Below are 60,948 nucleotides of genomic sequence, written 5' to 3'. Positions count from 1 at the left end.
GCACAGAATGATGCAGTAGGAACAGGGTTCTCTGTAGGAAAAGCTATGTTTATTCTGTTCTTCATGCTGGTCACCATGCTGGCAGGCACATCAACACCCCAGTATATGGTTTTGAGTAGGAACTGCCAAAACACCACACACAGGGTTGCTCTTCATGGGAGGATTTCAACTGGGATCTCTGGAGAGGTCAGGATACCAGCTGAAATGCCACAGGACATACCAAGAGCAGAAGTAATTGTAAGGATAAACCAGTTCAGGACTTGTCACCTCTGAACAGCAAAACAGAAATGAGAATGCAACTCTCCTTTCTCGGAGAAGACTCCAAGGAGTAACCAAACAGCCACCAAACACCTGAGACTCAGCTCAGTTTTCCTCTGACTGGGTCACAAGTGCCTTGGTAGCTTGGGGATTCAGTGTGGCCAATGGCCACAACACAGATCTTCTGAACTTACACTGGCAGGGACTGAGGCCATTTGCACTTTTAAGTGGAGTTTCAAGGGGGTAAGTTTAGTCAGCCTGAAAACAACACATACAACTGCAAAATCTGAGCAAGAACAGTCAGTGAGGTCTTGTTTCAAGAATGCCACTGAATAAATTTTATGCTCAGTTAAATGTTGCTTCAGTTCTTCCCTGAATCAGGACTGAATACCAAAACCACCAGACTTCAGGGATTTTGAGAGGTTTATTTCACTGGGATACAGTATCTCCTTTGTGCAAGCCACTTTTTTTATTTGTTACTACATCAATACACTTGAAAATAAGAGAAAGGCTACACTGGAAAACAATTAAATGCATTCTGATCTCTGTGAACCAGCAGTAACCTGCAGTTGATGCCACAGCTATAGCATTCTCAAACTGCTCAGACACCCAACTCAAACCAAGAGCATTCAGCACTTTTAAATTCCTGAACAGACCCACTCTTTGTGGTTTGCATATAAATCTGAGAAAAATAATAGTCTTAACGCTGAAAGATGATGCTTTAGGTAATGGAATAAGCTATTCTGAAGTCAAATAGCTGCTGCAGAATTACAGTTACCTTCATAAGTACATGGAACATTTTAAATCATGAAGATCTGGACTGCATATAGTAGAGAATAAGTAAGTTTGAACAACATGCATGACAAATGTAAAAAGTATTACTTGATGACAAAGACATTCAAAAGTAATCAGATGCTCACAGTCTCCACCCTCATCTTTGCTAAGAGACATCCTCATTACTGGTAAACAAAATTTAAAAACCTTGGTTTTACACAATTGAACTGATACCAAATCTAGGACATTTTAATACTTCTTTTACATTTTTTCTCCCATTTGTGAGTTCTGCTGATTCAGTATTTTTATACTAAAATACAAATATCACTTGCTGATGTAAAAGGCATTTTAGCGTATTTCCAATGTATAGAGGTTTTAAGTCCTGGTAAAAATAAATCAGCTATAAATTATTGTATTTCGCATACAAAAATTCTCATTATGTTAACATTTCAGTTCATAAACTAGTCACAAACTGCTTAAAAAGAGGCACTTAAAAAATCCACACTTGGCCAAAAATAATACCCATAATTTTTTAATTATTAGAAAATTCTACCAGCATTTCTCTTTGTAACATGATTATCAGACCAGTATGCACAGTGATCATTGGGTATTATCAGCTGGGAGTAGAAACAGAAAGCAGTTTCAGTATTTCTTGTTGCTTATTCCCCTTGTTCCAAGGAAAGGCACAGCGGTTACCTCAAGACAACAGTTGATGCTTCCCTCCAGAAAAAGCCCCAGCACCCTCTTGTGCTTTTGAAACAGTTTGTTGAACTGTTTGCACCACTTGCACATTCCTACATGGGAAAACCCCCACCCCCAAGTGCTGCAGGTGAAGCTGAGAACTGGTGTCAAGCACTACTCATCAGACACTGACTTTTAGGAACTGTTTCTTTGGTCACATGTTGTTTAATCATGAAACGTGATGGTCCAGAGTGGAGAGTATTTTATTCATCCTGAGCCTTGGCAACCTTTCCACACCTGGCCACATGTGTTGATGCAAAACCCAATCATATTTGTCCCTGAGCCAAGAGCATTGTCCCAGCAGTGCTGGCTGTTTCAAGAGGCAGTCAATATCCATGTGGAGCCATGTTAGTTATTTCCCTGAATATCCAGGGTATGGAGGGGGTGGGGGATACTGTATCACAGTCTGTGGGGCTGGAGTGTAACGTGGAGGTAGGTCAGCTGGGCACTCCATTTCATATTCATAACTGTATGGTGGTGGAGCCACTGAAATGGGAGTAAAAAGAACACAGAGTTAAAAAACTGTTTTTCAGACGCAGACTTCAAGTATTTTCTTGCTGATATCCAGACTTGCATGCAACTGATATAAAACCTCCTGGCAATTCATTCATTGAATTATGAATTATTGCTGCTATTATACAGTCAATTTATATCAATATGAGTCATTGTTTATTGCCCTTTACTTCACTCCTCAGCTGTGTGCCTACCAACAGGCTGTGCCAGTAACAGTGTTTGAATGCCTGTATGGCAGATGGTACCAGGTGAATGTGGTAGAGCTAAACATTTTCAGGGGAGAAAGGCTGAGTTTATCAGATCCATTCCCTTCCACCTCCTTCAGCAGCAACAGGGATTTATGTCATGTCAAAATGATGGCAGTCAGGGTTCTTGATCTCCACAGACACCTCAAACACAGGAACTCCAGTGCCACACAACGGCAAGCACAGCAGCATCACACTTCCCAGGGCAAGACATCTTAGCACTGCTTGGGCTGAGGAAGAACAAAGCTTTCACCTTGTTCACACCAGTGGGGACATCTGAGGAAAGCCCAGCATTCATAAACTGGATTAGGCATTTAGGAGGCAACAAAAATATTCAGAAGTAGCTAAAAACTTTTTCTCAGTTACTTCTAATACCTTTAAAGAAAAAGGATTCATTCACTGACAAAAAAGACAGTGAATGCTGCAGAATGATAGCACGTAAGAACTAAAGGCTCTGTATCAGCATCCAAATAGAGTATCCTCTACAAATTTTAAGGTCCAGAGTCTGCTCATGACTCCATTTATGTCATCACGGATCCTTTCCTGTCCCCTCTGTAGATGTCTCAGGCAGACTGGCAACAAAACAGTACTAGCAAAGAGTGGAAACAGAAACCTAGGATGTTTGTGATGGGGGGAAGAGACTCAAATCCCACCGTGACATGAAAAGCATGCTCTGCTCTCTTGAACACCACGCTGCTGCTGTGGCTGAGGCAGAAGCAAGAGCATCCTCACACTTGCTGTTCCTGTCCAAAACAGGTAATGGCAGGGGCAGTGCTGGCCACAAGCCATGCAGCCAAACCAGGTCAGTCATTATTCCAGAATTGTTCATGACAGCAGGGAACACAGAAAACATTTCCAAGCTTCCCCATGCTCCAAAACCTGCTGCTGCTGAAACTGATGCTGGAACTAGAGGCCTTGATGTGTAGAGTCAAACTGCCTAGAGACTGAGAGATAAGGGTTTGTCATTGCAGGAGCAGACTTGGGGAGGAAAAGGTTACAGGCCTGGAGTTTTCATTTTGCTCTTGTTTTTACAGCTTGCAGCAACTATTCATTTTTGAAGTAGCTCTTTAGCAATTCATGGTTGAGAATACTGCCATTTTCTTTCATACTCATCTCAGTACACAAAATAATGTTGAAATTATAAGGATGATTACAGATGCTTTCAATCTAACTGGAACCTAATGCTCTGAGGGAGAAAACAGACATTAGAGCTGGTATAATAAAGGAGTACACAAAAAGTATTGCATAGCTTGTTGATAAGTATATATAATGCACCTGAGATTTGCTGCAACCTTTGTAACAGGAAGGAATATAAAAGTAGGGATCTCTAGGGGTGGGATGACAAGACTTCATGCATGGACCACCTCTGCATTTTATTACAATGAACTCCCAAAGTTATCCCAAGGCAATTGCTCCTGAATTTGTAATTAACAATGTCACTGAATTGTATAAACACCATTAGGCTGCATCCCAGGTCTGCTTTTCTCTTCAACAATGTGGCCATTTTCATATGGTAGATGTGGAATCGAGGCAAATGTGCCTTGCAGACCCCAGCTGGCTTGGTGCCACCTTCTTTGGTGCTCCTGGAGTGGTGACAAGTGTGGTGCAGTGGGTGACTCTGCACCAAGCTGGCTCATACAAAGCCGTATGCACCAGCTCACACTCACTTTGGACACAACTGCACTGCCCCAGAGGCACAAGGGGTCCCTACTGTCCCCTGGGATGCTGCAGACCCTGTGACATCTCTGGCTTAGACCCTGTGCCTTCCTGCTGCTGCCTGCACCTAAAAAAAAAAATTACATCAAAACAATTTTAACTCACAGAGAAGCCTGCACTGAGCACGTCCAACACTCGGCTAACTTTGACTGAGGCACAAACAGGTCCCTCAGCACCTGGGACTGAGGAGGTAGAACTGGATGATCTCTAAGTCCACCCCAACCCAAGGCATTCTATGATTTTATAACCATTGCCCAAATGTGTATTCCAATTCCAGTTCAGGCATGATGCCAGATGGATGCAGAGGTCGAGCACTGCATCCTAGCCTGCAGTCCCTCCTGGGACATGCAGTGCAGAACACCCTGCAGACATGCCCATGTGCTTTTGTGGAAGTCACCTGGGATCCTGCAGCACCCAGCAGAGCTTGTGAACTCTGAGCAAAAACCAGTCAGCTCAGGTTGCATTAGACTCCGCATCCCCACTCAAAGCCTTTGCACTATGGTCCACAGACCTCATTGTCCAGGTTTTCCCCATTCTGTGACATGCCTGGCCTCCATTATACTGGACAATGTGAAGGAGCCAGCTGCACATGAACAAGAACACATACAAAAACCAGAACACTAAAGAAGAACAACTGATCTATTGCCAGAGAGCCTCTGGCACAGGGAGACAGTTTGCTCTGTAAAATGCAGCACTGCCCTGAGCAAGGACTTGACACACTCCTGCAGGCACCACGAGCCACCCATCTGTGAAGTGTGTCTCCTTAGCCCACTCAGCAGCTGGATAAACCCTCCCAGACAGAGCTGTGCTGCCAGACACTGCACACTGAGCTGTCCTGCCTCTCCCAGCAGGAGCTGTGCTGTTCCCCTCCAGACTGAGAAGTGCCTCCTGCTGTAGTCACATTCCCCATTTACTTTGTGTCAGAGACTGAAATAGTTCATGCCTCAAACATTGATATAAAAGAGTTTTGCCCATTATAACAAAAACTGTAAAAAGAAGCTATAACCAAAGAAGCCTCCCTGAAGATACCTGACTGGAACTTTAGACTGTAAGTTAAACCACCTAGATAAGATGCTATTGTTCAATCATCTCAGGCCTAGGGAAAATCAAACAAGGCTGAGGGAATGTATCCATGAGAAAACCAAACCCAGCAGAGATTCTTCCCTGGCTGAGTTTGGCATGGGGGAGACCACAGCCCACAGAAGCCAGGTTTCCTCCCCCCTGAAACAAGGAGGGGCAGGAGGTTTTGGGTGTAACCTCTGGTCAGAAGCAGTGAACACCCATCCTCCCTTAAACAGACTGGCCCAGCTGTGGAAGCCCCAACCCCACAGGCCACATCCATGGGACATTCACGAGAGGCAGCTGAGGGAGTGTCATAATCCATCAAAGACCCCCCTCACCAAAGTGCCACCAGAGTCATTCCTGAAGCCTTGCACCACAGGACTGCAATGAAGTGATGCAATGAACCCAGAGTCTGTTGCAAGGGACAATGGCAAACTCCCCCTGCCCCAGGGAGGTGCCTGGATTTTCCTACCTAGCCTGAGCCATATTAGCCCTTGTATTCTATACTTTTCAGGGGAACCATCACCACCAAGAAGACCAGCTGGAGAGGATCAATGGAACATTGTTGGGATCCACAGAGTGGTATTTTCCTTATTCTGTCTCTGTTACCTACCTTTCTGTCTCCCCACCTATCTTCTATTTCTTTCTCTCTCTCTCTCTCTCTCATGTCAAACAAAACCCATACTACTGTCACAGGCATATGGTCTCGTTGCATCTTAATTTGGGCAGAGGCATTTCTAAGAATTTTAATAATCAGATCAGGAGTGTGGAGCTGCAGCTATCCAAGGATAACACTCCTGCCGTGACCACAGGCACCCTTGCAGGGCTGTCACTCTGCTTCCTCACCTGGGTACGTGTTGATGGTGTTGATGTGTGTGGCTCGGATGACCCCTACTCGAGTCTCACGGTTGCTCTTCATGCACATGCAGACACAGATGGCAATCCCAGCAATCACTCCCATTATAAATACTATGCCGAAAACAATTCCAGCTATTGCTGTGCCTCTGCAAGGGGAATGGAAACATGCAGTCAGACTCAGACAGATAATGTTTACAAAACAGAATTATTTTCTCAAGAGCAGCCTCTATGTGAGAAAAAAAACATATTAATTAATGAAAATGCCTCAAATTTTGGTCCATCAAGGCATGTGAATAGAAAAAAATGAAAGACATCTGAAAAGAAAATGAGAAATTCTTTCAAAGTCACCTTTGCAATTGTGCCAGATCACTTTGCTGATTTACCATATACTAAATTCTCCCATTCCAAGGGCCATCTAAATTTATCTATTTTTAAACAGTATGAGGAATAATTCCTTCCTTTTTCCCTCATCACATAAGATCTTTTTCTGAAAGGCATTGGTATGATTTTCTTTTGAAAAGAAAGCCTAAGCTATCCCCAGCAATATATTTCAGAAACATCCATGTGCATGACACACTTTCACAGAATATTGTCATTGTTTTATTCTAGGTCCTTCTGCTGTGCTTCTGAGCCCACAGGTTTAAGGACAGCATCCTCTTCTCAAGGATGAGCAGCATAAAGCAAAGCAACACCCACCTTTTCACACATCTGCGGCTTCAGCCAGCACACATATTTGATGCTTAAACAATTTCTTTTAAAATGATCCAGAGAAAGAATCTAACTCAGCTCCCAAAATAATGAATCAGAATTTCATTGAAATTTTAATATCGAGAAAGGAAAGAAAGCCTTATTGCATTCACACATTGGTGAAAAACCTTGAAAAACTTCAAAAAAACCCTCACTAAGAGACACTGAAGAGCTTCCAATAATACTGAGAGCAAAATCAGCCTTTTTGATGAACCCTACTTCACTCAGGTTAGTCGTCAGCTACAGGCAGTTAAGCATGTTATATGAAAGATGGTATTTATAGCCTACCCTTTCATGAAAAAAGCCCAGTGACTTGACAGAAATATTCTTACTCTGTGCATCTCTTCATCTTTCAGCAAAGACTTAAAATTGCAACCTTGCTGGCAACCTTTCTACTCAATATTTTAATCAATCCAAATTGATAGTTTGACAGCATGAATAAGCCTCACTAGGAATTATTGCAATGCAGAGAATACAACAGGCACTGCAATACCACAAATATTAAGAGGAGTCTAAACCACAGTTTAGATTCCCCACAGAAGCATGGGAAAACATAGCAGGCCTGTTTTTCAAAATGCTGATAGTCTGCTTGCTTAAAAAAACTCAGCAAGAGTCAGGATGGACTCAATACTTGAAAACGAGACCTTCTGTTTGGGAACCTAAATATGAATATAAGAGTTTATGTTTAGGCCCCAGCTATTCAGGAACTTGGCCATGATTTGCAGTACAATCACTTAATTGTACAGCATAAGTAAACACAGAACATATGGTGTTGTAATAAATATACTGCCAGAGAGCGAAATTGTTTTCTGCTGTTCTGTAGCAATGAATGAAGAGTGTGCAGGGAGAACAAATCTGTTAATGTTTTGCAGAATATATGAAGACCTAATTAACAAAAGCCTAGCTCATGACAGCAAACACCTGGCTGTAAAACCAGTAGCTCAAAATGGCGATGAGGTCAAGTGCTTTGTATTAACCACCATGAGTATCTGAGAAACACAACCACCGTAACTGGCATCTAAGAAAAAAGAAGTATTTTCCTTTCAAAGCTGATTTTGGAAGATGTGACCAACATTATCACTACCTCGAGAGAAACTGTCATAGGAGGGTGAGACATAAGAGATGTAAAACTCAACGCCGTTCTATCAGAAGCCAAGCTATTTCCTGGTTCCAATACCTTATAAATAATTTTCAGCCTACTATCTTTTGCCATACAATGCTGCTAATACTTCTAATACCAATTACCTGTTATTTACCCATGTGGTCTTGCTACAATGCATCTTTCACAATTCTAATTCTCACAAATATGAGGTCTTTTTGCAAGGCCATTGTTTGAAACTTGTATCTAGTTCAATCTCTCTCTCAACAATGTCATTTCTATTCCATGGCCTTTCTAAGCCAGCACACCTTATCTCAGAGTTTGCTTACAAACATACAAGACTGTGTGAGCTTTCTGTCAGGTTTTGAGAATCCTTTACAAATCCGTTTCTCACATCTCCCCCTCTTTCCTGAACTGTAAAAACTTCTTTGATGGTCTTATTCATCATTTGCTACACACACTGAAGTACACAAGGAACTATTACTAATATTGCTACTATAACAATCAATACATATAAACCTATTTTGCAAAGTTGCATCTTTCAAACAAATTGTCTAACCAGGATCCATTGTCTGTTTTAATTTGATTTGCCAAATCTTTCAGCTTTTGAAGCTGTTTATGGATGGATTCTAAATGGTCACACAACACAATCCTTCAAATTCTTTACAATCGTGTCCATGTGCCAGTAAGAGAAAATCAATGGTGGCTCCATTCTGTAAGGTTGCATGTCTACCAGCACTAACATCTGTCATCATATCACTTTGGGAGTGATACAATGGAAGTAGCATTGACTTCTTTGCTCAACCAACACCCCAATCAGTCCAATTGTTTCAATACTACAGCTGAGGCAAGTTGACGTAAAAGCAAACCTGATGCAACTTGTTTTGCAGGGCTCCAGGGTTTAAAATTGCTGTTACAGTTTTCTTCATAATGATAGGCAGATCTTCATCCTCTACGTTTTTCTTGATGGCTTTTTTAACACTAGGTGCTATCACAGTGAGCTGTCCAATGCTATATGGGCCACCTTTAATTTTTGAGGGAATGCCCTGCCAGGCTCTATCTCCACAAATGAGCCAATATCCTTCTGGCAATTTCCATGGGAATTTGTCAATAAAATAGTCTTACCCGTAGGGGGCACAGGAGTGGTACAACTGCACCAAAAACTTGAGTTTCTGCACACCGGATGATGGGGAGTAACATTTAATTGTGGCTCTCCCTGATACTGAAACTCAGCACAAAATTCCATTGCCTAAGAACCAAGAATTTCTAATTATTGAGGTTCAAAGGGTTTTTAAGAAGATCAGGGTCCCAATTTGTCTCACTGGCAACTGCATGTGAATAGTTTTTGTGGTTAGGCATTGGCCACTCCTTGGTTGGCAGTGGCACACTGACCAAACAGGTCACAAAGGGTTTGTCTGGGCTTGAATTGGTCAAACATATGGTGTCTGAGCCTGCTGATTTGGCTAAAGCAACCCAAACATTTGTTTTTGGTTTATCTACAGGCATATACGCACTGCAAAAGCAAGCAAGCAAGCAAAACTATCAAGCACCAATATATTGCTTGATCTAACTCCGTGGTTTTGTTCAGCTACTCTTGGTAAAAGACTTGTCTATGTATTTCAATTTTCATGTAAATATTTTGGTACATTCGGCTTCTGTGTCTTACCAAATTTGTTCAGGGACTGGCCAACTATAAGGTACTAAATGATCTTGTTTACACTCACTTCTGCAAATTTTGATATCTTTGTTTTCTTTTTAACATGATGGACACCATGCTTTTGCCAAAAGAGCTCTATGATACCAAAGATTTTTAGAGTTTTAACATTGATGTAAAACACAAGATTCGTGGTTGGGCAGGGGACGTCGAGCATGAACTGTAATCTCTCTGTGCAGTTCATGTCTGCATGCTCATTTCCCTGCTTGTGGAATTGTCAGTGCAATCCTGTGCATGATATGGCTCCATGTTCTTTGCTGGAATCCACTTACATCCTGCACCTGTGGAAACACAAGCAAACCCTTTGCCCCAGGTTATTAAATGAAATGGACCTTCAATTTGTCCTGTCTCAGGGGTTCTAATTAAAACTGGAGGATTTTCTTTCAGTTTTGCCTTTTTTGTGTTATTTGAAAATGTCTAAAAATTGGTGGATTGGGTTCTGCAAATGAGCTATTTTAAAAAATTAAAAACATATACAGCTTCACTCAACCTCATCTGAGGGGTGGCTTGGACCATTTCCCCCTTTTGGTAGTCTGAAATGTGTTTTAGAGTGTGATGTGTCATTTCAATAATTGCTTGACTTGTGGGAGAGTAGGGAATTCCAAAAGTGATGAACACATCCATTGATTAAAAATGTGGCAAATTTGTAGTTGTGTATGCTGGCCATTGTCTGTTTTTATTTCTTGGGGCATGCCTAATGAAGCAAAAGCTTGTAGAACATGTTGACAAGCATGATTAGCTGTTTCTCCTGAGTGGACAGAAGCAAAAACTGCAGCTGAAAAAGTGTCTACTGACACATGAATATTGTTTAATTTCCCGAAAGATGGGTATTTGGTGATAGCTGTTTGCCGCAGTTGCAGGCTTTGCAACCCTCATGGGTCGACAGCTGTAGAAACAGGAGGTTGTACAAGCTGACAATTAGGGCAAGCACCAATAATGGCTTTTGCTTGACCCTTGGAGATGCAAAACATTTGCCCAAGTGCTTGTGCATCTTGATGGAAAAAGGCATGACTCAGTTTTGCTTGTTCACAAATGTTTGGCAAAGTGTTTGAAACAACCATCATCAGTTTGTCTGTTCTTGCATTTCCTTCTGTCGTGAATCCTGGAAGCAAGGAATGAGCCATGATATGGAAGAAAATATTGGTTAGGTCTGTATTACAACTGGCACAAAAGCCAGCAATATAGGGGATCATTTGTAACATCCTTCAAAACTGATCCTTCTATTGTTTTAACAATATTAGCAACATAAGATTAATCTGAAATTAAAAAGGTTCAGAAAAAACGTGAAATGCCCTAACTACTGCAGCCAATTCAACAATCTGAAGAGAGCCTTCTACTGTTTGAACACCTGACTCCCACATTTGATTGTTTGATTTTGCCATACTATTACTGATTTGTGTGTTTTACCTGATCCATTAGTGAAGAGTTATAGCACTTAAAGGCTCTTTACTTAGCATGTGTTTTTCTCTAAAACTTAATTTTGCTTGCAACAATTTGTGGCCTGGGTAATGAATAGAACAAACACCTGAATAATTTAACAATGCAATTTGTAAATCTTCTGAATTTTGAGAAGCCCAATCAAGGTAATAGCTTTTCACAGGTAAATAAATAATTACAAAATCTTGGCCTGCCATAGTTAGCAATCTTGTTCTGGCTCCAATTATGATTTGAGCTGTCATCCCCATGATTGTAAAAATTGTTTTTTGAGACCTATAAGGAAGAAAAACCCAGTCTATGGTTAATAAAGGATCTTTTTCAGAAGTGCCCTACTGAAATATAAGACCAAAAAGTTGCATTTTTTCTCCTAACTGCAAGAAAAAAGGGCTTTTATGGAGCACAATGGTGTGTTTGTCTTTTTTTGGAAAGCTTCAGTGACTCTGTCAAGGGCTTTCTGAGTTTCATGTGTTAAAGTTCTAGGAGATCTGATGTCACAGTCTCCTCTCAATAAGTTCAAAAGTGGGGCAAGTTCATCATTAGTGACTCCCAAAACAGGTCTGATCCAATTAATTTCCCCTAAAAGCTGTTGTAAATCTTACAAGGTTTTGACACTTGTTCAGAGCTATATTTTCTGGCTTGATCACTTGTTCTGTCAGCCTCCATCCTAAATATTTCCAGGGTGGGATTTCTAGTATTTTTAATGTAAAAACTTCCAATTCAGCATTTTTCACATCAGTGATGACGCTGTCTCAATTCTGTTCCTTTTTTTTTTTTTGAGTTGGAGCTGCAATGAGTAAACCATCCATGTAATATAAAATCCTTGACCGTGGGTGTTTTTGTCAGGCTGGAGACAAAGCTTGTCCCACAGAATATTGACATATTGTTGGAGAATCTTTCATTCCTTATGGTAAAACTGTCTAGTGACATCATTGCAGTGGTTCTCCTCTATTGATGGCTGGAACTGAAAAGGCAAATCAAGGAGCATCTTCTGGATGCAGTCGAATGTTGAAAAAACAGTCTTTTAAGTCGATGACATCATCTTGGAATCACTGAAAGAGAAGGAAGTCCAGGTTGCAGGGGTCCCATGTCTTCTATCACTTTGCTGATCTTTCTCAGGTTGTGGAGTAATCTCCAGGAATCAGAAGTTTTCTTGTGAATGACAAACACTGGGCAATTCCAAGGACTATTTGTGGGCTTGATGTGACCTTTTCATAATTGTTCATTTACTGTTTTTTTGAGGGCATTTTGTTTTTTCTCTGCTAGAGGCCACTAACTTACCCAAACAGGGATGTCAGTTTTCCATAACTTCAGAGTGGCAGAGTGCTTCCATCAAAAACTCACGTCTAGTTTGTTCCCCACTGGGACACTACAACTCTCCCCCATACTGTGATGGGTCTATGCACCACGAAGGGACAGATGATTGCTGTCTTCCCTTCAGAATCTGTAACATTAATCATGAATTCTCTTTGCAGACACAGTATGACTCCTCTAATTCCTGTAAAAGCACCCACGGGTGCCACTAGATTCCAATTACTAGGCCAAAACACATGAGAAATTACAGTGACATCTGCGCCAGTGTCCATCATGCCTGTAATGTTAATATTTTTACCACGATGTGTTAGACTGCAAGCCAGCAGTGGCCATTCACTGCTGACACTTTCTACCCAAAGGACATCAGGAGCCGGGCTAAAGCTCTCAAGCAGCATTTCTCTGTATGCAGCTTGCTTAGTTAAAAGCAGAGTCTCTCTATTAATATCTTGCTTAGCTGTAGTTATTGGCAATGCAATAGCTATTAGTGGTTTTGGTTGAATTACCACTGGAGCACTATAAGCAAGAGCTAAAACCATCAACTCCTCGTTACAATTTACTGAAACAACAGCTGGAAAAACTGAAAATCCAAGAATTATGTTCCTGCCTTTGCCTATCATTAAAAAGTCTTGTCTCTGTTGTGAAGTACCAGTAACTCCTGTGGGTATAAATTAATAGCAAAAGTCTTTTAAAAAATATAATAATTTAGAATTTGCCAGCTCACACTGTGCCTCTGGGGGTAGTAAGTCGGGATTGCTTGGGAGATGACTGGTGATTTCACAAATTGCATCTGTTTTGGGTTGCCTAAGTTTTCTTGTGATTGAGCTGCCATTATGTGTTTCAATCATGTGGTGGTGCTGTGCACTCTTTTTGAATTTTCCCGACAGAGGCTTCCTGTCTGTGTCAAATTTGGAGTGACAGCAGTTCGCATAATGCCTCCCTTTTTTGCATCAAGGGCAAGTATTAGGTAATTTTGCATTTTTCATTGCCTCATAACAGTCCTTTTTCAAATGGCAAGGCTTTTCCACAGTTAAAACACGGCCCTTTAATGGGCTCCAGCTGTAAAGCGGTGAGGGTTTTCTCAACGGTTTTTGTCTGAGCCTCAATGGCTCTTCTATCTCCCAGCGAATCTTGGGATTGCACAAGTTGCTCCTCCAGTGCAATAGCTTGTATGGCTGCACTGTGCTGTGGACTGTCCAGCTTGCTGCAAGCAGAGGGCATTTGTGGCACAGCTGGTGGCTGGTTTGGTATAGTTAAAATGATCTGTCTGCATTCAGGATTCTATGGGATTGGCTGAGGTCCCCTGTTTGAGTTTGAATCCATCCTATCATTATCATACCCAGGGACTTGTTTACTTCTATTCTTTAATGAGCTAGGCTGGTTGAGTTGGTGTCTCTTATGGCTAATTTATCTGTGCAGCTAGAGACCAGCTGTAGCTGTCCCAGTTAGTAACTCTCATCATGGTTTGGTCAGACAAAACAATCCTTCCAGGCCTGAGAACCAAGGTTATCATCACAGCCTCCGGCCTGAAAAGTACAGACAAAAGCAAATTGGGGAGAGCAAACTGGAGGAATTTGACTTAACGACCTGAAGCTGTAATTGGACAATTAACCCCTGATTTGAAAACAGACCAAACTTATATCTGCCTGAAAATCTCGTGACTGTCATCCATCTTGGGTGTAGGCTGTGGGAATCCTTAAAATCAGAGGTAAATTGTATTTTAAGGCTTACAGGCAGGTGTTGTATTCAAAATAAGCAAGCATTGTTTTAACTGAAGGTTCAAGTGCTTACAGTGGTTGGATAAATCTACTGTCAGTATGCCTTTGCTTTATGTGATTGGTTAAAAAACTTTTAAAGTAAGTTGTAACACTGAGTTTTTTGGCTGCTGCTGAGGACATGAGCTGCTGGCATCCTCCCATTTCCTAACCAAGTAATGAGACTGATGCTGGGAAATAAACAGCTCAAGGTGTGTTCCACAGCAGTCCTGTCTCATTTGTGATTTTATATATAAACCTGTGGTGGGCTCTGCAAGGATCCTGCACATCACTGGAAAAGCATCCAAGGAGTATAAACAAATTGGAGGCTTCAGCTCCTCTCGCACCTTCTGGAAAGACCAGCAATGCTCCTGCTCATTTTAATGGAATGTTGTGTGGAGACCAGCATGGTGAGGGAGGGAGCACAGGGACCCACTTGCTGATGTAGTGTCAGGGCTGTTTCCAATTCCCTGGTGGCAACACCTGCACGTGGAAAACAGATTTGATTGCAAGGAGCCAAGCCATTTCCAGTTCTACAAAGCTAAACACACATGGCTTGAGCTTTGCAGAAACTGGAATTCATGGTCCTTTCCTAACTCTTAGTATTGCTTCAGCTGGACTCTTTCATTGACATTAATGAGGGATAAATCACTCCTGAAGCAAAATCTTATTGACTTTTCTTCCTTTTTTTTTTTTTAAGTTATTGGAGAATGAGGGAAGATAGAGGAGAGAATTTTGCCATTTAATGTACCAAAGGAGAGGAAAATTGTAACCAAAAATCCTTTTGACAACAAGAACTAAGTGAAAATAACATTGAATAAAACAAAGGAATAAAATATCTGAATATGAACAAATAACACTACCTAAAGGACCAGAAAAAATGCCTTTTGACCTTTTCATAAATCTGATTCTGAGAATATAAACTTTGCCTCAAAAATGCATCAATTAAATGAATTTATTAAATTTCAGCTCAGATTAGAAGATTTTACTGCTTTTAGAATTCTATGTGTTAGACAAATAAAAAATATTTAGAGGTTTTTTTGACATTGAATAATCTGGAGTGGTTCTTGGATGTTCTGGCAGAAAAAGTCTGAATTAGGACAGTAAAAACCTAACATCATAACTTATTTTATTCCATTTGAAAATCATAAAATATGTGCATTGCTTGAACAACCATGCAATAGCTTTTTAAAACTGCAGTGCTAGCTAGAAACGTATATTTTGAGTCTAAATAAATCTATCTGATCTTTGAATTACCCAGCAAAGGGATTTTTCCCTCATATCTTCATATGAAAATAATAAGACACTGAGAGTTTAATTTTAGAAATTCTAAAGCAGATTAAATGAAAAAAAAAAAGTTTTTCATCTTTTCTTTTTCTAATGTATTTTAATACTCAAATCTTACCCCTGTGATAGCAATAAAAGAGCCTCTTAAGCATTCTCTCCTGTCAGATTTACAGCACAAATTCCATTTTTCTTTCCCACTCTCTCTTCCCAGGTGCTGTTTCAGAGCTTACAAGGGGCACAAAGACCCACTGAGACTAAGCCAGAGGACATTCTGATTCTAAATCACCATTTGCAAAAACCTACAATGAACTTGAAAGTATTAACATAAGTCTTTGCAGGATTCAAACCTTATTATGAAACATAAGCAAATTACGGTTTTAGCGTATTACGGTATTAGTGGAATATCCTCATTAAGCATGCATGAAATGCCATTTACAAATGGAAAAGGTGTTAAGTGCTTGGGTATATGAATCATTTTATGCTTCTGGAGAAGAGGACTATGAGTCAGAATACTAAAAAAAAATGGAAAATTAAACTATAGTTAGAAAAACATGCTGTGGCTCTTACAGGTTCCATAAAATGATGGAAGTTGCTTTATCTGAATGCAGCTATGCTGAGGGTGCAGAAGTCATCAGACAGTAAAGACGTGCACATACACAGTAAGTAATGTTGAGCTAGGCTTGACCTCCTCCACCTCAGCTGATCACTGGGGTCTGGAGAAGAGCCAGTTCCTGATGAGTCTGCAATAACTTCCCTGGCAAATGCACGACATCCTGGCTCATCCACCTGCATGGCCCAGGTGCAGGACAGAGAACCCCACGCCGTGGGGTAAAGCAAACAGAGGATCCAGTCCCTTCCTCCCCTTTCCCAGGAGATGGGACACTCCTTACTCCTGCAGAGCTGTGCAGAAGAGGCACGCCCTGCACCCTGGTTCCTCCATCACAGTTTTGGTGACATGTTACCTTCCTTTTTGTGCTAATGAGATAAAGCAAAAAAGAAACGCTTTGCTCCCTCCTTGTTGGAGCACAAGGAAGCCTGGCAGAAGGCTCTTCCATGCTGTCATTATCACATCTGACAGTAGTTAAACACAACAGGAACATCAAAGTACAACCAACCTCCAGCTGTCCTTTGCCATCCTGTGTGCTCCAGTAAGTCCATGCACTTTACCAGAGCTGGTGTTTCTCATGGGAAGAAACAATAGGACTCACAAGCCAGAAGACCTATCCTAGAAAATATCTCTGGTAGCAAAACCAGATGGAGTGACATTTTGACAGAATGATCTATAAACACAACATTTTGTGAAGTTTCCCTTGAGGTAAATCCTTCTGTTATATCACAACCTGTTACTTGCCACCATTTTGCAACAGCATGGAGAAAGTGACTGAATGCTGTTACATGGTTTGCAAAATATTCAAAACATCAAAAGCATCCATGACCACTAAACAACATATTAATATCATTTTCATTAAGATATATGCTCAGAATGTCCAAATTTTTCCCCATAAGGATCACAGTCCATTATACTCACTTCAGAAAAACGTGCAACTGTTGGAAAGAGCAGACAGGTTGGTCAACAGCACATTCAAGTAACACAAAGAAATGTTTACCCAGGAAAGCAGGCAATTTTTTTCCTTCTATGTATGTGCAAACCACATACCCCACTGATTAAACGAGTGTTATACTTTTGAAACAAGAAATATACTTAAATGTACACAGGTAACTAATACAGTGAATGGGAATCACAGAATGTGATGAGTTGGAAGGGATCCATCAGGATCATCAAGTCCAATTCCTGGCCCTGCACAGGACACCCCAAGAATCACATGTGATACATACAATGGATATACACTCTGCCATATAGCAGCTCCTCAAAACAAACCCAGTCCGCAATCCATCACTTAGAGAAGGGATGGAAAAAGTTATTTCCCAATTTCATATCAAAATGAAGGATCAATTTAAAAAATACAAGAATTAGCAGACTTGCAGAAAAAGCTTGTGAAAGGAAAGATTCTTGATGATCAGAAAAGTATGGCTCTGGAAGAGCTTTCCAGTAGATGCAGCAGGGGTGAGCTACTAAGAACTGTGAACCTTGAGCTTGGCACATTTATGGGCTGCCTGTGATAGTGCACTGACCTACCAGTGCAACACAAGCAAAAGCTCTGAATTCAGAGCTAAGCTGCAGTAGGTATGGAAAAAAATACACAGACATCAAAAGGACTCACGTCTCTCTGAGTCAGTGCTAAGTCACCAAAGCTCAGGGAAAGCTCTGGGTGCAGGGAAAGGAAACAAAGAGCTCCTAGTAAGAAAAGAAAGGGCTGTGCAGTCAAGGCAGGAGATTCTAAAATGCAACAAGATTTCTAAAATATAACAAGTAGCAGAAGCATAGTAGTTTTGCAGAAAAAAATTGTGATACAAGTGCTTGTTTTAGGAAAAAAAAGCTGATGTTGCTCTTAGGGAGCAACATCCTATATTATTGGTATATTATTGGTTAGCTATTAGTTATTGGAACATTTATACTGTTGGCTATCCAGACTCATCTATTCTAGCCTGATAGTAAAAATATTATAAAAGCTATGTACACTTTTAATAAATGTTTCCTGACACACCACATTTGGGGACTGTGCCTCATATGTTGCATCTGGGCTCACAGACTGAGAGCGGGATTAGCAGCCTCCATTCCAAACTTCTCTAAATTTAATTTTTTTTTCTTTATTTTTCGAAGCAACTGCATTAATCAGCTAGTCCCATAGAAAACACAGGAACACTCTTGTCTTAAGCAAGTATTTACTCCAGTACAGATATTTTTGTCCCATCAGGACCAATGGAGATGAGATAGTACCACTTAGACCGGTCTCATGGCATAGGAGTGGCATTCTTGGTGGTACCAGAAGCATGTCACACATCAGGCAACTCAATGAGATTAACTGGACTGTGCAGCAAATTTTCTGAGGTACGAAGTAGAATTACGCTTTCCCACTTTGGGGAAGGCAAGTGGTAAATGAAAGAACAGAGTGATGTGAAGCAAAAAGGCAAATGGTACAATAAGTACACAAATGGAAGAATAACTACAAAGCAAAAAAGGGGACTCTAAGAGCAAGTACACTGAAGAACCAAAGAGGCTAATATAAGAAAGAATTAATTGGTCCCCTCTGTGCTACTGAAGATTTCTCCTTGTGCTTCTCAAACTTCCAAGGCCAGTCACACTCGAAAGCCAAGCTGAATGCAAATGTCCTGATTCAACAAAACACTTCATCACTAAGAGTGGAACATGTTTAAATGTGGCATGGGATCTCCAGCACTATCTTGGGATGCTTTTCTATTCCCTTATCATTTGCTATTTGCCCAAAAAAAGTTGCTGTAGCTTTAAGGTTGGTCCAGGGGAAGAAGGGAGCCTTGGGGCTCTTGCACAGGCTTTTTCAAAGCCTCACTCCCCAGGTGACTCTGGTGCAGTGAGGACAGCGGTTACTTTAGTGCTTAGCTAGCTTAGGCAAGAAGTTGGATTTTTCTTCCTTTCCCTGGCCTTGGAGACTATGGCAGCAATCCTTTCATGGCCTTTGTTTGGTTTTTTTTTTTTTCCTGAACTGTTTGGTCTGATTTGGTCCAAGGCCAGAGGGAACTATCAACTGTACCTTTGTTTGGATTTTCTTTTTATATATGTTATCACAGAGGCATTACCAACCTCTCTCATTGGCCCAGTTTTGGCCAGTGTCATGTCCATCTTCAGAGCCATCAGGGATTGCCTCTGCTGGACGTGGTGGAAGCATTCAACACCTTCTCAAAAACGCCACCTCTGTGGCCATTCTGCTACTAAAACCTGGCCATGAAAAATCAATCTAAGAGGAAACACTCATTCTAGAGTGATGTTCTCCTAAACTTGACTCTAAACTGAGACAAGCACTTAAGGCGGGCAAGGAAAGTAGGAAAAGAAAACGTAGTAGTAGTATGTTGGACTTGGCAGAAGCAGCAGAACACCCTGAGTCTTCTGGGTTTTAATGTCACGATCCGCTAGTGCTAGTGGGAGTTGTGATGGTTTATTAACTGATCTCAGAGTGCAAAAACAACACAGAGGGGATTTCAGTATTAATCAAAACAAATGCACCTTCTATTGAGTGCCCACAGGAAATGTGATAGAAGGATTAGAAAGGAGATAAAGGATAGTGGAGGAGAGGGAAAGATGGGGGGGAGTATAGGTACCAACAGAGAGACAAAATCCTCGTGGTCCGGCCAATAGATCTGTATTGTCACATCGGGGAGAATCTGAAAGTCTTTGGTTAACTCAGGGGTCTTTCATAGTCCTCTGCTGGGAGGGGAACAGGTACAGGACAGTGGAGAGTAAGTCCATTGAGAAAAAGAATGGACAGTCCAGTTCTGAAACAGGACAAACCAGTCCCAGCAGTGAGCGGGACCCATTGTTTCAGGACTGGTTTCTATGGGAAACCAGGCTTGGTCCAGTGAACACACCTGCAGGCAACACTTGGCAAACATTTTGCTTCAATCAGGCCAGTACCTGTGTCAGAATTTTAAGGCTCTCAGTCTCAGTCCTTGGGGGGGGGCTTCAATCTCCATCTTTGACAATGGTCGTGAGGCAGATGAGGAAAACTTCGGACCATCTCTTACATGGGTGTTCAGTGCAGAGCAGGTTTAAACAGTTCCAAGGAAAAGAAAAACCACAGTGCAGGGAACTTCTCTGCCTCAGCTAGCTAAAAGCTAACTAAAAGCAAAGGAGAGCTCTCTCTTGCTGTCTGTGTTGCAGACATCACAGTCCAGGAGAAGGATGCGGGGCAGCAAGTGCAGTTTCTGATAAAGCAGTTTCTTCTCTCCCCCCCTTGGCTCTCAGAACCATGCAAAACTTACTTCTTGGCAAAACAGACAAAAGGGCAAAATTCATTTCTGGGCAGACAAATGGGGATGCGAGCATCATAAAGTCACCCTAGGACAATAGTGAACATTCCAAACAGACTGGAAATTTGGGACAGGCACACTTTAGGAATAGGACAGCAATGTGAGGGTGATAGCAGTCAGTTCCAGACACCTGACAGAAGAGCATGCAGAATGCCATGGTTTTGTCACCTGGTACACACATATTCCCACCACAGAATGAGATCCCATTATGGGAAGCCACATATAAATATATGTGACAAAGACACATCCGGGCAGAGACTGAAAAAAGACTGATGGAGAATAGGAACACCAGCTGAGTAAGGTGCCAGCTGTATTAATGAGCAAATAAGTCACTTGCATTATGAGGAATTATAATCATTGCACAAGAGCAAAGTACCACCAGGAACACTAAAAAAAAATTTAAGACTTCAAAAGAATGGAGGAAAGCAAAACGTTATTCTGTAAAATGAAGAAACTAGAGAAAACAGGGAAAACTATGAAGGTGTTTCATCAGTTCGATTTTTAAACTTCTTGGACAATTGGATCTAATGGACAGCCTACACTTTGAGTGGTTTTCTTTGCAGTTTTGCTATTACACACTTCAGCTACATTTGTCTGTCTGAACAAAAAACCCATGATTTATCAGTCATGGAAAGGCATTTTTACCTGTTTCCAATGGCACCCTCTTGTCAACAGCACTGAATAGAAGGTAAAGTCAATACAAAACCCATAGAGAAAGAGAATACAATGACTGGTGTAGATGGATTAATAGAGTAATTTAATGGATGCATTTCTTAAAGGCTCTTACACATTTCTTATGACTTGCCAGCTTGTTAGTAATGAAGTTATGTGATCTTCTAGCTACTTAATTATTGTAATGCTTCTATAGTTGGGTTTTGATAAGGAGTTATTTAATAATCACTTTTTTCACATTCTATTTCTATCCTCCTTTATCACATAGATAATTAAAAAGAAAAAGATGTACCGCTTCTCTTTTTCTGATCAGAGAAATCATGTGGATAAAGTAACACACATGCCTTCATGTTTTCTAAGCTCTTCATTTCAAACAACAAACATCTGTTTAGACACTGAAGGTTATGCTACACTCATTACCAGATTACGTGTGGTATGAAGAAAGACCTTATTATAAACAGCAACTTTTGAGATGCAGAGAAACAGATAAATGAAATCCTTCCATTTCAAAAGAGCAATTTAATGAAGTTCTTTTTCCTATTTTTCTCCCTTCAGAAACAAGGTTCAGGAGATTTCAGAGGAAAAGGTTTTCATTAGTAATGAGTATCTTAGCAGAAAGCTCATAGATTTAAAGCAGAGAGTTCCTTTGTTCCTATTTAATTGTCAAAAGAGACAGCGATGTTTTGATTTTGCCTTTTCCTCATTTATTAATTGCACAGAGAAATTTCATTTAGCATATTTAGTTCCTTACAAAATCAAACTCAACAAAATCAAAATGTAAATCCTGCTCAAGCTGTGACAGCTCAGACTACTGGCAAGCAGTTAAGTCTGAGTTTAAATTCATATCCAACACAGAAGTCATGATCACATAATCTGCTTTTCCTAGCCTTATAGCTGTGCTGGATTTCCACAGAGGAACACCAAGGCTGCATTTTGGATTGCCTTTGACTGGCAATCCAGTCAAAGGCATCATGCTTCTGCTCAGCCTCAGTGGACATGGGCAGAGAAAGAGATGATCTCTTTTCCAGATTTCTAAAGAGCTTCACATCTTTTTAATTAATCATCACCACACGTGTGACAACATTCACAATACAGAAAACAGATTCTTCTTGCTTCCCAGAGGACAAAAAGTTATTTTGGATCCCCAGCTGGCTTGAGAGAATGTAAGTCTATGAAAGTTGATAATTATTAACCCAGATATTTGCCAGCCAAGGATCTCCCTTTGAGAGTTTCAAAATAATTTCTCCTCTCCATAGCATTCAAATGACTCTTACTGTACTTTGTCCATGTAAAATTATAGTGAGTCAGAGAAGACATAATTTCTCCAACTCTTATAGCGCTGTACCAAGGAGATAACCACACTGCAACCCAGCACAGACTGAACCAAGGAAAAGTGTGAGGAGCAGGGCAGATGGGCTGTGAAGAACTGACCATACCCATATTCCCCACTCCCTGTGCCACTCAGAGTGGGGAAGAAGAGGAGATGGGGATGGAGGAGTGAAATTGAGCCTGGGATAAAGCCTGAGGGAGGAGGGGAGGGAAGGGGAGAGTTTTAGTCTTTGTTTCTCACCCTCCGACTCTATATTTAGTTGGCAATACATCGAATAAACTTTCTCCTGGTCAAGCCTATTTTGCCTATCAGAGTTTCAGCCTTTCCAGTAACACATTTATAGCCATCCAGGCTCTGTTCCATATGCTCATTCAGGAAGACTCTTCTAATCAGAAGTCAAGCAAAATGGAAAAAATAATTACTGAACTGGGCCTTCGGCAGACCTCTGGCATAGTATCAAAGTCCCAGAGCCAGAGGCATGAAATGTGAACTGCCAGGTAAATTTAGTTTTACATACTGTCCCAAAGTGCTTTAATCATGGGAAATTTTGAACGTTACCATTAATGAAGAGGAAAACAATTTTATTTTAAGCAGAGTCCCATATAACTGCCATGCAGACACAGAACTATTCTCAACCCATTTGTTGCTACACATATATACTGTGGGAATTTACTATTCACTATGAAATCCAGAGGCTACGTCTCTATATTCCTAACTCTTAAAATGTCAGTCGTATCCTTTGGTGCACTCCTCCTCCATTCCCACTCTCAATACTGCCATATCAAATTCATCAGCTTAAGGAACATTGCTCCCTTGAGGAATAGCGGTCAGCTGCTTTTCCCAATGGTACCATTGGATATAAAGTACTCCACGTCAAATGCCACACTTAAGACAGGCTACACACACCTTTTTCCTCAGTTTTGCAGGCCAAAATATGCACACAATTTTTATGCTAAATGTGTTCTCTGCCTCTTTTCCTCCCATTGTCTGCCTGCCTTCCTTCCTGGCTGCATTGTACATCCTCTAGACTTAAAAAAAAAAGCCCAAAGGCACCCAAAACCTCACCTCTTCCAACATAGATTAGGTTCATGCAAATAACACATTAATTAAAAAGGCTGTTGCATCCTTAGTGTCACTAGTAAGATTTTTCCCCCTTCCCTCTCACAAACATTTCACTATGTGTAATGAGATTATAGCTCTCTCAAGTAGTTTTTTTTTCTTCAAGTTACTTTTGAAGTCCTTGCAATCAGGTGTTTTGTTTCCTTTTGTGTTGTTTTTCTAAATAAAAGCTGTCTTAGAGTTAGACATTTCTGAAGACAAAGTTTATGAAGAAATTTTGCCATGTAATGTAGCATGCCAGCTTTCTTCTGTTTATGCCAATATTCCAGTTCACTCCCCTTAAAGACTTACCCAGGGAAATACAGACAAATCACATGGGCTGAATATTTTATCAATGGATTTTCTTAAATCTGGTGGGCCAAATCCATATATAAGTCCTCTCATTGTCACTGAACATTCAGCTGGCCCATCAGTATTTGTTTGAAAGAACTGATGGACTATTTGTCCTCTTTCCTACATTATTAATCTAAAATTTGGGATTGTTTCACACCAACTCAGAGCTGCTGGCCACAAAGTATTGTGGAAGAGCAAAGGCAGCACCCAGAACCACCCCCAACAGCATGCTGATGCTGAACTGATTTTTGCCTTTTTTCTTTTAGATATTTTTTTATAAACAAAGTTAATTACCTATGTAGAGAAGGGAGGATTTGAGAAAGAGATTAACTGGGGGAATTACCTCACCAATTATAATTAGTGATTCTTGTTAGATATGCTAATGTGCAAAACCTATAAAACCATTTGCTAATGTGCAAAACCATTATGCTGTGTGTGCATGTTCAGCATTTTCCACCTGGCGAATTGTGCACCTAAGAACAACAACCATCTCGAATACATGCTTTGTCATTTTCAGATGAATGAAGGATTCTGGTGTTCTACCATAATTTTATTTACATAAGCCCAGGAAGCATGTGATCTGTTTTAAAAACTGTGGATCAATTCTATATTAAAATACCATCACTCTGCCTACTCCTTCAAAGTGCTATAAAATATACTGATGGGAACACTGGAATATTCTCCAGGTACCATGGCTGAAACAAAACTTGCATCAGAGGAGTCTTTCTAAAAAAAAGCAATTACCACCTTCCCACTCAGTCTTCCCCAAGTACCAGGCAGTCCATATGCCATGTCATTTTTATCTTCTCTGGTTTTAGTCAAGAATATAAACCTGTGATAGATGAGTAATGCAATGATCGACTCTCACAATTAACAGACAAATATCATGTATATAGGTTAAGAAAAGTTTTATAGATTTACAGTTATGTTTTACCCCCTCGTGTTGTTATCAAGAGACAGCCAGGGCTGGGACATCTGGGAGGGTTGGCTTGTCACTGTGGTTACTTCTGACCTCCAGTCAGGATTTGAGGAAGTGATCTCCACCACTGGACAGAAAAGAAAGGGTCATTGGACAGAACTTTGGGACGGACTAAAGGGTTGAAAGGTGAAACCTCCATTGTGTGAGCAAGCACATGGTGGGAAAATCCTTTGCTCCCAGTGCAGTAACATATTCTCTATTTGGTCTTCTGTTGTATTTTTTGATAAGGTTTAATAAACCTTTCTAAAATTATTAAAAGTGAGTAGCCATTTCTCACAAACCAAAAACAAGTCACAGACTGTATGCTAAAGGCTAAGGAAATTACTAGTGTAATTGATGAAACAGAAAATAAGATGCCCTATCATGAAGATCCACATTTCATGTTTCATTTAGGTTTGCCCTTGCACATGAATGTACAACTTGTGAGATGTGACTTTAGTTAAGGCTAGAGTCAGGTCCATTAGCAGATAAGCTTCTCTTCTTCCTCACTGATGCAAACAGCTGCACTAGAGCCTATGTTTTTTTAATAACAGTTTATTCCTGTATTTTTCTTTAGATAGAAAATATTTGTAACCACTTCATTTCATCTGCCCTGTTTTTTAAAGCACTGTGAAACATGCTATTCATACAACATTGTTAAAGGATCAGATTAGTCTCACCTAGAATCTGTTCAATAAATTGCACCAACAGCCAAAGCACTATTTAACAAAAACAAACCAGTAAATAAAAGTGAAAATTAAAAGAAAGTACTCAAAGCAATATGAATTTCAAATCCAAGTAATTTGAATTACTACTCAATCACTATCAACTCAGTGTGAGAAACCATTTCAACAAAACACACAAGATTTCTATTTACAGATCTTTTCAGCTCGAGCTTGAAACAAAGTTCTCACTATCTCTACAGTTTAGATCCAGAAATTATATTACTGTACACAAACTAAGGACAGAACCCACAATTTTAGCAAGCTTTCTGGTATGTTTCAAAAATTCATGTAACATGAGACCTCAAAGGAATACCAGAGATTGTTACCAGCAAGGAAAAAAACAAACCAAACTGAAACAAAAAAACCCTAACCCTGCCTCAGTTTATTGCCAAAACATAGTTTTGCCAAAGCAAATTTACATGGACTTCATGAACACAGCACCCCTTTTTTTTAAGTGCAAATATACTCACGAAAAGACATTCCCAATGTAGGCATAATATGAACAGCAGTAGGGAGTAGTCCCATCACAGCAGTAAGCCTTGCAGTCATTATCACACTGAGCCAAACAATCTTCTGCTGAATAAAAATAACACTCATGATGTCCAACATCAAAACGTTGTACAGCACAGCTCTGAAGAAAATGCAGTCTAACAGTTTCATACAATCACAGCACTGCCCCTGAGGTGCAATCTGACTCTGTAATCCTAAAGGCAGCCCATTCCCACTCAATCTGCATTTCAGACTTAGGTGCTTTCCATATGGGTATTCTGTAGCCAGCCATGTAATTTCCTCCTTATACTTAATCCTTTAAAGTTAAAAAGAACATTTTGAAATGCCAAGACACCAGAGACCAACTTTTTCCACCCCAGCAAGGAGTCCAGAAGAAACCTGACTCTGGGCTGCCTGTCTTGTGGACCTGGAGGGTGGCAGGAGGGAAGGAAGTTGTCTGAGAACAGGCTATTTCTCCCAGTCCCAGCCTGGGGCTCCCTCATCCCTTGCCATCTGGCAGCAGCTGCCCTCACTGTGCTCCAACACCAGGGCCATGGCATGGCAGTGCCTGGCACAGGGGCCAGCAGGGCCCTCTCTGCCCCACTGAGGGCACTTGAGTAGTGCTCCCAGCCACAATGCTCTGCTGGAAAAGCAATCTGTGAAACGGCAATAAGAGAGCTCTTTACAATTAAGAAACGCAGAAGAGCATGTATCTTTTTATTCCTATGAGAAGCTATTTTAGCAGTATCTACCTCTTGTGCTGTCATGACATTTAGTGTTTTCAAAGCCCTAAGTCAGGCTCCCCCAAGAAGATAACACTGTACTGCCACTGCACTGTAAAAACATTCTTGGGGATCACCGTCCCCACGTTTCAAGCTGCAGCCTGGATAAATTCAGAGTGACTCCATGTCCCATACACCATCACCCTTGGTGACCTATTTGGTCACATACTGGAGTGGCAGAGACTTGAAATCAAAGATGCCAAACCATGCTTCTGCATTCCCAATGCCCTATAGCTCCCCTTTCCCAGGCTGCAACTCACCTGAGAGGTTCTAATTCTCCCACCTCCATTACTGCCTTTCATCTGTGCTGACCCTTTTGGTTGGCGTGCTGGGATCCGGGCAACCCTACCTCATCCCAGCTTCTGCCACGCTCCTGTTCCTGCCCCAAGTAGGTGAAAGTTCCCACCTTGCACTGAGACTCCTTTGCTCACTGACTCATGCTGCTGACCCATCTCACAGCCTGACTGCTCACAGGATTTTAGCAGCTCACCTCTCTGAACCTGCTCACACTTGGTCTCCACCAAAATTAGAGAAGCCCTCGCTTGGTGAAAATGAGCACCAAGCAAGGGCTGTGCAACACAGCACATGGGTCAGCCCAGGAAGATGCACCCTAACCCTGTGAGATGACCCCTGGATTAAAGAAACACATGAAAAAAGCAGAACAATCAACCCATCATTCTGCCAACCAGCGAACCAGGGCAGCCAGCAGGACATCCCTCTCCAGAAGGAGAACAGCAGGCCATGGGGAGTACAGGCACTTCCATAGGAAGCAGCAATACAGGATGACTGACACATGGGACACCCCATACCAAGGCTTTGGCAGGGCTGCCCCACAGGACACCCCATACCAGGGCTTTGGCACACCCCTGTGCCAGCAGCTCCAGGCTTTTGCAATGTCAGCTCTTTTTTGGCGTGCGTACTGCTGGCTCCAGCTGTGCCATGCCAGAACACCTCCAGGCCCTGCCCTGGCGGGAGAGCACCAAGGTGCCTTCACCCTGCACATCACAGGTCTATCCTCCATGGGTGGGTTCACAGTGGATCATGGAACGGGTCAGGTGGGAAGGGACCACAGTGGATCATCTGGTCCAACCTGACTGCTCAAGCTGGATCATCCTAGAGCATGTGGCACAGGACTGCATCCAGACGGTTCCTGAGTATCTATTCAGGGAGACTCCGCAACCACTCGGGGCCATCTGTTCCAGTGTGCGGACATCCTCACAGCAAAGTTCTTCCTCATGATCAGGTGTAACTCCCTGGGCATCAACTTCTGCACGCTGCCCACCCCCCTCTACTGCTCAATACCACCGAGCTCCATCCTTTCGGCACACCGCCTTCAGACATTTCTACACGAGGTCCTCTCCCAGTCCGGTCTTCCCGAGGTTTACCCTCCCTGCAGCCAGAGAGGGGCTCCCTCACCCCACACCCTGCCCAGGAGCGCTCTGCTGGGACACCCCGGGGAGCCCCTTCCCAATCCGCATGCCAATTCAATCAGCTTCCACATCGGACCCAAACCGCCGGCCCCGCTCACACCCGCTGCCCGCACCTTCGCGCCCGCCCCACGCCGGTCCCGCTGACCTGCCAGGAGGAGGAGGAGGAGGAAAGGGGGAAACAATGCCCCCCAGGCCGGGCACCGCTCCATGCCGGCTGCGTGCGCGGAGCCACCGTCCGCCTCATGGCGGGGGCGGGCCAGAGTGAGCAGGAGGGGAGGAGGGCAGGCGGGATCCGGGAGCCAGGCGGGGCTCCTTGTCCCCTGTGACCGCCTCCGAGCGGGGCCGCAGCCCCCGGAGTGGCGGCGGGCTTCTCTCTTCTCCGTGCTCCCCGCCGCCTTTGTGCTGCCCGGCGGCCGCGGGGTGTCCCGGCGGGCGGCGAGAGGCGGCGCCGGTCGTGTTCGCCTTGGTCTTGCGGTCTTCGAGGGGGCTCCTGCCGTGGTTAAAGTCGAGATTGTCTTTAAAGAGGGACTGAAACTGTGATGGTTTGTAGATTATCAGAGCCAGGGCCCGTTTGTAAGGCAGGCGAGCGGCGGTGCTGCAGGGTGAAGCTGCTGCCGGGCCGGGCTGGGAGCACTCGGCTGCCGTGGGGCCCCGGCGTGTTCCCAAACCCCAGACGGGCTTGTTCGTACTGCCCAGCAATAAATATGTTCCGTGACCAGGCCAGAACAATGCTCTTAAGTGATTTATGCTCTCAGGATTGATTTTTGATAACTATTTAAATGCTGCCATAACTCACCCCCTGTAAAAATTTCCCCAGATGGGGCCCAGAGGCCAAAGTGATTTGCTTTGTGGTCTCACAAAGCAGAAGGGTTAGCTCTGACTTTGCACGAAGAGCTGCAGCTCGAAGAATGCGCTTTGAAGGCTGAAATATGCACACAAAAAATGAAAAACATCCACAGGTTTTTTCACTCATAAAAGGTCTCCTGCTGTTGGCAGCTCTAAGGGGAAGGCTGACACAGAAACATACAATGAATTGCTTTTTTTCAAGATTCAGCTATTCTACAATGACAACAACAAAACCCAAAGCACCACACCAAATCATTTGAAAGCTGGTGGTTTTATTTTATACCAACACACAGCTGGTTTGTTTTTTTTTTCCAAATGTATGCCAGAACACGTCTGTTAACAAAGAAAAAGCAACTTTACATGTTCTTAACTACCCTGCAGTGTGTATCTCAGTCTATACAACTGCCCAAATGAAACCTATAAAAGGACATTTCAGTTATATGTAGTTGCTCAGAGTGAAACTCAGACCAGATAGGCAACTTAATTTCAAAGGATTTGCATCTGCTTCCTGTGTCTTAATCAGGACACAGGCCACAGTTTTGTCTGAAAAAAGGCTTGAGAAAATAATACAGTTTTGGCAACAACTAGTATTGGTAGTAAAGGAACAAAAAATAGCAGATAAAGGAGACTAAGATCTGGAGACAGCTCCCAGAAATTCTGACATTTCCAGCCCTTTCATTTTAATCATATTTGATCACCATGCCAGCCTGTCTCTAAACAAACCTTTTGTTGGTATTTGTGTTCTCCAGGTTTTGTTGTTGATTCCTTTCCTTGCAATCTCCTCCCCTTCCCATATGTCTTGGCAAGTCACATTTCAGTATTTCCCCAAAAAATGAGTAAAATTGCCCCCAGAGTTTTAAGCCAACATGCTTGAATTCCATATTGATTTACACGTAACAACTTTATGGACCTTCTGTAGTTCTTTTTTTTTTTTTTTTTCCTGTCTACAGGGGACAAGTTGATCGAGCCTTTCTAACACTCCTCAATTCTAATTCTTGCTTCCTTGGACAAAGGACTGAAAGGTCCAGCTGACAAAGAGAATTGTATCTTCATGTTAATGTTGAAAACAATCCACAAGAAGCTTTAAATCCAAGGTTTTACCTTCTTCCTTCTGTGGATTTTTCATTGAAGAGAGAAGGGTGGGGCGAGGGAGAATCACTAAATATATCCTCTGGCATTGGGTTATAGCCTTTAACCAAGTCCCACGAGTAAGCAGCAGTAAGGGAGCCTGTCACAGGTTATCAGAGGCTGCTCTTACCCCCTGCCCAGGTAAGGACACCCAGAAGAGGAAGTGTGGCCGTGGGCCTGTCTGTCACTCCAGCTCTACGGTCTGCTCTGAAAATGAAGAAATCTGCTGAAAGAAGATATGCTTGTCTCCTACTCTTCCCCTCTCCACTGTTCCCAGCATCATGGTACACTTTTGTAGAAAGCTGAGAAGAAGGAGAACAATGTCAGGGCAGTGTCATCTGGTTCTGCTGGGCTGAGGTCCTTCTGGGACCAAAAACCATTTCATTTTCTCAGAATAAGGTTTTGAAGGAAGACTAATTCATAGCAAAGAACATAAAGAAATTGGAGCTAAGGTTCTAGCTGCAACAAGACCCCTTATAAAACTCCATAACATCATTTAGGAAGGAGGAAATAGTTTTTCTATAATTAGGGGGGAGAAACAACTTATTCTGCTAATCCTTTAGTCCCTGGTCTATATGAAGCGGGAGGAGGATGCAAGTGGGCTCTCCAGAAACAAGCCCAAGGGTGGTAAGCCAGAGTCAGGGGTGAAATCAGCAGCCCAGCTGAAGTGCATGTACACTGGTGCATGCAGCATGGCTAACAAACAAGAGGAGCTGGAAGACATGGTACAGCAAGAAAACCATGGTGTAGTCACCATCACAGAAACGTGGTGGGATGACTCACATAACTGGAGTGCTGCAATGGATGTCTGCAAGCTCTTGAGAAGAGACATGAGAGGGAGAAGAGGTGGAGGGGTGGCTCTGTATATTAGGGAGGCTCTCAATGCCATGGAAATTGAGATTAACAATGATAAGGCGAGTGCCTATGGCTAAGAATTGGGGGAAGGCCAACAAGGCTGACATCCTGGTTGGAGTCTGCTACAGATCACCTAACCAGGATGAAGAGGTGGATGATTTATTCTGTAAATAGCTGGAGGATGTTTCAACATCACCAGCCCTTTTTCTTGTAACTTTAACCTGCCAGATGTCTGCTGGGAACTCAACACAGCAGAAAGAGGCAGTCTAGGAGGCTCTTAGAGTGTGTGGAGGGCAACTTCTTGGAGAGCAAGCCTGCCTGGGGAGGAACTATGCAAACCTGCTGTTTGCAAACAGAGATGGGCTGGTGGGAGATGTGGTGGTTGGAAGCTGTCTGGGGTGTAGTGACCATGAAATTACAGTTTTCAATATTTGGTGAAACAAGGAGGGGCATCAGTAAAACTTCCACACTGGACTTCCAGAGGGCAGACTTTGGCCTATTCAAGAGACTTATTCAGATAGTACATTGGGAAGCAGCCCTTAAAAACAAAGGAGTCCAGGAAGGATGAACATGCTTCAAAACATAAATCTTGAAGGCACAGGAACTTGTTTGTCAAAAATAACTACTTTCCTCCTTTTGACAGTGAATTACTTGACTACTTGTTGTAAGCCATTTATAGGTATCTGGGGTATGCCCACTTCATAGTGGGCATTTGTCAGTTTGGGCTTACTCTTCTGTACAAAACTAAAAATATGAAAAACTCCTTTTTTGTATTTCTGTGAATAGTCTCATCACATCATCTAGTATGGGAATAGTTTTGTGACAAAGTTAAACTTGTGAATACAAGAATTCCTGGATCAAAACCTAAAAGTTAGAACTTTTCCCAGATTGTTTACTTTTGCAGATCACTGCTCTGGGACTAATAGATTTACATGGTGGTCCTGAATGTTTTTAGAAAATGACACTATTTAAGTTTCATTTTAAAGCATTTTTAAATTGCATACATAACACACAAAATTATAATAAAAACATTATAGAAATCTCTAGAAATTATTCAGAAAAGATCACTTATTAGTTTTGATGTTTTCAAAACTGATATATGCTGAGAACATGCTTAAACAGGGTTCTTAAGCCCATCCTTAATCACAGAATCCAGAATGGTTTGGGTTGGAAGGAATCTTAAAGATCATCTTTTTCTACCCCCCTGGCCATGGGCAGGGACACCCTTCACTAGACCAGGTTTCTCCAAGACTTGTCCAGTCTGGTCTTGAACCCTTCAAGGAATGGGGCAGCCACAGCTTCTCTGAGCAGCCTGCATCAGTTATTGGTTCACTTCAAAGGAAGAAAACATGTGCAAGTATTTGCTGAATAAGAATTAATTTCATTCATAAAAGGTTCCATAAAATGGCCTTAAAAGCAAATGGAAAACGTTTTTTTCTACAGTGTAAAGCTTTCACATCCAACTACTATGAGCTGTATGAGTAGTATTGCTGTTGTATATTTATCTTGTCATTAGCCAGCATGCAAATACCATATACTTATATATAATTCTCATTAAGGCAAATTATTTTTGTGGCAGATTCTTATCACTGCCAAAATGATGATTTAGGCTTCATGGTAGGGGTTTGGGAAGCTTGAAGCAGTCCCAAGAGTGGCAGCAACAGGCAGAAGGTAAGTGATGTATCCTAGATGCAAATTTTTTTATAACTAAGACTTTTATGCCATGATGGATATCATATATTTCTTTATGCACACCCCACTAACAATTTAAACTATACATTTAATTCAGGTGAATAAATGAAGTGTTGTTATGTACAAAGATAAACAAGAGTACTATCTGCAGCAAATTTAATAAACTTGAATGACTTTTCAATGCTAAATAAAAATTTGAGTAATTGCCTATTTACCAAGCAGACTAGAGTAACTTCTGTATTGTAATTCTGGTCTGCTGAGTACATAATATGCTTTTAGTTACATATTTAGCTGATAGACAAATAGCTGTGGTGAGACTAATTTTGCCTATATTAAGTTTGAATAAATATGTATTTATACAAGATGGAGACTTCCTAGTCTCCTGACTGAATAAAAGGTATGTATTATTGATTTCTACCCAAACATGAAAGAATAGTAAATAAAAGAAACACAAAACCAGAAAAAGGGCAAAATAAGGTATTGTTACATAGCAAAGTAACTACATGAAAATAATTTCACAGAAAATAATGTGTTAAAGAAACACTTTTTCTGTCTCTCTCCAAATAGTGCTCCAGCAATGAATATCCACAACTAAGTAGGAAACTCCCCTCACACTTTTAAAATGCCATAAGCCATATAGTATTTTCCTCCCTGCAGGACAAATTGTGCTGCAGAGAGCCAGAAGATCTGCCAGCTGTGAGGTGTTTATGTTCTGTGGAGCTTTGTTGACATCAAGAGAGACCTTGAGAGGACAGTCCTTGCATAAGCATCTCCACAGCAACATGTTCAGCATGTGAACAGGAGCAGGGGCACCCACTTCTCTTTGAATATGCTAAAGAAATGCCCAGCACTCCTTTGCATCTCAGGACAACCAAGTACTCCAAGTCCAATTCAAAACCCTGCTAGTTGCATATTAGTGAAACCTTACGAAACAGGGGCCTTGTTACCCTTGTAAAATCATGGCTCAGGCCTGTCAATTTGGCTGAGTAGAAAAGGACTGTGGGAAAGTGACTCAGCTGAATTAGAGGTAGAAAAACAAGTTATATAGTCATTCTGTGTTCACACTGTGGTTTATGGTGGTTGGTTGAATTACATTTGTTGTGCTTTGTCGCTGTTGAGTCAGGGACGGGAACAAAGACTCCAGTCTTCAGAAGGTGAACAGAAGGCATTTATTAGAAAGTAGCGCGTCTTTTATAACCTGACTTGCTAAGCTGAGACTTGATTGGTGTTAAAGTAAAAACCTCTCACACTATCGGTGAACTATCAATAGCAGACTCTGGAAAGTCATGTCTATAAACAAAAAGTGCAGAAAGAGAGATAATAATTGCTTTAATTCTTTTCTCTAAGTTTCCCAAGCTTGGCCTGGGAGAAATTATCTCTGTTCTTTCTTCGACTGAACTGAGAATATCCACAGTGCTTTAATGGAATGTTACTGATAAAGGCCTAACTGCTTTAAGAGGCCTGGTTTTTGCAATAAAGAGTTCTTTCTTGCACCTCTCTAGGGAGTCTGTATCACTCTGCTTTGTAACATCTGCTCCAAGCCAGGATAGTTTCAAAGTCAGATCAAAGAATCACAGAATCCTAGAATGGATTTGTTTGAAAGGGACCTTCAAACCATATAGCTCCAACCCCCTACCATGGGACATTTCCTGGTCCACTAGAACCAGATTGCTCCAAGCCACATCCAACCTGGCCTTGAACACTGGTAGGTATGGGGCACCCACAGCTTCTGTGGACAACCTGTGCCTGTTTTTTATCACCTTGATAGAAAATAATTTCTTCTTTATATCTACTAAATCTGCTTTCTTTCAGTTTGAAGTCATTCCCCCACTATATGCCCTGATAAATAGTATCTTTCCCTCTTTCTTGAAGGATCCTTTCAGAGGCAGGCCACAATCTGGTGGCCTGAAGGCTCCTCTTCTCCATATTAGGCTGGTCAGTCTTTGTACAGTCACATTTGGAATATTTCCAGGCATGAAAGTTCTTCAGATTCACTGGGCAACGTAAGCCAGAGTGTAAACACCATAATTGTTGTCTTTTTACCTTACGGTTTGTATTTGTGACTAGTGAACTTTTGCTCCTGCACTTTTGCTCTGACCTTTCTGAGTCTGTGTCTTCTAGAAATCCCAAGAGATAGCAGAAGAAGGATGTTGGTGCCCTGGCCACCCTGAAGCCATTTCTTCTCCAGTATGAACAGTTTCCTCAGCCTTTCCTTGCGTTTGTTGTCTGCTAACCCCTTAGTGTTCTTACTGATCTGTCCCAAGACTTGCTCAACTGTGTTCATGTTTCTCTTGACAGCCTTTCTGCTGTGATCTCGAAAGAGGTGCATGTAGGAAAAGCATTAAATTCCCTCAAGCTGCTGGTTGCAAGTTTTATAACTTGACCCCATTGCTCCAAGGACACACTGCTGGTCACGTTCGAACTGTTGGCCACCGCAGCCCCCGCTCCTTTATTTAAAGCTGCCTCCTGAGCAGGCAGTTCTCAGCCTGTGCTCCTTCACGGGATTGTTCAATCCCAGGTGAAAGATAGCACTGGCTTTCGTTGAACATCAGGATGATCATTTCAGACGGTTTCTCCAGTTGCTGAGGTCTCTGTGCATGCTGCTCTCTTCTCTGTCTCACCAACACCTTTGGTTTGGTGTTACCCACAAAGTTGAATTCTGTCACATTGCCCAGGTCCCATTTGGAGATGTAGAACAGTTAGGTTCAGTGCTTATCCCTTAGGAATGCTGGCAGAGGCAGATTTTGGACCACTGAATACTATTACTTGAGCCCAATTAGTTGAACCCAATGCTCTTGACAGCTTTTCACCTATTTTATAGTCCACCCATCCAGTCCATACTCTTCAAATTGGCTACAAGATGAGAAATAATAAATGTTTTCTGCACTTTATCATGCTGGTTCCATTACATGGCTTCATACAGCTACTGGATGGGAAGAGAGAGAAAGAAATGATCCTTGTAGCAATCCATAACTGGAGAATGCAGCTTGCTTATCCCCCCTATGTGTTCAATGCATTTCCATATTGAAGAGCTCACCTTTGGACACCTGTCATTTGATCTCTGTGTGACCAAGAGTGTGAGTTCCCACAGAGAAGCTCAGAACGAGTAAAATTACTCGCCATTATCATCATCAGCAAAGAATGCATTAAAGTTTTTATAGATTTTTAAATCCCTCTTCTGGTCCAAATCTAAATTGTACCCTGTATTGAGATACATTTGGACAATACAAGGAGTATATTTCAGTTGGCTTTTGACTATTTTTTCCCAAGAGTTTGCTATGGAATGGCATGTACAAAACTGACAGTAGCTGATTAGAGGCAAGAAATAGAGGACTGGCTTCTCCACTAACACCTGACCTGTTGAGAATTTGCAAATGAAAGGAGTTCTTCTGTTGTTCTGATCAAGAATTGCACCAGGAGCTCAGGAGTACCCTTCAACAGTCAGGAAGGGAATGGGCTAGATTTGTGGTTCAAGGATCAAGACTCTTTAGGGAAGGCTGATAACTTTTAAGAGCAAGCATACACAGAACTGAGATGGCTTAAGTGTCTGTTATAGGAAGCACAGGTCCTTGTTTTCCAGAGGAATACTTACTACATGTTTACTAGCCCAGTTCTAATGGTTTAACATAAGATTGCATTAAGGTGCAGGTTGGGGGGATATCTGTTTTAGTACCATGTCTCTGCTGGTGGCTACAAAGGGATGCTCTGCATAGCCTATGGAAGAGAAAAAAATCACACTGCAAAGCTTCTTCAATCTGAGTGTCACAATTGTTTTGTTCATAACCCAAAAGGACCCTTTCAGAATGCATCTGAATTTCTTTTTAAACCCCTGCTAAAGTTTCTGGCACACACATTCTCCAGAAGTAAGGGATTCCACATCCAAGCTAGGAATTGTACAAGAAGGTGACTCCTTCTGTTTCCTTTAGCCTGTTGCTTTTATGATTCATGTGATGTCCCTTGGTCCTTATACTGGGTAGCAGTGAATAATCACCCTTTATTTACCTCTGCATTATCAGGGATTTATAGAAATCATTAAGATAATTTATCTTACAGGCTTCTCAAAGTCTTCTGCTCAGCTTTTGTACAGAAGCCCCACACCTTAACCACCTATGCTGCACCTTTAGTAATGGTACTGTATTCTCTTGAGTTGGGGGGATGAAGGGTGTGCATCCTACTGAGGATGCAGCTGTCATCTCAGTCTATACAGAAGCCTAGCAATGGTTGTGCTTTTGTTCTCCGTTCTGTTTGCTTTTTTTGACCACTGCCAAACTGTAAGCTGACATTTCACAGAACTATTTAATATAATTCCAAGATCTCTTTTCTGAAGAGTAATTTCTAATTCAGAGACCATCATTCTATATGCAAAGCAAGGGTTGTTTTTCCTCCTGTGCCTCACCTCACAATGAATTTCACATGCCATTTTATTCACCCGTCATTCTTCTAAGAACTTCTGCAGCTTGTCTCACTTGACATTTTTCTTCTCTTTTGACAATTCCCCTGAAAATTTGATATTATCTGTACATTGACTGTGCACTCTCTATGCATTTTTAGAACATTCAGGGATAGGTTTGGCTGCATAGGTCCTGACACCAACTTCTGCAACCTCTTCCTTTTTGAAAAAATGTCATTTGTTCTTAGTTTTTTGTTTCCTGCCTTGTAGTGAATTATTAATCCATAACAAGACTTTCTTCTTTTAGTCTGTAGCAAATGAGGCTCTTGAAAATCTTTCTGCTTGGGGAGGAGGAAATCTTGCTGAAAGCCTTCTCAAGATACAGCACACCATAAGCCTGTGATGCCTGTCTGTGCTCAGTCCACTAAATTCACTTCAGAGGACTCATGCAGAGTGAGGCATGACTTGTCTCCACGAATAATTGTGATCTTTGCCAGTGTCAGATTTGGCTGGGAGCTCATGAATTTGGAGTTCAGTGCAGCTCCTGTCCATTTGCTCCACATTGATATGAGGCCTGCAGTATGAACAGAAGACAGTATGAAAAGAAGAAAGAACTCAAATGCTGCTGGTAAAAACTGGAGAAAAGAATTGGATATCTTTTGTTTTCTGCTCTGGCTCACTTCTGGTAAGTTCCCTGTCCCAGCAGATATGTTCCCTGCTGTAGTGTATGACAGGACCCAGCAATGGCCCAACAATAGCTGTTCTCCCAGTACAGTGATAATCCAAGATGCAGTTAATAAGAATGAGGAGGCTTCTCATGCAAGGACATGCTGACCTTGGATTCCTCATGTAGGTCCTAAACAGCATTGCCATGAATAAAAGTTTCACACATGCAAAGTCTGATTTAAAAGATCCTAGCAATTAGTCCACAGATTTGTTTGGTTATTTATGGACACAGCTATGTATTGATGTTTACTGAAGCACACCTTTAAATGCCTTTTTCCCTGTCTGTCAGTATATTGAAAAGGTAAACTAGTTTTATAGGATACTTGGAGCCTTATGCATGCCATATGACAATAAGGTTGCCATGGAGACTACTCATCCTTGAATACTGCTGTAATGAAAGAATAATTTAGCTCCTTTTATCTACATAAGAGTTACAAGCTAGTATTTTCTGCTGACCTTTTTTCTAGTGAATGTACCTGCTTTGTGTAACAGATCAAAGCATATAAATCTGTAAGCTCCTGCCCTCTGAAACAATGCAGAAAATATGGAAATACAATGGTTGCTGCTGCAAGCAAACAACAAGACCAGAGTATCACTAACAACATAATAGCAGCTACTTCAGAAGGATGCATACAAAGCAAGAGGAAAGCCAGAAACATGATGAATTACAAAATGGTAGCTCCCTGCCAACACTACTCTTGTTTGTAATAATTTGTCACAAATTACATCAAAATACCTCTTTAATTATTTAGGTGATAGCTTAGTAGTCAGCCAACATGCAAATATCTGACCCTGAAAATTTCATTTCCCTGATACCAGAGAAATAAATGTGGTGTTGTTTGGAGATTATCAACAAAAGCACATGTTGCATTCACAATGTTAAATTTTGGGAAAAAAAATAAAGCTGCATGTTTAAGAGTTATTCTATTAAGAAAGGGATGTTGGCTTTTCAGAGCAAAGATTCTCCTGCAGTTCTTTCAATTCTTCATTCATATTTGAGATGCTCTCCAGGGTGGACCAAAATTAGACTGCCCTATATAATAAGGCCACTTAGGTTTTTAGTACCATCCTATCATTAGGGATTCAGATCCTGCTGGACTTGACAATTTACTGAAGCAAATAAAACCATGACTGTAAGAGCAAGAAGAAAATGAGCTATTACAACAAATAATGAGGGTTTCAATATTGCATATAGGTAAAACCTCACAAAATAAGGGCCTTGTAAAATTATGGCTCAGGCCTCTTAATTTGGCTGAGTAGAAAAGGACTATGGGAAAGGGACTCAGCTGAATTAGAAGTATAAAAACAAGTTCTTCACATGTATTCACATAGTGGTTTATGGTGGTTGGATGAGTTACATTTGTTTTGCTTAAATGGAATGTAACTGATAAAGGCCTAACTGCTTTACGAGGCCTGGTTTTTGCAATAAAAGTTCTCTCTTGCACCTCTCTGGAGAGTCTGCGTCACTCTGCTTTGTAACATTTGCTCCAAGCAGGGATGGTTTTAAAGTCAGATCACAGCATGGCTTTGTTTGAAAGGGACCTTCAAATCATACAGTTCCAACCCCCCTACCATGGGGGAATTCACTAATTAATAGCACATTCAGTGCAAGAAAAGCTATCAGGATCCACTTCTAAGTAGTAGAGGCGTATGACTGCATATGGTATTTGAACTACTTTGGGTTTTGAACATACATGTCAATAAGGGCCCATTGCCTGCCCAACAATAAATGACCAGAATTACCACAGGTGTAAAGTTTTTTCTTTCTTAATGGCTCAATTCTCAAAACCCACCAATCTCCCACTGTGTATTTCTGTCTCTAGCCTCACTCCTAAATTGATATAACTGAAGGACACTTCTGAAATGATCTGCTGAAGCTTATACACCATGTGTTTCAAAACCAGTAAGAGTGCAAAGTTCCTAATGCTGCTTGATTTCTTTTACAACATGAAAATATTTTCAAAAGACAGGACTCATCATGGCAGAAAGAATAATTATGAGAGGAAATATAATGATAAAATCAGTTTCCAATATCTAAGAATGGTGACAGACACAAATGCACTATGGGTCTTATAGTCTCCTGAAGCTATGCACTGCATTTTATGGTTTTAAAATGAGGACCTTCTACAATGAAAACGAGATGAGTTTTCTCCTGATGTTTGTTCTTGTCACCATAAATTTTCTATTAACTGCTGTTTTCTTTGGCAATCAGATCTTTTTCTTTTCCATGAAGTAAGTTGTTTCAGTAGAAAAATGGGACTGTTCATGGAATAAATAACTTAACTTTGTGTTGAGAAAGGTGTCTGCCCCAAGAAGGTTCTGTTCTTCAGCTACCTGCTTGGGTAAATGCTCTCATTGAGGTAAGACAGGATTGTGTTAATTGCACAGGTTTTCAGATACGTCTCTAATTGATCCCATTGCTCATATCCAGTTATGCAGTCTCTGGTTCTAAGGATGAAGGAGAGTGCTGGATCTGAAAAAAAAGCAATGTCAAGTCCCTGTGGCACAGGCAGGTCTAATTCCAAGATTCAAGGGAGAAATTTTTCTGAGAAGCCACTGGGTAATGCAAAAGACCAGTAATAAAAGAGCAATATCAGAAAAATGTTACTAATTGAGTTTCAGTATATTTTATTTGATCTGCTTTATATCAGTGAAAACACATACTGCTAAATACACTTTTGGCTGTTCCAAGTCATTCACAGAGTCCAGAAGGACTAGAGTTTAATTTCTAATGCTCCCAGAGAAGCCTTTTTTAGGTTTTCTTCTACCATTATATCTACTAATCACAGAAATTGTACAATGATAATTTTAAAATTACATTGAGTAGCCAGTTCAATTCTGACAGCAGGCTATTATCCTTTTTAAATGTGTTATGTTTTTGTATTTTATGGGTCACAGACTAGGCTATGTGAAAACTTTTCCTCATAGTGGCAGCACAGAACAGGCAGACACGAACCCCCTTATCTATCAAAATTAAGCTATCTGACTACAAAGTTTCCTTTTTTTTTTTTTTTATTACAGCTTCTGAGCACCCTGGCATAATTCAAAAGCCATCCCAATATTATTCTTCTCTTGACTCGCCTTTAAATGTTAAAAAAGGAATTAGGAAGAAGTAGCCACAGTCCTTACAGTAACAAAATGCTGTTCCTTTGTTTCTGGGTGCTTGGCACATGAGTCTTAGATGCAGATCTTGATATCCTATCTGTTTTTCCCCATCTCTGTAGCCTTTGTGGACCCCACTGAATCTTCCTGTGCCTTGGTTTCCCAGTTAGACAAGCAAGATACAAATAGTGCTTCTCTCTTGTTGCGCAGATTGGTAAGCAGGAGAAATCTCCTCTTGCAGTGTCAAAAACAAGCTCAGAAAACCTGTCGAAGGTACTGTGTTTGTAACACCCAGCTCCTGGTAGGTCTGAGAGCCTGTTGTCACCTTTCTTTAATACTAAGATGAATATCCAGGCAGCATAGCCATAAGAGACCTTATGTCAGTGCCAGCAGACGTGAGCAGGACATTGGTGTCTTTCCACAGAGGAAGAGCTGATAGATATTTTCAGTTGCTTATAAACCTTGAGAATCAAGTTTTCAGTTTGACTTAATTGCCTGCCAGCAGTGCTAAGACAGTTTTTTTCCATCTGAGAGGTCTGCCCACTACAGCTTTAGCATGGTCCTGGAGAGGTGTGATACAATGCTGAAATAATGTGATTTTAGGGCTACTATTAAGTTAGTTATTGTCATATCAAATGCAGTACCAGGATGTGTCAAAGGAGAATCATGAGGATAACAAAACAGAGAAAGCTCCATAATGCTATTTGTAGAGGCAATAAAATCTCTTTAAAAATATTCCAAAGGACATGAAACACAGAAAACTGAGTCATACTGCAATGATCAGAAAGTGATTCTTCCTTCTGATGAAAGTTTAGAAGAAGCTGGTGTCGCTGCTGAGTAAGAAACGACAGACTCACCAGAAGGCTGGTTTGCACAGCATCAGCTTTACTTCAAAAATCTCTGCTTTATAGACTGTTCCCATACAGACAGACCAATCAATCAATACATTTCACCTGATTGGCTAATTAACAAAAACACCTTTCATTTAAACAATCTTTGAGAAAAGCAGGAAAAGAGAGAGTAGGAAAACACCCCCTGCAGGTTGTTTATAATAACAAGCTATCATTGTTTCTCTGCAACTCCCTAAAGTCTCACAAGCCGATCCTGGGAAAACTTATCTAGTTTTCTGTCTCTCTGACTGGCTGTCACATCCACAAGCTGGGACTGCTGCATTTATGTCTGTTCAATTAATATAAGTTCGTTACAACAGTCTTTTGGACTAGTTGAACTATTTTTTTCCAAATTATTTAAAATTATTCTAAATTATTCCAAGTTTTGCCTGCTGCAAGTAAAAGCCACTAGGTCTCACAGTCACAATTCCATCATTTAAAACCAATCCAACTCAAATCCAGAAGATGCCCTGCTCCTGGTTGGGGTAGTGGGATGGGCCCTGAGAGCCAGAACTCTTCATCCCCAAGCAGCTGATGACCCAAGCTGAACTCTGACAATGTAGACCCAGAGTAAACTTCCTGAATAAAAGTTCTATATCTACAGCAAATTTTGGTCAAAGTTTCAGATTTCCAAGTTACAGAAGGCTTGCAAAAATTTTTGTTCACCACTGAACAGCTGAAACAACAGAAAGTATGAAAAAAGCAGTAGTCCCTTTTCAGACTCTCCCAGGAAATTCCAACTTGGCTGGTTTTCAGTGTCTTCATAAGTGGGCTTTTTCTGGCTAGATCATGCAAACAAGGCCTGTCTAAGGAAAAATCAAATGTCCCAGCTATGGAACATGTAGAGAGAAGATTATGTGTCATCAATGAGATGTGTGTGCTCACATATACATGCAGTGAGAGCAGAGAGGTGTTATGGTGAGGGTGTGGCTTGCAGACAGAGATGACACACACTCCAAAGGTCCTTGTGACAAACAGCCTGGGTTTTTTTCAGAGCTTACTTTTATGGGGAGCTCAAAACTCCTGGGTCTAGACAGCTCATTTGGTCTGATCCTCACAGAGCCCAACTCCTGACTGATGAGATACCTGCAGCCCAGGCTGGAAGGTGATAGCTGCAGGTCCCTGTCTACCAACCCAAGGACTCCAATGGCATGGAGCAGAGTCTGGAACCACTGATGCAGAGCAATGTAACAGCAACCCACAACCAAAACCGAGAATAAAAAGTATTCCTCAGTAAAATTTTTTTACAGTAAGGCAGATACACATAAAGAAAGGAAAATCTCCCGCAGAACAGTTGGGATTATGCAAACAGTGGCCTCTTATTAGAATTATTAATCTTCATGGAGGCAATTCATTCCCTTTTTGGAATAACTTTGCCTTTCCCACAAATTTATAGCTCCTTGGAGAGAAGGAAAAGGTACTGACAGGGCACATTTCAATAGCACAGCAATTTCTTGCTCTATGTATTAATCTTTCCATGAATGAAACAAGAGTAGAATGGTTGAAGAGGGAAGACATTGCATGGAAGAGGGAAGATTTTGCATGGGTAGGGTGTTGTCTAGAAGCTGATACTGCAATGGGTTTGTTACTGGCATGAGAAGCATCTGTGTAATCAGAGATCTAATAGCAAACTTGTTGTCACCGATGGGTAACTTCAGCTGAATTAAAACCACAGGAGTGTAGGTGTCTGAGTGAGGAAAGCAACCATTATTTTTATAGTCAAGGTTATTATTAGACAAAAGGTAAACATGTACATAAAAAGTGGACATTTGGTACACTTCACTGTGTATCTTCATACAAGTCAGTCTTATAGAAGAGAGAAATTAACTTGTGGGAACATTGCATGATTTGAATGCAGAGTCACACTCATCTTTTGTTTCTTGGTTGTGTGCTTGGCATGGAACACGCTGCTTTGAAGAGGGAAGTGCCTGACAGACATTCCACTTTACAAACACATATGCTTCCCTATTCTTCTGAGACCCCAGCACAGAGCCCTTATTCGCATGGAAGTTTCCTTCCATTAGAAGGGAAACTCATCTAGCCAGGCTTCATCACCCCCTGCATCTTTTGGGGTAGTTCTTGGGAGAAAATAGATAGCAACTTTTCCACTCCACATGATTAATTTTTCTTTTTTTTCCTAATGTGTCTCAGGGAACAAGCTATCAATTCCCCACTGTTTCTATGAAAAGGCATGAAGCTATTTACTAAATTCCCATAGCTATAATAAGGAATAAAATTATGCCTACTAACACGACCCAATGTTATGAAAAGCATGGATTGTCAAGGATGGAAGAAGATCTGTATGAAAAGGGAGAAAACCCAGAAGCATGCAGGGATTTTCAGGTATGAAAGGGCAAATGACATTAAATTGTTGATGTAAAGAAATTGAGAGGGAGGAGGGAGGGGGAGGAGGCACAAGCTGCCTTTGAGGCAGCTGACACAGGACAGTTGGCCTCATGAGCAAACAAGAAAACCAAAAGAAATTTCACAACAATCTCATCAAAAACTTAGTGGACAAATGTGCAAACCCATTTGTTCATTTATTATGTGTATAATATATATATATATATGAGTGTGCTTTATCCTGACAGAATTTTCAGGTAGCAAGCTAGGGTATGGCACCTGGAACCACTGGTGTATTGGAAATGGCCAATGTGGAGAACACACACTGTGTGTTCCTGAATGCTACCATAGCAGACTCACAGAATCATAGAATGGCCAGGGTTGAAAAAAACCTTAAAGGCCAACTAGTTCCAACCCTCTGACATGGGCAGGGGCACCTTTTACTTGCCCAGGTTGCTCACAGCCCCATCCAGCCTGGCCTTGAACACCAGGTTGGGGTGTCCATAAGTTCTCTGGGCAAGCTATGCCAGTGCCTCACCATCCTCACAGTGGGTGAGGAAGCATTTCTTCCTAGTATCTAATTTAAACCTGCCCTCTTTCAGTTTGAAGCCATTCCCCATTGTCCTGTCTCCATAGTTCCTAAAGAAGAGTCCCTCTCCAGCTTTCCTTCCACCGGAAGGTGTTGTGAAGTCTCCATGCAACCTTCTCTTCACCAGGCTAAACAGCCCTAATTCTCAGCCTGTGGGAGGTGCTCTAGTCCTCAATACTGAACTGCAGTATTGAATGATGATTTTTTGAATCCTTTTAAGGCATTTTGGTTTTCAGCCTTAAATTAGGCTAAATATCTTTGATTGGTGGGTATAGCAAGTGAACAATAGAAATCACTGCCCTGGCTTGCCTTTTCTTCAGCTCCTTTCCGTGGGAGACTTGGAGACGTGGGAGACATCACAGGTGGTAAGTCAGTGGGCACACCATGATTCTGAAAGAGCTTTGCACAGTAAACATAGAGGAAAATTTAATATAGAAATGCAGATGATAGAAGCTGCCCAATGGACTCTGCTGGTGGAAATCAAATACTAGTCTAGTATTTTGAATCCAAATAATTCCTCCCAATGAGGCCAGAGAGGATTGTTTACCCTTAAATCTGAGCATGTGAACAGTAGTGTATGGTTCTTAGGTTGAAAACAGTGTAGATACTTCTCCTTTTTCTCATTAATGGCTCAGAGACTGAAAAGGCAGCTACAAAATGGTAAATAGATCCCTACACATTCAAAAATTGTTGTTATTAATTTGCATCTCCACCATAACAACAGACTGTTAGTACTAAAATACAGATTTAGTACAGGCAATTTTATAGCTTCCCAGAAATGAAGCAGGAATTGGCCAATGGGCCTTAACAGTAGCTACAAGTTTTTCAGCATGACACATCTCGAAAGTATTTTAAGCTTACAGTACTTTTCTCTGTTATGCTTTAATCTCAAGGAAGCATGCAAAAAAAAAAAAGAAAAAAGAAAAAAAACAGCACACTATATATATATTACATGACTGAGATAATAAGCAAAATCAGTAACATATATAGAAACAGACCCCATGGTTTTTAATTTTCAATCTTGTCTTCTCAACACACTCTCTAAAATTGAATTGTTTCCCTATCTTCCTTGAAACATTTTGGAGCAAAAAGCACTCTAAGGTCCTGATAGGTGTTTTGTTCAAAAATCACTTGTTCTAGTTTTCTGTCCATAAGTGAAGTAACATGTGTCTGTGTTGGTAGCTGGCCAAAGGAGGTAGGAAGAATAATCATCATCATCTGCAACACTGGGGCTAAAGAAATTTCCACAGAAAATTTCCTGCCCTATTACTTTTCATGTGTTGGGGTGAAAGTTCAGAATCTGTTTCCATTTTTTCCATCACTAGAATGCTACATTTCACGGAATTAGAGCCCCTCAAACATCAGTCCTGCCAGAACACCCCACCATGTGCTGTCATAGGGGATCTGCTGGTGTCCAGACTCTTACCAGTATAGTGCTTGACACTGCTGCAGATCAAGAACTTCTGAATAGTTTTGATTAATGCTCTTTGAGTGGTTGAGAACAAGAAAAGAATGAGTAGACATTTTTATTATCAAATCCCCTGATGGAATAAAAATAGGAGTATAATGTATTAATTGTCATAAGAAGGGAGATGAAAGGTCCAAAAGATTACTTGCATACTGCTCTAAATCCATTGTTATCTGGCAAATTGCAAACGATTCCAGGCTTTCACCAAAATGCAAATCAGATTAAAATGTGAAGGCTTACAGTTTACTGGACATAAAACTTCATAATCCATTTTTAAATGTTAGAGATTGTTATGTATTTCCTATTAATATCCTGAGGTTTTGAGCTGTAATTCAGAGAGAAAAGAATGCTATTTTGAATTCATTCTATTAAATCATCATTCTACTCTCTCATCTTGGTTTTCAGTTCTCAAATTCTTTATGAAAAGCATAGAGTTCTAGATTAATTTTCAACAGTTTCCCCCATAATTCTTTTAAGGCAAATGTATAAAAAACCACAGTTTCTTACCCCACCACTTATAAAACTCTATTGAGAAGCAAAAAAACCCAATCAAACCACTAAATCTCTGTTCCAATTTGTATAAAAAGCAGTCCATTAACTGCTTTATTAACCTATTCTTTATCTTGTATTAATATGTCAACCTTTTCCTGCTTTTACAAATTAGAGCCAAATTCTTAAAGCTATAAGGAAACACAGGTTTACTGTATCAGATTCTGAAATACAGAAGTCCAGCAAGGAATTCAGATGTCAAAGGAAGCGTCTGTACAACAAGGTTCAGCACAACGTTGAGACATACTAGCTATTTTTCAAGAAAAACAGCCAAACTGAAACATTTTGTACCTCTATACTATCATGGTTGCCTGCTTCCAGACCCTGACTTAACTTACTGATAACTAGCTGCAATATTACCATGAACAATGCTGTGAATGTAGGACACTGTAATTCTTCTCTTACACTGAAAACTGCAAGTGGAGTCATGCCACTTGTCTTCAAAATTGTGTATTTCCTTGCAAACTGGTAAAATAGTGATAAAATAAAGTGTTCTGTTCATACAGTTTAAATGTAATAATGTTCAAAATGAAAAATAAAATCCATTCAGATGTTGTCTGCAATAATACAGCAGAGAGAAGATGAACCAGTCTGGCCTACAAAATAAAGTGAAGCAGAATTTGAGAATTCGGAACACCTTATGATGTAATATTTAAAGAAAAAAAATTAAATATAACCTGCCCAAACTCAATAAGTGATGCACAGACAGAGGAAAATAAGTAATTGCTTCTATTTTTTCTTTCATTCTCAGACAAGAACTTAAATTATCCTCTTGAATGCACAGAAGATTGTTGGAAAAGAGAGCAGCCTTCTTCTTTGCAACATATTTCTCAGAGCTCCAGAAGACAAATCATTAGAGCTATGAGGATGTTTCTGTCTGTAAAATTCCTGGAGCATAGCCAATATTATATTCCTTTAGAGATCCTTGCTGCCCTAGGGGAGTGGTGGACAGTCTACAGCTCCAGTATTTCAGCCAGACCCTCTGCCTTATTCAGCATGGCTACTGCAGCAAGGACATCATCTATACTGGATTTCTATCCAAAATGTATGCAAGGCACAACAAAGAATATACCCAAAACACTGACCACAGCTTATGGCCTTCAAAACAAAAATCTCAGGATGGCCATACTGGATCTTCTGATCCAAACCATCAGGAAACATTTCTTTATAGGTGAAAAAGGCTTCTGTGTATTGTACAAAATACAGTTATGTAAACCAGAGTTGCATGACCCAATATTTCTATTTAACTGGAACTATTTTTATCAATATTATTTATGCATGTATTTTCAGTGCATTTGATTAAAAATGTAAAGTACCGTTTAAAAGAAATTTATGCTTGTGTACTAAATACTACGGTTTAGTTGATGTGTTGGTTTTGCATGGCTTGGTTTTTGGTGGGGAGGGAAGAAGCCAGCCACAGAAGTGATTTGTTGTGAAAAGCTGCTAGAAGCTTCCTCATGCCTGGCAAAGTGGATCCATGCTTGGCTCTAAGAACAGACATGCTGCTAAGCCAATTAGAGAAGCTGGTAGTGCCTCTGTGAGATATTTAAGAAGGAAATCAAACTGTGGCCAGTTCTTCCTAGGGGTGGGGAGCCTCTGTGGCTGCCACCATTTCGGCATGGCCAGTGGTGAACTTTGCCTGGCTGCTTTTAGCCAGCTGTGCTGTGGGCAGACGTGCAGGGGTGGCAGCAGCGGATTTGCCTTTTTGGCACCACGGCAGCCGGCCCTGCCCATATGGTGGCAGTGAGGGCCACGTGGCCAGCAGTGAGGGGCATGGCGAGCAACTCCCCAACATGGAGCCTGGGCAATATCAGCTTCTCAGCACTGCGAAGTCCTGCAGAAATCTTTGAACTGATGGAATTTGTTGGCAATGGTACTTATGAGTAGTTTTTTCCCCTCTTAGTTGGAGAAGGAGGAAGAAGTGAGGACATGTGGAGAAAAACAACATGGTGGCATGAAGGTCAGTGAAAAGAAGGAGGGGGAGGAGGTGCTCCAAACATCGGAGCTGAGATTCTTCTGTAAGGCATGGTGAGGAATATAACACAATAAACTGTCTCCCTAAAAGTCATGAAGAGCATGGAGAGATGCAGAAATCCACTTGCAGCCTGTGGGAAAACATACTCATGGTGGAGCAGGTGGATGCTAAAAAGCTGCAATCTAGTGAGAGACCTGAGCAGAGAGAGAAGGCTCTTGCTTCCAGGGACAGAGAAAGAGGACCCTTGCTTCCAAACTAGAACAACAGCTTATCCTTAAAAGACTACACCCCACGAACTAATGACCCAGGCAAAACAGTTCTGGGAAGACTCATGTTACAGCAGGTCAGACGGAACTGCTCTTTGTGAAAATAAGATCCCTGCTGGAGAGTTCACAGAGAACTGTCTCCTGTGGGAAGGACCCTATGGCCTAGCAAAAGAGACTCCTCTCCCTAATAGAACTGAAGAAAGATTTTGAGTGAAAAACTGACCAAAACTCTAAACCCTGTCTCTCTGTGCCGTCAGTGGGGAGGGAGATGCTGGAGGGAGGAAGGTGTTTTAAAGACTTATTTTATTCCTCATTATCGTCTTCTGACTCTGTTAATAATAAATTTACTTTATACCTTTAAGCCAGTTTTTGCCTTTAGAGTGTTTTCTCCTAATCCCTGTCTCAACTCATGAGCCCTTTGGGGTTTTTTTGCCCTCCTCTACTCAGCTACAGCAGAGGAAAATGAGTGGTTTTCATGGGTGCCTGGCATTCAGCCAGTGTCAAACCACAACAGTCAACAAGGTGGTGATCAGTAAAACATGATGATCTTGGAGTCTTTTCCAACTTAAATGATTCTGTGATTCTATAATTTATTAAATGGCTTATAACACTTAAACTTCTAGGAAAGATTAATAGCCATCTGACATTGCTCGAGTGAAAACTGTGTGCCCTTGATTCCAGCTGCAATGCTCAAGTGCTCAGAGCCCTCAGCTGTACCTCAGTAATGTTGATATAATGTTCTATTATTTGAAGATCCTGTCTGCCACTAAACATCAGCAAGACATTCAGCCTTTCACACATGAGCAGTCAATGGCTGATGGCCTGTAATTCTCAAATGACAATAAATCCAAAGGTAGGAATTGCTCTGCTAAATGTTAGCTGAGTCACTGCTCATTACAATACAAGGAGTAAATGTGGAGCTGAATTTTTTGAAGGGTCAAACACAAACTTTAATAGAAGTATTACTCTTACAGCTCAAACTGTTTTGAAATCTGAATGAAGAAACCCATAAGGCAAGTAATACCCCTCACATCATTGGGAGTGTTCAAATACTCAAAAAAATACTACATATTAAAAAAAATTAACCTGTCCAAAAGGCTTGGCATAAGATGGTATTCCTTTCATTATGTTTGAGACCGCTTGATTTTTGGTCATGGTTGAGACTGAGCTTCTCTTAAAAGCAACATGACTCACATACTGCCCTGCAGAGATTAAGTATTCTGAACTCAATGTTCTTTCATAATGGCTTGAACTTCAAAACTGAATCAAACCCCACAATTAAAAGAAATTACTCTTTTGAGGATATTGTAGTTCAGCCAGAATATGTGCCAATGTACTGAATATTTTTCATCTTAACATCCCAATTGCTTGTGAAGTCCTACAGACCAACACTTTTCCTCAGTGACAACTGTATGGTAAGGGTGGTATCTTCTAGGTGGAAAGGTGGAAGTCTTAAACTTTATTTTTTGCCACTTTCCTAAGGAAAGGCAATCTCCTTTGGCCCTATATTAGGTCATAGCTGTAAAATCTCCTACTGGTTCAGCATACAAGCTTCTTTAGTAGAAGTGTGAAAAAGGCCCCTTCACCCTCCTTACACCTTCCCCTGCCAAGCCAGCAGGAGTGATAAAGATCTTGGCTTGGTTTAATCATTGAACAAAATGTACCAGGCTGTTTTCTGGTAAAGAAAGTCTGCCTTCCTCACCCTCTTCTTAGGATCCATTACGATTTTGTGGTTTATTGCACTTAATTATGAGACAGAGATTCCAAGTGTTCTAGGCTTAGATGAAAAGCAAGAATGTATTACAGTGATGGTTTCAACTCAGATGTGTTAGTACAAAGCTACCTCTGTCACAATTTAACTTACCTCACTTCAGATAGTCATCACATTAGATTCTAGCCATGTCCACTGCTTAAGTTCCTGCTGTGGTCAGTTAGATAGAGACAGCACTCAAGGACAACTTGATGCCCATGACTGAGATGCTGCTTCACCATGGTCCTCACCACAGGCTGCAAGTCTGTCTCAGTTCTGGTGCCAGGACCACCTCCTCCCCCTCCTTCTCCACTGACCTTGATGTCTGCACAGTTGTTCTTCTCACATGTTCTCCCTCCACTTTTCTCTGTCTTAAATTACAACTGCACCACATCTTTTGTTTTCCCTTCTGCTTAAATATGTTATCACAGAGGCTTTATCAGCATTTCTAATTGCCCCAGCCTTGGCCAGTGGCAGATCCATCTTTGGAGCCATCAGGGGTTGGCTCTGCTGGACATGGAAGAAGCTTCCAGCAGCGTCTTACAGAAGCCACCCATCCCTTTAAGTCCCCCCTCTGCTATCAAAACCAGGCCATGCAAAAACAATGCACTGGTTTTTAATAACTACACAATTTTTAAAGCGAACAGTTGTTTCTCACACCTCTAACTTCTGGGCCTTCTCTCACGTACCACACCATTTGCTTTCCCCTCACGACTCCAGCCTTGCCAACCGCTTCCTTGACTTGCCTACAATTGCCTACACTTGCTTTGCATTGCGTTACCTGCATGGAAGGCAAGGCAGAGAGCGGCAGCAAGGCAAGGCAAAGCAAAGGAAGGAAACCGTTTGTAGGGCTAGGCAAGGCAGACAGAAGCAAGGCAAACAAAGCAAGGGTAGGCTAGGAAAATTAGGCACAGTACTGAGGGCAAAGCATGGCCAAGTGACTCCCATCTTTTACTTGGGAAGTAAAAGATCACCACAGTGGGTGGAGCGGTGGTAAGGGTGCCACGATCTTCCTGAAGAAGCGTCCTGAGAAGGATGGCTCAGGGGCACAGGCACATCCTTCGCTCACAGCTGTTTGATACTTCCAGACAATGCAGAGGGAAGAGATCAGAGCATTGTATGGCATTCCACAGAGAATAAAACCTTTATTGAAATATCATGTTTTCTGCCGGGCTGTAGGGGTCCACTCTAGGTAGCTATAGACCCTTGCCCACACCATATTTCATAGACGAAGGTAAAAGATTGAGAAGCACTCTCCTCCACGTGGGAAATGTTCTCCTTTATTCCAAGAGACACACCTGGTGGACAAACTCATGGGAGAAAGAGGGCGTTCCCTGGTGGCAGGGAACTTTTATACCAGGGGATGGGGACAGAGGAAGATGTCCACAGCCAATGGGATACCAGTGAGGAGTGGCGAGGGGAGGGGTAACCCAGGGAGAGACCAGCAGGGGTGTTTTTGGCAGATGTTTTCAAGTTTGTTACCAGACTCTAGGAGAGTGAAAAATGTTTGTTAGGGCAAAGGAGTTGGTGCTGCCCTTTGAGTGTGGTGCAAAGAAAAGTACGCACTTGGATTGGGAAAATCAGAGAAATCTTGTTATCCTGACACAGCTGATTTGAGAGTCGGGATGTTACTGACTTGGCTGTGTCCTGGGGGTGGTTTTGAGCTGGTCTTAGTAAGTGTCCTTGTTTTGTGAGTCGACAGCGCCATGATGTGGTTATTTTGATGAGCGCTGACAGTGCCCAGGAAAAAGACAAGCGCTTTTCTGGCCCAGCCCCATTCCAGTGGGAGCAGTGCAGGCAAGAGCTCCGCTGTGGATCCTGGCCCTTGGGCACTGACAGAATGTGATCCTGCATGCAGCAGAGAAGAAAGATTAATAATTTCATTGTTTCTGTGCAGTTTCTAGGCTGCAAAAGAAAAGGCAATTGCAGCATGGCCTCTTCCTTTTAGAACCTTTTCTGTGCCATCAGCTGCTCAACACATAACTCACATCCACAGAACTGCACCCAGCTCCCTGGAGATAAGCACTTTCATTCAGGGTCTATGTACCATCTTACACTCTAACTCTTGCAAATCCCAAACCGTTTCAAAATGTCCAGCAGCTGTTCATATAGAAAAATTCTACAACAAAAAGGCAGTGCTGGCTATAACAGTCTCTTTGCAGTCTGGAAACTAAACAAAACACAGTAGAGATTTGCACGTTCCTTCTCAACTATATGTATATAGCATCAGCACATTCTCTCAAAGTGGCAGAGTCTATCGTTTCCAGGAAAGCATTTCCAGCTGCAGTTCTGACTGACAGATGTGCTAGGACAAAAGGCATTTACTGATCTATCCTCTTCCCTCTGCAACATTAGCAGCACAAATATTTTCATACACTTTCATTGTTACCATGTCCATGCAGCTAGAGATTACACAGATGGAAGTGTCAAGAGGGAAGATGTTCTTAAAGTACCTCCTATTCTTAACAGCTTTTAAATTGAGCACAGTGCTCTGTATCTTCTTTCCCAGATAGATCTGCCATCACGTTTCTTCACTCTCATGTCTTCGTTGCAAGCATCCAGCAGCTACTCCAATAGAATAAGGCTCTTGAAGTAAATGCCAGTGCAGAGCTGCATCTACCATTGTGTTCTCTGGATCTTGGAACCTGAAGGTAGGCACAGTTGTTTCCACAGAGGAGTTGGAAGAGGCATAGGTAGCAGCACAAGTAGCTTTTGCTTAATTTTAATCCTTGTGACTGCTACAATGAACTCAGTTGGTAGGCCTGATGCCTTGGGTTTTAGCTTTTATAATTTTCAGATTCTGTACTGCTTTAATGTGTAGTTCTCAGCTTCATATTAGGGGATAGTAACCTCTCTTCATAGAGTAGGGAGACAAAACAATTCCTTCTCTAGCTGGGGACCAAGGACAAACAATCCAAATCTCAGGCCAAAGAGTATAAACAACGGCGGAATGAAGAGAGGAAAAACAAGAAGGATGGGACTTCATAACCTAAAGCTATATTTGGACAAGTAACTCCAATATGCTAGTGGACCAGAACTTACAGAAGTGAAGACCTTGTGACTGCTTGTCCATTTTTGTGACCTTTTTGGGTTTATCTTGGGTGTAGCCCTGCCTGGGCTCTTGTACTGCCTAAGCTGTATCCACTGAGGCGTTTTAATAAATACATACTTTATTCTTTAACTCCATCTAGCCTCTGTTCTAGGTCAGCCTTCACAAGGCATGAGGCCAGTGACAGCCACGCTCCTTTTACAGCCGGTATGCTGCACCCACCAGCCTGGTGATCTGCGGCTTCGTTCTTCACCTCTTGTAACCAGTAGCACTTTTGTTCTCCCGGAGGCAAACAGGCTTGTACATCTTGCTATGAACACTATGCCAGCAGTGAAGAGCACTGCTTCTGCCTAAAGACACTCAGGCCAGGCACTTACCTTCTCAGCACTCCTTAGCCCCATATTGTGTGTCTCTTGTTGTCTTACAGAAAAGCTTTTTTGACTACATCTCGCAAGGAGAAGCTGTGCCAGGACAACAGACTTACCTAGAGCTTGCCCCTGCATCTTTTAATTGCTCCGCAATCAAGGGGCAGTCGTCTTTCCTATACAATTTGCAAACTGCTGTCAGATCGTGGTGCTCTCTTCCTGGTCCTTCTCAGCTCAAAGTACCACATGACAGCCTCCCAAGGACAAAAGATCCTGAGAGATGTCACAGTGCATGCATGTAGCACAGACACCGAAAAGCAGCAAAGCTGAATGCCTCGGCTGAGCGTTAATTTTGTGCAGATCACAGAGGCACCACGTGTTGTGCGCTGTTTCAAAGCTCGTTGGTGAAGGACAACTTTAAGGATACCTTGTGTTCTGCAGACGTCTGCAGCACTGAAGTTGTAAGAAAATGCTTATCTTCACATTTTGTCATGAGGTCCCACAGCTGAAGGGTATTCTCAGCTGACTCTGATTGTGAACAAGCTGTTGCTGGGCTTCTGCAATTCAGTACGCTGCTCATACGAGCCCTTTGCTCTGCCACTTATTCTTTGCCTTTAGTGATTCAGAGAGAAGTGAAGCCCAGTGGTGGCATTCAGCTTTGCTGCTTTTCAGTGTGTATACTGCAGACAACCACTGCATGCTGTGCACGGTTTTTCCTCAGCTCTAAGCTCAACTGTCCATATAACTCTTGCATTGTGACAGAAGCCAGGAGAGAAGCACTTTTGCTGGATTAGTTGTTCTCTAGCCAAGACTTTCAAGAGCACCATAATTTGGGTGAAGAGAAGGGGACATGAGAATGCCTTCTGTACTGACACATGCTTCTCAGTGACCTATAGCTGCATAGCCTTTGCAGCAGTGAAGGTGTAAGAAAGTGCTTATCCCCACGTTTTGTGATGAAGTCCCATGGCTACAAGCATATCCTCACCTGACTCTGCAAATGAGCTGTTGCTGGATTTTTGCAATTAAGTACGCTGCGCACAAAATCCCACTGGTCTGCCCTTTCATTCCTCACCTTCCGTGATCTGCACAGAACTGAAGCTCAGCAAAGGCATTCAGTTTTGCTTCTTTTCACTGTCTGTGCTGCACGCTTGTACTGTGACATCTCTTGGGATTTTTTATCTTTGTGAGGTTGCAATTTGCACACTGACACTTCGAACTGAGGACTGTGCAGAGAGCACCACAATCTTACGGCGCTTTGCAGGCTGTATAGGAAAGAGGACTGCCCCTTCAATGTGGTGCAAATACAAGTTTCCACAAGTTCCAGGGCAAAGCTCCAGGCAAATGTATTGTCATGGCACATTTCCTCTGTGTGAGACGTAGTCGAAATGCTTTCCATCTAGATTTAGATGCCAAGAGGGCAGATTGTGGGGATACACAGTGCTGAGGACATTTGCATGGTCCAGGCGTCTTTTGCCGAAGCAGTGCGCTGCAGCCGACACAGTGTTCTGTGCAAGGAGTAGACAGTGAGTTGCCTCTGGGAGAATGAAAGCGTGACAGCTTCCAAGAGGCGAAGAACGAAGCCACAAAGCACCGGGCTGTGTGCACAGCATCCAGACTGCTGGAGGAGCATGCATGCCACTTGCCTGCCTGCCAAATTCACATTAGCATTTATACGGAGGAAGTTCATGGCCAGCTTTCTGGTGCTTCTACCTGCTGTGGTGTGATTTTGTTCTTTACTTAGTTAATTCATTGTTTTCCTATGTCAGAAAATGGTTTGTTCCATGTACCCCTGCCCAGTTCTAAAAATGGCTTTTCCCTCAAGTTGCATACATCCCTTTGCCTGTCAATCTCCTTCACATTATCCCTGTTTCTAGACCCTTCATTGTCAATCCTCTAAACCCTGCCCCTGCAGCATGTCCATCATTGTTTGCAACACCCCTTTGTCCAGAAACTTCTTTGTCAGTTATGTTATCCCACTTCTCCTATTAGTTGATTATGTAGACACTCCTCCCTTCTCTTCCATCATTGGTTGTATTATAATTATGTCCCCCCTCATGCTCCTCCTTGCTAGCTGGCAATTGGTTGTTAGGCAGTCTCCTCCCCGGAGCCTGCACCCCTTTATAAATTGATGTAATTGCATGTTCTGTGTTCTTATATGCCTGGTGCTTCTTACCTTGTTGTTTTGTACTATGCTCATTCTTTTTTCCTCCAGGAAAGGATAAGCAGCTTGGAATTCAGAGCTGGAGAGCCGCTCTCTTTCTCATTCATTGCTCCACCTTGATGAGAAACTCCTCTGGGTGCCTGCTTGGCCCAGGCCAGGGGTTTCCTCCCAGCGACCGAAGTGCCACCATGCACACTACAGCCTTGCAAGGACTAAAGATCCTGAGAGATGTCACAGTGCATGCAGCATCCACGCAGAGAAGCAGCAAACCTGAGTGCCATCACTTGCCTTTCATACTGTGTCCATCTCAGAAGGTGAAAAGTGAAGCAGCAGAGCACCGGGCTTGTGTGTACAGTGTATTGAATTGCAAACCTTGGGCAAAAGCGTGTCTAGAATCAGTCAGCAGAGAATACACTTGGTGCTTGGAAAAGTAACACGGTGCCGTTGTACTTCATCCTAAAACGTGGAGATAAGCACTTTCTTCCACCTTCACTTTGCAAAGCCCTTGCAGTTGGAGATCACCAAGAACGCATCAAAACAGAAGGTGCTCTTGAAGTGCCCCTTCTCCAAGCAGCCTTGAAACTCTCACAACATGCTGTGACACTGTACTCTCCTTCTCAAATAGAGAACTGCCATTCTTCTTTCACAACCCTCTTGGCAACTTTCAGCAGGTGCTCCCACAGAAAAAAAGCTGTAGAAGTAAAAGCCAGTGCTGACCTGCACCTTCCCTCTTCTGCAGATAATCCACATTTAACACACTGGTGCATCTGTTGTAGGGTTCTCTGCATCTCGCAGCCTAAAGGGAAGTGCATTAGTTTACACTGTTCACTGATCTTCCCCTTCCAGGTGCAGACTCATATTTGCATTGAAACAGCAACATGAACTCCTTTGCGCTAATAAATCTTTTCACTCTCACAGAGTCAATTACAAATTTGAACATACCGGGCAAAAAACACATCTCACAAATATGTCAGCTGAAAAAGTTTTTGCCACCTACAACTTCAACCGAATGCATTCAACTGCATCTGTTGAAGAGAGGAGCTTGTCACAATACAACTCAGATAGGAAACTGAGGCACATAGCCTCAGAATGAAAACTTTTTGTTTAGTTCTCAAAAATCTTAAAGAGCTGCAAGATCCACTTATCAAATAATCTTAATATGCCACACAAATGCTGACACCTTTACTTGGTCTGTGATGTGTTTGTGCAGCAGACAGGGGGCTGTGGAATCCAGCTGGCCACTAAGAACATCCCATGAAAGCCCAAGAGAGACTCAAAAGTGTAACCTTATGAGTTTAACCTCTGCTTGGGTCCCCCTGTGCCTCGGTCCACTTTGTTCCGTGATCTTCAAAATCAGCTCTGAATGCTGACATTCTCCATGCATGTAAAAATCTCCCTGGGCTCAAATATTACAGCTGCTCTTGATGGAAGTATTTATACAGTGGCTAAGTGATTTGGGCTAAAAGGGACCTTAAACTCCTTGTTCTACCTCCCTACCATGGGCAGGCACACCTTCTACTAGATGAGGTTGCCCAAATATTGTCCCTCTTGATGCTTTTAAATGGTTCATTGTTTTCCCCTACTTTTTTTTTCTAAATCATGCACAATTGGTTTTTTGTTGTCTCCTTACTTATAGCCTTTCTGGAGCAGGAATCCATATTTTGTACTGGAGGGTGACCATCTATCCCCATTGGACAGTATGAGGAGCATTGTCCCTGCCTAGGTCTTTTAAATGTTCCACTGATAATAAAATAAAATAATCACTACAAAACTACTATGAGCATTGCTGAAGATGGAAGGGATAGGCAGTTCCAGAGTAGCCACAGGCTGAAATTACACTTGCATTCACTTAAAAAAAAAATTAAAAATCTTTTGATGTTCCAGTTAAATCTGGTATCTTTTAAGGAGAGTTTGCATACTTAAGGTTGTTCCTGGCCTGGTGGCTAGAACACCTTAGCTGCAGTCTTGCTCCACACCATTGGGTGTCATCTTAAAACCACCAGTCCTGGACTCTGTAGCTTTATCCAGGCTGTATTTCACAGCCAGGCTATTCCTGCTGTGCTTTCCAATAGGAATTTCTTGAAAAGGTGCTGTCCTCTTTTTCGTACAGCTATGGGTGTCCTTAAAATTTCAAACGCAGGCAGAGGTCCAGCAGTCTGGGTTTGTACAGCATGGGGCATGCAAATAAGGAGGCTTGTAAGAAATGGAGACAGAGATTTTATTGGACCTGCAGTGATAGAACAAGTGTGAATGGTTTTAAACTGCAAAAGGATACATTCAGACTAGATATGAGGAAGAACTTTTTTTATTCTGAAGGTGGTGAGGCACTGGTACAGTTTGCCCAGGGAAGCTGTGGCTGTCCCAACCCTGGAAACATTCCAGGTCAAGTTGGCTGGGGATCTGAGCAATATAAACTAGTTAAAGGTGTCCCTGCTCATTGCAGGGAGGTTGGAACTGGGAGTTCTTTAAAAGTCCTTTCCAACCCCAACCATTCTGTGATTCGATGAAACTTACCATAATGGCAGAAAAGGTCTGGAAATGACTGCTGGGGAAAAGAATGTGTTTTGGTTTTTTGGTTTTGGTTGGGGTTTTTTTTGTTGTTTGTTTGGGTTTGGGTTTTGTTTTGTTTTTGTTTTGTTTTGGTGGTTTTTTCCTTGTGTGTGGTTTTTCTTTTTCTTTTTTTTTTTTTTTTTTGGTAATCACAGATGAGGTTTCTTTTAAACAAACTTAGGTCAGAGGTGGCTTTCCTGAAGTAGAACCAGTAGCGGGGCCAAGACACTGGAGTCTGTTTTAATCCAGATTACTGGGTGGTGGAAAATGGTCTACATGTGAGCGTAAAAACCCTTCATGGGTGCCCTGTGCTGTCTGGACAGAATTCTCCATACAGAATTCTCTGTATAGCATTTTAGAATTTTGAGCAGAAAAGTCTGAAGCAGACTTAATGTCCTTGCTTTGTAGCAGATGGATGCAATGAGAGCATGGATGTACTATGGGAAAAAAGAGGGGTCAAAGCTGGTGTTTGATTACAACCCAAATATTGAACATGGGTCCAGATTCCTTCCCAAAACCAAATCAAGTTCACCTCTGCCTAAAGATACATAGAGGAGAACACGAGGGGTACCTGGAGGGGGGGAAGGGTGGCTTTTGGGCTCCTGGGAGAAGCACTGAAGCTCATCACCCAGCTCCACTGCAAATCTCACCTTGTCAAAACTCTCAGCCTCATTACAGATGGGTCCTCACCTGCAAAGAGACTGTCACAGCAGCATGTAGGCATGTCACAGAGAAGAGGATCTGTAGCTCAACAGAGGCTCTTTCCTTGAAAAAAAGCCTTAAGTTTGTTTGTGATAGAGGTTTTGTGATAATAAATCCCCTAACAGTTGAGGTGGGACAGGTCAGAGGACAGAGAGAGGGGCAAGGAGGTGTCTCAGGACATGGCATCTGCATCTGTTTTCATCAGCATCCCATGGGGACGGAAGAGCCTCTAACAACATCTCACTGTTTCTTGTCATGGAAACAGCTGAAGCAGGACCCTGAGCAGGTAGGTAAAGCAGTGCATGCTGGACAGCTGGGTGTGTGTTGGACTGCTGTCCCTGGTAAGGAGCAGATGGTTGGAAATACTCAAATACATACACAATTTCTCCTTTTCTCCCTGTCCTGGGGAAAAAAAAAATAAAAATTGAACACTTCTCTATCTCTTTGACCCTTTGGCTTTCAAGGAAAGCTCAGAAGTGCTCCATAGCAGAATGTGGATCTTCCTGTGCCATCCCTCAAACAGAGAGGATGCCCTGAGCCCATCTTCCTAGAAACAGTGATTAGAAAAAGGAAAAAAGAAACAGGAACATGATTTTTGGTTTTCCCTAAGCCTCTCCTGGGTCAGTGCTTCCCTTTTGCCTTCTCTTGTAGTGGTAGAAGCAACTCAAACTCTCCTTCAAAGGGAGAGGAAATCCTGACTATAAAAGCAATGACCATTTCAGTCATTAAAGCTGTGAGTGATTAACTTGCAAAAGGCATCGTAAAGGTGTCAGCTGTGCTTAATAGCATTTGGATGGCTTTATGACTCTGTTCTGACACATCATCAATGAAATTACCCTAGAAATAAGCAGATGTGAGCAGAAGTGTCTCTTGTGGTGAAGCGCAGGCTCTGCTGCACTGATCCAGCATTAACCTGGGGTTAATAGACCACTAGTGAGCTACAACGTGCATTGTGTATTAATGCATTGCTGAAGTCTGGAGACGTCATCAGTGGCTGGTCCTGACTATCATCAGTATCTGAAAGCTACTGTAGAATTGTACCAATTATCCTTATTTAATTAATTTTTTTATAGCTATCACTGTATAATTGTGCTTTTCTAGAGCAATAAGCTTATTTCCACCAAGGGGAAATATTCTGTTTATTTTCCCCAAATTCATCCAGACTATTTCAGTGATTGCCAAACAGCAGATACAAAGTGCAGTGTATCTCCAAATTGGCTGGATGCTCTTGAGATTGAAAAGCATCTGGGAAGTCTCTAATGCCCTTACAGAACATTTTGAACAAAGCACCTTCTTCCA

At 41.8% G+C, this 60,948-nt stretch overlaps 1 protein-coding gene across 1 annotated transcript; it reads right to left on the bottom strand.

Moving 5' to 3' along the window:
• Window positions 1–663: 663 nt before the first annotated feature.
• On the bottom strand, window positions 664–28,613 carry CYYR1 (cysteine and tyrosine rich 1). Its single transcript, XM_064410850.1, has 4 exons — window positions 28,399–28,613; window positions 26,023–26,128; window positions 6,156–6,313; window positions 664–2,259 (listed from the first exon to the last, which is right to left on the bottom strand). Exons 1-4 carry the CDS (start codon window positions 28,460–28,462, stop codon window positions 2,126–2,128), a joined length of 462 nt encoding a protein of 153 aa, XP_064266920.1. The 5' UTR covers window positions 28,463–28,613; the 3' UTR covers window positions 664–2,125.
• Window positions 28,614–60,948: the final 32,335 nt, after the last annotated feature.

Source organism: Passer domesticus, chromosome 2, assembly GCF_036417665.1.
Source record: "Passer domesticus isolate bPasDom1 chromosome 2, bPasDom1.hap1, whole genome shotgun sequence".
In the NCBI taxonomy this organism is placed as follows: domain Eukaryota; kingdom Metazoa; phylum Chordata; class Aves; order Passeriformes; family Passeridae; genus Passer; species Passer domesticus.
The sequence above is the reverse complement of the archived record's forward strand: the minus strand, read 5'-3'. Positions and strand labels throughout refer to the sequence as shown.

Bases quoted from the DNA above. Each gene is read 5' to 3' on its own strand.
- CYYR1 (XM_064410850.1), bottom strand. From the start codon at position 28,462: ATGGAGCGGTGCCCGGCCTGGGGGGCATTGTTTCCCCCTTTCCTCCTC. The intron at 6,314-26,022 runs GTGAGTATATTT...TTCCCCTTGCAG, and splicing joins TACATTGGGAATGTCTTTTC to AGGCACAGCAATAGCTGGAA. The intron at 2,260-6,155 runs GTGAGGAAGCAG...CTCCCATTTCAG, and splicing joins CACCATCAACACGTACCCAG to TGGCTCCACCACCATACAGT.